Source organism: Helianthus annuus, chromosome 14, assembly GCF_002127325.2.
Source record: "Helianthus annuus cultivar XRQ/B chromosome 14, HanXRQr2.0-SUNRISE, whole genome shotgun sequence".
Taxonomy (NCBI): domain Eukaryota; kingdom Viridiplantae; phylum Streptophyta; class Magnoliopsida; order Asterales; family Asteraceae; genus Helianthus; species Helianthus annuus.
This window is the reverse complement of record NC_035446.2, coordinates 171893355-171963939: the sequence shown is the minus strand read 5'-3', so window position 1 is coordinate 171963939 and position 70585 is coordinate 171893355. Positions and strand designations below refer to the sequence as shown.

General features: G+C 35.9%; 7 protein-coding genes and 1 non-coding gene across 11 annotated transcripts; 4 read left to right on the top strand and 4 right to left on the bottom strand.

The window, feature by feature from the left end:
- Window positions 1-9748: 9748 nt before the first annotated feature.
- On the top strand, window positions 9749-13294 carry LOC110905106 (BAHD acyltransferase DCR). Its single transcript, XM_022150989.2, has 2 exons — window positions 9749-10262; window positions 12166-13294. The coding sequence occupies exons 1-2, from the start codon at window positions 9819-9821 to the stop codon at window positions 13048-13050; spliced, it is 1329 nt and encodes a 442-aa protein (XP_022006681.1). The 5' UTR covers window positions 9749-9818; the 3' UTR covers window positions 13051-13294.
- A 1196-nt stretch (window positions 13295-14490) lies between these two features.
- Window positions 14491-18711, bottom strand: LOC110905108 (SKP1-like protein 20). 2 transcript variants are annotated; one of them, XM_022150990.2, is made up of 10 exons: window positions 18534-18710; window positions 18146-18316; window positions 17638-17859; window positions 16613-16804; window positions 16418-16528; window positions 16271-16349; window positions 15560-15666; window positions 15325-15470; window positions 14870-14953; window positions 14491-14744 (listed from the first exon to the last, which is right to left on the bottom strand). In XM_022150990.2, exons 2-9 carry the CDS (start codon window positions 18164-18166, stop codon window positions 14905-14907), a joined length of 927 nt encoding a protein of 308 aa, XP_022006682.1. In that variant the 5' UTR covers window positions 18167-18316; window positions 18534-18710; the 3' UTR covers window positions 14491-14744; window positions 14870-14904. The 2 variants fall into 2 exon arrangements, with proteins under 2 accessions (XP_022006682.1, XP_022006683.1); XM_022150991.2 differs by lacking the exon at window positions 18146-18316 and having other exon boundaries at window positions 14499-14744; window positions 18534-18711.
- Window positions 18712-22564: 3853 nt separating this feature from the next.
- On the bottom strand, window positions 22565-29474 carry LOC110905109. 2 transcript variants are annotated; one of them, XM_035983592.1, is made up of 11 exons: window positions 29271-29474; window positions 27553-27632; window positions 27222-27435; window positions 26159-26295; window positions 26035-26079; window positions 25899-25952; window positions 25311-25415; window positions 25027-25233; window positions 24768-24853; window positions 23445-24331; window positions 22565-22946 (listed from the first exon to the last, which is right to left on the bottom strand). In XM_035983592.1, the coding sequence occupies exons 3-11, from the start codon at window positions 27400-27402 to the stop codon at window positions 22747-22749; spliced, it is 1902 nt and encodes a 633-aa protein (XP_035839485.1). In that variant the 5' UTR covers window positions 27403-27435; window positions 27553-27632; window positions 29271-29474; the 3' UTR covers window positions 22565-22746. The 2 variants fall into 2 exon arrangements, with proteins under 2 accessions (XP_035839485.1, XP_022006684.1); XM_022150992.2 differs by lacking the exon at window positions 27553-27632.
- Window positions 29475-33989: 4515 nt separating this feature from the next.
- LOC110905111 (kinesin-like protein KIN-10C) lies at window positions 33990-39449 on the bottom strand. Its single transcript, XM_022150994.2, has 17 exons — window positions 39291-39449; window positions 38841-39040; window positions 38550-38715; window positions 38167-38364; window positions 37872-38061; window positions 37593-37798; window positions 37267-37499; window positions 37130-37187; window positions 36378-36461; window positions 36214-36267; window positions 35701-35755; window positions 35380-35606; window positions 35240-35286; window positions 35086-35107; window positions 34942-35010; window positions 34800-34838; window positions 33990-34272 (listed from the first exon to the last, which is right to left on the bottom strand). Exons 2-17 carry the CDS (start codon window positions 39032-39034, stop codon window positions 34228-34230), a joined length of 1887 nt encoding a protein of 628 aa, XP_022006686.1. The 5' UTR covers window positions 39035-39040; window positions 39291-39449; the 3' UTR covers window positions 33990-34227.
- Window positions 39450-42051: 2602 nt separating this feature from the next.
- LOC110905112 (gibberellin 20-oxidase-like protein) lies at window positions 42052-44119 on the top strand. Its single transcript, XM_022150995.2, has 2 exons — window positions 42052-42606; window positions 43117-44119. The coding sequence occupies exons 1-2, from the start codon at window positions 42251-42253 to the stop codon at window positions 43712-43714; spliced, it is 954 nt and encodes a 317-aa protein (XP_022006687.1). The 5' UTR covers window positions 42052-42250; the 3' UTR covers window positions 43715-44119.
- Window positions 44120-46434: 2315 nt separating this feature from the next.
- Window positions 46435-51365, bottom strand: LOC110905113 (probable prolyl 4-hydroxylase 12). Its single transcript, XM_022150996.2, has 7 exons — window positions 51034-51365; window positions 50196-50312; window positions 49932-49989; window positions 48795-48863; window positions 47948-48005; window positions 47677-47849; window positions 46435-46918 (listed from the first exon to the last, which is right to left on the bottom strand). Exons 1-7 carry the CDS (start codon window positions 51096-51098, stop codon window positions 46541-46543), a joined length of 918 nt encoding a protein of 305 aa, XP_022006688.1. The 5' UTR covers window positions 51099-51365; the 3' UTR covers window positions 46435-46540.
- A 1804-nt stretch (window positions 51366-53169) lies between these two features.
- Window positions 53170-61007, top strand: LOC110905115 (pectin acetylesterase 9). 2 transcript variants are annotated; one of them, XR_002572920.2, is made up of 12 exons: window positions 53170-53423; window positions 53525-53607; window positions 55388-55517; window positions 56645-56724; window positions 56829-56915; window positions 57369-57493; window positions 58543-58603; window positions 58701-58757; window positions 58840-58917; window positions 59657-59762; window positions 59864-60005; window positions 60653-61007. XR_002572920.2 is itself a non-coding variant. In XM_022150997.2 (12 exons), the coding sequence occupies exons 1-12, from the start codon at window positions 53294-53296 to the stop codon at window positions 60761-60763; spliced, it is 1197 nt and encodes a 398-aa protein (XP_022006689.1). In that variant the 5' UTR covers window positions 53171-53293; the 3' UTR covers window positions 60764-61007. The 2 variants fall into 2 exon arrangements, 1 of the variants encoding a protein (XP_022006689.1); XM_022150997.2 differs by having other exon boundaries at window positions 53171-53423; window positions 59857-60005.
- Window positions 61008-62558: 1551 nt separating this feature from the next.
- TRNAC-GCA lies at window positions 62559-62630 on the top strand. The gene has a single exon. It is a non-coding gene; the product is annotated as a tRNA-Cys (tRNA).
- The last annotated feature ends 7955 nt before the right edge of the window (window positions 62631-70585 follow it).

The following is a 70585-nucleotide window of genomic DNA, read 5'->3' as shown; positions in this document are numbered from 1 at the left end:
CCGTTAACAACCAAACGTGCCTTATGCCGTTCTAGAGAGCCGTCAGCATGGAACTTGTGCTTAAAGAGCCACATGCATCGTATAATCGGAACATCGGGTGGGCGAGGGACAAGTTCCCACGTGTTGTTGGCCAATAGAGCTTCATATTCATCAGTCATGGCAACTTTCCAGTTTGGGTCGGAGAGGGCGGTTAAGTGAGACTTTGGAAGGGGGGACATGGTGGGAGCAGTGTGTGTATGGAGAGAGTAGGGAAGTTTCGGTTTGAAAATGCCCGAACGAGAGCGGGTCTGCATGTGATGAGACGGTGCAGGTGTGGGTTCGGGTTCGGGTTGAGTGTGGGGCGGAGGCGGGTGGGCCGGTGGGAATGTCTGAGCCGAGGGGATGTCTTGGGCCGAGGGAATGTGTTGGGCTGGTAAAGGTGTGGGTATGGGATTGTTGGGTGTTGGCATATGGGCCGTGGGCTGTGAAGGGGGGTATGGGCTGTGGGCTGGTAGAGCTGTGGGTATGGGAATGTTTTGGGCTGTAGATGTGGTGGGCTGTGGACGAGGTAAACTGGGTCGGGGGGTATGGGCCGTGGGCTGTGAAGGGGAAGCGAAGAGGGCAGGGTCAAAGAGAAGGGGGTTGGGGTCGAGAAAGTCATGCGATGGAGGTGGTGTGTTAGGAGTGGCCATGGGAAACACTTGTTCGTCAAATGTTACATGGCGGGAGAAGATGGTTTTGCCCGATGTGAGGTCAAAGCAACGGTAACCTCGGTAGTTGGCCGGGTACCCGAGAAAGAGGCACGTCGTGGATCGGTGGGTGAGTTTGTTGGGGCGGGTGGCGGTGGTGTTGGGGTAGCAGATGCATCCGAAGACGCGGAGGTGGTCATAGGACGGTTCACGAAGATAAAGGAGGGACAAGGGCGTACGGTTTTGGTGTAGTTTAGTGGGGAGGATGTTGTGGAGATACGAGGCGGTGTGAAGAGCCTCAACCCAAAATGTTGATGGGAGGGAGGCATGAGTGAGGAGGGTAAACATGATTTCGTTAATACGACGAATCATGCGTTCCGCCTTTCCATTTTGTTGAGAGGTGTGAGGGCATGAAAAACGAAGTTGTATGCCGTTTTGAGTAGTGAACGTGTGGAGGCTGGTGTTGTCAAATTCACCGCCCATATCGCATTGGATTGCTTGTATGGGTAGTCGAAATTGTGTGGTGACAAATTGGTGAAATTGAATTATTTTTGAATAAGTTTCCGATTTAAAACGAAGGGGGTAAACCCACGTATATTGAGTAAAGTCATCGATGATGACTAGATAGTACTTGTACCCTGCATGGCTTGTTAAAGGTGATGTCCACAGGTCACAATGCAATAATGAAAACGGACATAAAGTAGATGTGATAGAATCGGAAAATGGTAAGCGTTTGTGTTTCGACAATTGACACGCATGACAAAGAGACGAACTCTTGTGTTTATTACAAGAAATAAAATTATTCAAACGAAGAAAATCCATAACGGGTTGACCCGGATGACCGAGTCGGTTATGCCAAAATGCAGATTCTTGAGAGGAAGCAAAACAAGCAGTGGCGGAAGCGTTTGGTGTGAGCGGGTACAAGTCACTCGAACTGTTGTGGCGACTCAGGATCGTGCCATCCTTGAAATCCTTCACAGAAAAACCATATGGGTCAAACTCAATAGAAGTGTAATTATCGATATTGAATTGGCGAACAGAGATAAGATTTTTAACAATATTGGGGTTAAACAGGATATTTTTGAGGTGAAGAGGTTTAGAGGCAAAGTTTAGGGTGGAGTGTCCCGAGCCCAAAACCGGAACTTTGTTGCCATTACCGACAATTATTGACGCTATTGGTACAAACGTGGAAAACGTGTCAATATTAGTTTTATCAAAAGAAACATGGGAAGAAGCACCTGTGTCGAAATTCCATTGGTCATCCATTGTAGCGGACTCCATAGACAGAGCATGAACTGCATCCGCAAGCTGGGTGGGTTCGAGAGGATCCACTTCTGCTAAATGAGCCTGTGCCGACCTGTGATTGCCTTGGCTGGACTGGGTGTGTGGAGCGGGTGGGGGCTGCCATGGGTTGGACCAATTTTGAGTTGGGTAAGGGCATGGTGGAGGTGTCCAATAGGGTGGGGCCCAATAGGGTGGGTAATATGGCTGCTGGGAAGGGTGGTTGAAAGTTCTGTTGTAAGAGTGTTGGGGTGGGGCATTGTGGTTTCGGTTGGAGTTGTGACTGGGGCCGCGAGTACTGTTGTGGGAGCGGGAGTTGGAGCGGGTATTGTTACGTGGGTTGGGGTTACGGTGGGTGTAGTGGGCTGGTGGGTTGGACTGGGCCGAATGAGGATGAGGGGGTGGGGCCGGTTGGTGGTTGGATGGTGTTGGCGAGGGTGGAATGGCAGCAACCAAGGCGGGAGAGTTAACAACCGCATCTCGGGTTTTTAAGCGACCGGACTCGGAGTGGAGTTGGTCGATAGCATCTTCCCACGCCGGGAGAGACTGGTTGAGAATGGCTGAGATAGTGTCATACTCTTTTGGCAGCCCCTTAACAAGGTGTAAAATACGTTGTTGGTCGTTCATAGGGAAATCCAAGGCATGGAGTTGGTCGGTGAGATCGCGTATTTTCTGACAATACGCGTCCAGGCTAGACATGGAAGCGAGGGTGAGATTGGCAAGCTCATGTTGGATAGCCTGAGAACGGGGTCCTTTGTTATTCACAAAGAGTCGTTTGACCCGTTGCCAGGCTTCAGCAGCAGTGGACTGATCGGCGAGAACCCGAACAAGCAGATCATCGGAAAGGGTGCTATAAATCCATTGCAACACAATGGAATCGATGTTCTCCCATGTCGCGTATTCGGGAGAGTCTTTAGCGGGGGACGGCGAACCGTCAATGTGAGAAAGCACTTGGTAGCCTTTTGCGTGAAGCATAAAGAGCTTAACCCATGATGCATAAGAAACCTTGGTACCATCGAGGATACGAACTTTATTCTGGATGTTGCTAACGGTGTATACCGGATGAAGGGGTTTGTGGGTGTTATCGGTGGTGGCAGCAAGGATTTCCTTGTCTGCAGAGGTTTCGGTGTCTGGCATGGGGCCGAAGAAAGTGAAGGCTGATCGAAATCAGAGGAGGACGGCAGTAGGGTGATCGAAATCAGGAACCCTAGAAGGGTGATACCATGTAAGAAACTGTAATCCCTTGGGAATTTCATTAACATGAACTGTACATATATAGTTACAAAGGAAACAGATAAATACGGAAATGATCAATTACAATCAATACAATTAATTACAAAATATAGAACCGAAATTGTATGGCACAATTATCGGTTAACATATGGACCCCCAACAATCCAAGATCACACCCACATTGTATCATTAATGAATTGAACAAGAAAAATGTAGTTAAGAGTTATGATGTTGGGTAGAAAGTTAAGAATAGTCCAGATATACATTACGAGTCTCACAATGACATTTCTATTTATTGTTTTTTTAAAATTACATATATCGATCATATCCTTCAAATTAATTTCGATCTTTCGTTCAAGTAAAATATCATGATACCTCTCTAAGGTCTCGTTTGGTACTTTTGTTATCAAATTATAGTATTGACTACATGTACTTCGAGTACTTCACAAAATCTGATGAAACTACGACTAGAATTAATTCTATTAAATAGTTTAAATGTCATCTTTTATTGGCACTTTATAAAATGGGGAAATTACGAAAAAAGACGTTGATCACCATGACTTTCAAAAATGGCCACGTTATGGGTCCTTGGACAGACCCCTCAAACACCTCATGCATCCATATTTAAGCACCTAATAAAAAATGGGGAAAATTACCAGACTAGCCGCTTGACCAGCCATTTTACGAAAATAGCCATTTGACCGGGCTTAATGGACCTTCCCATCGAAGTGAACTCTCATTTTTATGCACCTTCAATCCAGCCACAAACAAGCGGACACGTGTCCCTCTTACCTGACCAGGCTTTATGCACCTTCAATGTCAGCCGAGCCGCTACAAGTACAAGCCGAGCCGCTTCGCCCCCTGCCCCACAAGTACAAGCCGAGCCGCTACAAGTACAAGCCGAGCCGCTACAAGTACAAGCCGAGCCGCTTCAGTAGTATTTTTTTTTAAATTTCAAAAAACATCAAAAAAATATCAAAATACATCAAAAAATATCAAAATACTCTTTTCTCCATTTTTTTTATGAAGGCCGTCTAAGAAAAATATAAAAAAATTTATACACATACTAGCTTATATCTTTTAACTAAGAAATATCGTTTTTAAATATTGATGTGGACAGTGTTTCTTTTTCTAGCCATATTTTTTTTATTGTTTTCAGGCCAAATAAACATTACTCAAAATTACTTATCTTTTTATTAATTTGCAGGTATCAAAATTATTTAATATTGTAATATTTTTAGGATTTATAAGACCGTTTTGTGTAATATTGATATAAGTATAATGTTTATTGTTTCTAATTCATCTCTTATTGAAATAAAGAAATATGTGAACAAATCAATTTGATTGCTATATATGTATAAGTTATGTTAGTGTATATGTAAAGGTTCAAAAAATGGTAGACAACAAATAAGTTCGGTGACTTTTAATATAACCTGTACATTTATATGTAAGTTAGATAATATTTTAAAAAATATACATAAATTACCGATAAAAATATATATAAATTTCCGATATAAATTACCGATATATATCATGATTAGTTATTTAAAAAATTATATAAACGATATTTTTTAGTTTTTTTTCCTGAATGTCTTGATATACATTTTATTAAAATTATAAAAAAAAACTATTATTTTTTAATTCATAGGTTAAAATTATAAAAAAACTCACTTTTTTATAATATAACCTGCACAAGATGTAAAACTATTATTTTTTTATAAAAATGTAATGTCTTGTTCGTAAGTTAAAATTAATATTCATAGGTTTGAAAATAAATATTTTTTTATTTGTTTCGAAATATATATAGTCTTATGGATGTGTGCATATTTTTTTAAAGTAATTGTTCGAAAAAAAAAGAAAAAAAAAATTAAACTAAACGTGACCAAAGTATGTATTCAAACAAAGATAACGAGAAGACAAAAAACACATGTGTGCAAAATCCAGATGTTATATATACTTACGAAATTATACATAAAAAACACATGTAAAGGCTTGGGCATGTGTTGAAAGCCCATAAATTCAAATGAAACGGCTTGGGGGTAGGTGGCATGCTGAAGCGGCTTAGATCCAGGGTGTAGTGGCTTGGGCATGGGTTGAAAGCTCATAAATTCAAATGTAAAGGCTTGGGGGTAGGTGGCATGCTGAAGAGGCTTAGATCCAGGGTGTAGCGGCTTGGAATGGGGCAAAGCGGCTCGGCTTGGCCATGAAGCGGCTCGGCTTGTACTTGTAGCGGCTCGGCTGACATTGAAGGTGCATAAAGCCTGGTCAGGTAAGAGGGACACGTGTCCGCTTGGTTGTGGCTGGATTGAAGGTGCATAAAAATGGGGGTTCACTTGGATGGGAAGGTCCATTAAGCCTGGTCAAATGACTATTTTCGTAAAAAGGTTGGTCAAGCGGCTATTTTGGTAATTTTCCCTAAAAAATGAATACGTGACATTTTTAGATGTTGCAGGTGAGTCAGACACATCGGGGATAGCATGTGTGTACTTGAAAAATGGCATGGTCTATACTTCAATAGTGTCAGTGGATGATAAGTATCACATGCTTGAACTCAAATAGTAAATAAGCATACATATATAAAAGGACAAAGAGTTTTCAGTGTTTCAATTTTCATATATAATACGTTTTCACTAGGTGGTATAAATTCGAGTTACTTTAAGTTTCATCGTTACCACGCGCGGTACATTTTTAACATAAAAAACATCATTTTCTTACGTGCTTTTTTTAAGTACGTGTCGGTATATATCAAGTTGGTTTACGTTTTGACGTAAATGGTCTTTGTTTTGACGTAAATGGTCTTTGTTTTGACGTAAATGGTCTACCTTTTGTCTCAATTTTTGTTCGAAAATGAGTCGGGTTAAATATAATCCGTTTTCACTAGGTAGTATATAAGTTCGAGTTGATTTACGTTTCAACGCTGCCGCAACGCGCCGTACCATTCTTTAACTTAAAAAAATCTATTTTCTTTCGTGCTTTTTTTTAAGTATGTTTTGGTATAAATCTAAGTTGGTTTACGTTTTGATGTAAATTTTTCTTGGCAATGAGTCAAGTTAAATATAATACGTTTTCGTGTTTATATTTGATGGTACATATTCGAGTTACTTTAACTTTCAACGCCGCCGCAACCCACGACGAGCCAAAATTCTTGTTATTCTTAAAATTCACTCAATTCTTTTTATCTTTAGATAATTTTACCATTTTGTCTCTTAAAACATGACAGCATACTTTTTAAAAACTCAACCAAATTATAAAATACATTATACTATATAATATTAGGATTCATTGTGTCTTTGTACACTTGTAAGATTTAGAAGAGTTCGTAGGATAACTTTAACCTAATAAATGGGTTAGTATCAAATATAAAGTCTCCTAAAAATAAGAAGTCGTAAGAAGGGTATCAAATTTACACCGATTGACCTCATTTAAGCGACATTAGAACTGTCTTATCGAACTCTACGATATGAGATTTTAGGTTTTTACCTTTTGATTTATAGCTTGTAGATTTTTTAATTTTTGTTTACACCATTGTGTCTTTTCTATATTTGTATCACTGCGTCTTTTTTGCGACTCATTGTTTTTTTTCTCAACATTGTGTTATATTTTCCGGCATTGTGTTATATTTGCTCGACATTGTGTAATATTTTGTGATTCATTGTGTTTTTGTAAACTTCTTAGATTTAGGAGACTCTGTAGGATAATTTTACCCAATAATAAATTAACGATTTCAATAGGTATGAGATGGTTTAATCCCGGGTTCGAACCTTGGCTTTAATAGGATAATAAATTTACGATTCCCACTGGGTCATTTTCGACGGACATCTGGGTGAAGGCACGAATCTAGGTTTTATATCTCGGGTTCAAACCTGAAGGAGGTGAGGGTTTACGGATTTCATCCGGTTCCCGCGCATCAGGGGGTATGGTCTCACGGTGATCGAGGAGTCGACCTTGGGCATACCCCGTACAGAGTGATTTTACACATGAGTTTCTTTCCGGTTAAATAAATAGGTACGAGAGTAAACTAGTTGGAGAAGAATAGCAACGGCAAGAAACTTAAAAGGAAGATTTAACCACTTTTTCAAGCAATTAATTTTCAGTGTTTATGTGTCGCTTTTAATTAAAAACCCCACGACTTTACAAGTGACCAAAATTAGTGAAAAAGAACGTAAAGTCAAGATAAGAACAAGCGATACTCCATTTGTGTGCAAGTGCATGATTAAATAAAAAATGGATAACAATATTGTTACTTTTTTATATTTTAATGATTCAAATGCATTTTAAAGCAACGAAACTTATACTAATAGGTAAAGATCATATACAAGACATAAGATTTATAAAAAGTGCTTTGAAGAGCAATTTAGTTATTTCTCGCATAAACAACTTTTCTCTTTGACTTTTAAACGACTATAACTCTTTCATACGTTAATATTTCTTTTTTTTTTTAAATCACACCGTATTAACGAACATTTCATTTTCTTTAATTCGAGCACTCAATTGCTATAGTTTTCTTAGAAAAAATTTACAGGATTTTGAATACCCGTTAGTTCATCACGTGATTTTGAATACCCGGCATATGACTACGTGATTTTGAATACCTATTACGTGATTACAAATTCAACATAAATCATTACGTGATTACACGTTCAGTATAAATTCAACATGATTTGTTATAACTGATGTTATTACAATTATGCTTATTACGTAATTACACATTTAATAATAAGAACTTGATTGTTTATGTTTTTATTACGTGATTAAATCTCTAATATACGACATTATGTGGTTATTATAGCTGATTTGGTTATTCTTTTGTATATAATTTATCCTTAATACATGACTGGACTTGAAATATTTGGTATTTCATATGAAATATTATGAATTAGATGTTTTTGTTTATACGTAATCACTCGGTGTAGTCTCATATAAAATACTATAATGAAATCACGTAATCACAAAATGAGTATTCAAAATCACGTAGTGACGTAATAATACATAGTCAGCTATTGTTACGTAATTACGTAATCACTTAGTGAGTTTCACATAATATAATAAAATCACGTAATCACGTAGTCATGTTGGGTTTTCAAATTCACGTGATGAGTATTCAAAATCATGTAAAAACAATTAAGAAAACCATAACAATATACCGCTCTAATTAAAGAGGATGAAATTCTCGTTAATATGGTGTAATTTTGTTAAAAAAATACTAACGTATGAAAAAGTTATAGCTGTTTGAAAATTAAGGGGGGAAAGAGTTCAAGTGATAAATGACCAGAATACCCTTTTGCTATTTGTTTCTTCAATGGTTTGAATCCCATATTTACAAAAATGTCACTGGATTGCTTTGAGCCATTGATCTTGGAAGATAAATGGCTCACATACTCACGTATGCTTCGTACAAGACTCTTGTCTTGTACAGAAGCCAGCCTCAAATAAGGTAAAGCATATGTGAGTATGTTGAATGTGTAATCACGTAATGTGTATTCAAAATCACGTAGTCATGAGATGAGTATTCAAAATTACGTAATCACAAAATCACATAATGAACTAATGGGTATTCAAAATCCTGTAATTTTTTTAATTAAACTATAGCAATGAGGTGTTTGAATTAAAGAGAATAAAGTGCCCGTTAATACGGTGTTTTTTTTTTTTTTTTGAAAAAAAATCTTAATGTATGAAAGAGTTATAACCGTTTGAAAATCAATTGGAAAAATTGTTTATGTAAGAAATGACTAAATTGCCCTTAAAGGCAAAGAACACTTGTCCTCCTCTCTTGATCGCGTACGCTTTGTACAAATCTTATGCCTTGCATATGATCCTTTACTATTGTATTTTTTTTCTTTAAATATAACTTTTACCTCTGAATTTGGTCAACATATGATGAATGATGTTTTAATGATATAACTTTTACCTCTAAATTTGGTCAACATATGACGAATGATGTTTTAATGAAAAATAATATTAACACGTATATTATTGTTGTTGTTGTTGTATAAGAGAGTATATAATTGTATTTTAAACGTTCAAATTTGATAAAGTTGCCAGTGTTCCAAATCATAAAAGAACACCACAATAACAAAACATTATGCACATAGCATTCACGTAGGAAGTTATATATTGTGATAGTAATCGACTTATATCTCATTAATTTCCATCGAGATAGATGGTAAATGGGCAACAAGCTGCGTCGTAAGTCGTTACCTTTTTTTTAAACAACAAAACTAAGTTTTTTAAAAAAATCACGTTCATAGATCTCGGGGCCATAACATTAATATGCATGACCCTTTAAACAAGTTTAATAATTTAGTATAATTGAAGAATTTGTTTCATGACTATTTTGATTTTATGATATCACCCGGTTCTTTTACATTGTTTAGGTTGTTTTCTCTCTAATGAAAAATGGATTTTTAATTAATTGATATAAAAGAACCATCCTTCTTTTACTCATAACTTCCATCCATACCGTAGTTGCAATGGTAGAGGGTAATAAATGGTCACAACTACACCTATGAAGGTCATTAATGCAATTTCAACCACACCCAAATGAGTTATAAGTACCACCTCACTCAAAACCCTTTTCAACACACAACTTTCTTTTTTTTCTAAAAAAAAACCTTGCTCTCTATCGTTGATCAAAGAATGGCAACGGAGGAGAAGCATTTGAAAGTAGAAATCCTAAGCAAAACTCATGTGAAGCCTCAAAAGCCACTAGGAAGAAAAGAATGTCAATTGGTGACATTTGATCTTCCTTACATAGCCTTCTACTACAACCAAAAGTTGTTGATCTATAAAGGTGGAGTGGAGGAGTTTGAGAGCATTGTGGAGAAATTGAAAGATGGGTTGAAGGTTGTATTGGAAGAGTTTTATCAATTGGCCGGAAAGTTAGATAAAGATAATGATGGAGTGTTTAAGGTGGTGTATGATGATGATATGGACGGGGTGGAGGTGGTGACTGCCACCGTAGAAGACGCCGAAACCGCCGATTTGTTGAAAGAAGAAGGAACCGCAAAGCTCAAGGAGTTGTTACCTTATAATGAAGTTTTGAACTTTGAAGGCCTTCATCGTCCGCTTTTGTCAATTCAGGTACTTTCTATTTTCTTTGCACGTTTGGATCGGGGGTGTTGTTTTTGTTTGATCTTTTAACCGTTTGAGTCGGAGGTTGTTTTAAAAGTTTTATTTAAAAAAAACATAAATGAGAAAAGAAATCGTTGGGTGATCATTATTTTACAAAAGTGTTTAGTGTAAATTGTAAAAGAGAATAATATAATAAAATATATTATGATAAGATGATATAGTGTAAAGGGTGAAATGATCACATACAAAATTATATTTCAATGAATAAGATAAATATGAAAGTTTTAAGTATTTAAAATTTATATATTATTTTTTTAGTTATTTTTTAACATTATTAGTTTTTGAGTTGAGTAAATAATATTTATAAATTTTCATAGATATATATAAAAATTATCCTGTCCCGTGTCTATTTATCTTTTAATTGAACACACATGTGGTCAACATGATATCAAGTTATCAACATAAACAACCATTATATTAAATACTCGATTAAATTTCATTAAAAGAAATTGAATGCATTTCTTTTTGTATTATTAGTATTTGTTTTTTAATGAAGGTTGGTGGGAGTGAAAGATGCATATTAAATGTGGCTCATTAAATATAAACCGGTTTGCAATGAATAGTCTCATATGGTCCAAATATATGTATTCCTGTCATAAAATTTGTTTTTATATCGGTAAGGATTATTGTAGGTTTTTTTAATTAGTTTCTTGTTCGGGTATTTTGCTAGTTCCCTGCAATCCTATATGAATGGCATAGTCATTTTTTTGTTAAAAAGAAACAAATTTGCCTCTTACTTTTAGTCCTTGTTTTTGAAAAAATCAACATATGAAATATAATAAAACCCTTCATTTTGGGTACCTTTTTAATCTGTTACTAATCACGCACATTAGACAATTAAAAATTTCAGAAAATCATTCTACTGTTTGCTAAAATATATCTATCCAGTTGTATAGTTTTTTTTTTTTTTTTCGTTTTTACGTGTAATATCCCTGAAAACTTAAGAAAAAGTGAATGATTTGGATTTCTGAATTCTATCTATAAAAGCTTACAATGATTAGGATTTCTGGTTACCAGTTATAAAATTCCTAAACAATTAGATTTATTTTCATTAAATACAAATATATTGCAATAAATGAGTATTTTGACCTCTGACACATACAAACTATGCCTTAAATTAATTGTAACAACCTTTAATTACTAAAAAACTATTTTATTTTATTTTAATATTATTTATTTGTTAATTTAATAAGTAGTAATTTCTCGACCCTTAAGAGTTGATTCGTCTTTAGTAGGATCGGTTTTGCAATTCAAAAGGGTGTTGCGACACGACTTTTTGCCCATTTACCTCCCAATTTTTTTTTTGTAATTTGTTGTTTTTGCATTTTAATGAGAATGCACAAATAGTTAATCTTTAATGTAAAAAAAGAGGTAAATTGCAAAACTAGCCATTGATCATACCCTCTTTCAAAACTAGCCACCTTACGCGTCTTTGGAGCGACCTTTTAAGCACGGAATGCATCTTCGGAGCGACGTCACTGAAACCCAATAAAAAACGGACACGTGGCGTGAAAGACACATGGGAGAAGCCCCAGACGTATGGGAAAGAACTTTAAAGACGCATTCCGTGCTTGAAAGGTTGTTCCAAAGACAAATGAGGTGATTAGTTTTGAAAGAGGGTGTATCAATGACTAGTTTTGTAATTTTTTTTCAAAAAAAAATCAATATTTTTACAAATTATGAATCTGTTTACTAACTATACATTTATCTATGTTTTTCTATTAATATATTATTATTGCAAGTATTAATTTACAACTACTTTCTTCTACTAACTACTGATATATTATTATTGTAAGTATTAATTTACAACTACTTTCTTCTACTAACATTTTCGGCTTTAATTACTATACAGCTAACAAAGCTCAAAGATGGGCTTGCAATGGGCTGCGCGTTCAACCACGCAATCTTAGACGGTACATCCACGTGGCACTTCATGAGTTCATGGGCCGAAATTTGCACCGGATCCAAATCCATATCCATTCAACCTTTCCTAGACCGGACCCAAGCGCGTAACACGCGCGTGAAGCTCGACCTAACCCCACCGGAGCAACAAAACGGCGACGGAGCAACCGCCACAAAGCCACCACCACTAAAAGAAAAAATCTTCAAATTCTCAGAATCCTCAATCGACAAAATCAAAGCTGAAGTCAACGCCAATCCAGCAAACGAATCCACCAAACCGTTCTCCACTTTCCAATCGTTATCCACACACATCTGGCACGCGGTTACACGCGCTCGCCAGCTGGCACCGGAGGACTACACTGTGTTCACCGTGTTCGCCGATTGCCGGAAACGAGTGGATCCTCCGATGCCGGAAAGCTACTTCGGTAACCTAATTCAGGCGATTTTCACCGTTACCGCTGCCGGACTGTTGCAAGCAAATCCGCCGGAATTCGCGGCGGCGTTGATCCAGAAAGCGATTGAGTCGCACGATGCTCAGGCGATTGAGGCGCGAAACAAGGAGTGGGAGAGTAATCCGATCATATTTCAGTATAAGGATGCCGGTGTGAACTGTGTGGCGGTTGGAAGTTCCCCTAGGTTTAAAGTGTATGATGTGGATTTCGGGTTTGGTAAACCGGAAAGTGTTCGGAGCGGGGCGAATAACCGGTTTGATGGGATGGTTTATTTGTATCCGGCTAAGGAGGGTGGAAGGGGGATTGATGTGGAGATTAGTTTGGAGGCAGGTGCAATGGAAAATCTTGAGAAGGATAAGGAGTTTCTAGTAATTGAAGAGTAAATTGGAATCAAAGATTGATTTCATGAATAATAATAATAATAATAATAATAAGTTGGTTTGGTTTGGTTTGATTATAGTACTAAAGCTATTTGGTGTGTTGTTTTGGTTGTGTATGTAGGTTGTGTTTGCTTGTTTGGGGATGAACTATGTTTTTTTAGTTTTATATTAGTTTTAGTGTGTGGTTAAGTTTGTATTCAAATTATCTCTTCTATTATTTGATTTAATGTTAAGCTTTTTTTTTTTTTTTTTCCTTTTTTATAGTGGCAAATTTCATTAACGCAAACTATCAAGTGGCTAGAACAAAACAGCAAACAAAGATTACGAGAAATTATACCAATTTTTCTATGACAGCCTTACACGGAGATTTATTTTTTATCCAAAAATACATAGGCAATTTAAAGTCCTTTGTGGCCTTCAAAATAAACCCGTGTTGTTGGAGAATACATGATCATTCTAGCCTTCCAGATACACCAAGTCATGAAAATAATACTTTGAAATAATTTGTTCTTCCGCCGTCCCAAATTAGGTTGCTTATGCAGTAAGACTGTAAGAGGTCACGAACTAAAAAATAAGAATATCAGCTTAACACCACTCTAATTGCGTACGAGGTGCCATATACCTGATGCAAAATATCATGATGTGAGCATGTGGCCGGTGGCTTCGTCGTGTTTGGCACAAAGCCTACAAGTCACAGAACCCACACTCACGTTCCTCCTACTCAAAGCCGATAACCTAGGAATCCTATCCATCTCCGCTTTCCATATGTTAAGCTATTTTCGTACTTTATTTTGGTACTACCATTCTTTGGTTCATAATTTATTAAGTTATATTATGAGTTAAAGTAAATAGAACTATTACTAATTCCACTCAAAACTTTTGAAAGATAAATATTATTTTAAGAATTAAGTTCGGCATTCGTCCATGTGTCTGGTCATTTTAAATAGTTTATTCTAATTTCTAAACCTTCACCCCATTGAGTTACAATAATTTCAATCTTTAACCTTTTTTGTCGTTCGCATGTCAGGTTCAGGTTCATATGCCATCCGTAACCTCAACACATGGACATCCTGTTGAAAAATGGTCCATAAGTTCATAGTTTACATAAACTTTCAAACATCTCTATCCACTGCTGCACATGTTAACAAAGACCTAGATATGATTTTGTGAAGAGATGGCAAAATGATCATATTTCAAAACAAGACCATTTGACTGTATATAATCTTCTATATAATTTTATGATTTTCAATTTGACTGTATGTAATCTTCTATATAATTTTATGAATTTATAAATCATTAACAATATATGTGGTCTAGCAAATAGCTCCTGCCTCATTTTCATTATAGTTTTTGAACTTAGTATTAGGCCCTGCCACACGTCTCAAAACGCATTTTGCTTGTGCCAAATAGCCAGCGGTCACCCATCCACAACCGAAATAAATGTAAGTCAATAAAAATAAACGAATAAAAATAAACCAAAAGTCATATAATGAACAAGGCAAAAATCATGAAAGTTCAAAAGTTATATTAGAGCTCCAACTATCCTCTACTGAGTTCAATAAGGCATATAACTTTTGCTTACATGCCTACATAATCTAGCCTCTTAACTTGCTATGTCACCTAATAAGAGCATCCCTACAATAGTAGAAGACCATGCTGCATTATGAGAAATGACGGGCCCCACTTCTCGTCCACGCCTGTCACAAGATAAAATTGGATGGTTAAGTAATGTTAACGTTAACGCTCTAGTTTCAAGTTTGGATATTAAACTAAGTAAAACTTTATATATATACCATAATGTGAGTTGAATAAATATATATACCTGTTTATATATCCCTAGATAATGGTGTAATGATCCTATTTTGACCAAACAGAGTTTAGTCTTTGAGCAAAATCCTCTACTTCCCTGCACCAGAAATCAATTTCACAAGGTATTTTAAAAGAATTGAAACAAAAATGAGCTTTTCCATAAATATTCATTCATTTAGAGGCTGTTTGACAACATCTGAATGGTTAAGTGCTGAACCAGTAAGAGGTCTGAACCATTAAGAGCCTGTATAATGATTAACCGTTTAAAGGCAAATGTCTGACCAATTCAAATTAGAGGTCTTAACCATTCAGACTCTGTATAAATCTTAACCATTCAGAGGCAAATGTCTGAACCATTCAGACATCTGCTCGTGAACCAAACAGTCTGAACCATTAAGTGATGAACCATTAAGAGCCTCATTAAGAGGTAAACAAACAGCCCCTTATTTTATAAATACGTAAACAAACCTATCAAGTTGTTCCTTAAGTGCAGGATCCAATCCGTCATCAAAATCAGACTCGGTAGAAACATATCCAAGAAACTTTAAGCTTATACTTTGATTAGGCAGATCTTCAATCTCACTATTATGGGAAGAAGAAAGACTATCCATTTCCTAGATTGTATCAAATAAAAAGTAAAAAAAAAAAAAAATTATTGAAGTCTAAAATCTATGTACATCCAAATTCAGAACTAGCAATCAACCTTATACGACGGATTCTTGTTCTCAATGTTGGGAGAAGGGTCCTTGCGAAGGTTCTTTTTCCTACGATTTTTTTTTTTGTTCTTGGCAAGCTTAACGCCTTTGGAATCTGAAAGCAACAGAAGATTTATTTGTAGGTATTTCATACCATAGTTACTAAAGGCGCTAGGCGTACTCAAGGCGCATAGGTCTTGCCTGCGGCCTAGGCGCAAAGCGCAAAAAAAGCGAGGGCCTGAGAAAAATAAGGCGCATAATGAAAAAAAATTAAAATATATTATGTATTAGAAAAAGAATACTATTCTTTAAATAAAATAACCAAAATCTATTATATAACACTTTATATCATCTATTTAGTCAAAAAGTTCTAAAATATTAGTGTTTTAGTGTAAAAAAGTAGTTTTCCTTAGATAAAAAAAGAAATCTGGCTAGAATCTTGTCGGAATTTAGAGAATTTGGCCGGAAACTCTCTGGAATCTAGGAATCTCTCCGGAATGTGCGCCTAAACCATCACCTGGAGAATTAAAGCGCAATTTCTTCGACTTAAAGCGCAACTGACTCGCCTCGCCTCGCCTGAAAAATGGGCCTAGGCGCAAGAGGCGATGGCTTTTAACAACTACGTTTCATACAGAAGAGGATTTAACCACAATTGGTTGAAATTAAGTAATAATATCAGATGGAAAACTGAACAGAAGATGCATGTAAAAACAACCAACCTTCATCCCCACTGTTTATGAATGACAAGAGATCATCAACAGACCGATCTTCAACGCGCTCCTCTTCAACTTCAACATCCTGTAACATACTATTGTATTAATACATGTACATTAGAGACAAGAGAACGTCAAAAGTAATCATTTCACCTTTGATTTTTCTCTTGCTTTCAACTGTTTTCTCTTTCTTGCATACAACCTATTCAAAAGACGGACACGTGAATCATCGGTTTTAATTTTTATAGGTTCCAACTTCTCTTCCTGCAATAAACAAATCCCTATTAAACTTGGTAAAACTGTATGTTATCATTTCTGTCGGAACATAATTTTATCAAATACACATACCTCTGTAAGATCATCGGCAATATGAAATGTCTCACGTATTTCCTCTGCAGTTTTGCCTGAAATCATCCTAGCAATTGCACAGCTAGTAAGATCAACCAATGGCCTTAGCTGGAGACTATCCGCAGCAGATACTAAGTCGCATAACTTGTTCGCATCCAGCCGTATGAACTTTTCATCGAAAGTTTTACGTTCCTGTAGAAACATGTTTGCCGTATTACCCATTGTCAACATTTAACCTTTAATTATTAAAAAGCGCAAAGAAATGAGAATGTAATATTAAAAAACTAAAAGACAAATTTCCTCCGTTGCAAGCACGTGTTTTTGTTAGAACGGCAAATTCTACCCACTACTGTGCGACAGTAAATGTCACATTATTAATTATACTACTAATGAGCTAAAATAGGTAGAACTAGCAAAAAAAATACTAAAGAGTAGGGCTGCAAACGAACCGAACGAACACGAACAACACCTTGTTCGTGTTCGTTTGTTAAGAAATATATGTGTTCGCGAACCGTTCACGAACACTGGGTAGCAAATCAAAATGAAAAACTCACATTGGGTTTAGGGATAATCAGGCTCGAATGTTCGTGTTCGTTTGTTAAGGAAATGAACTTGTTCGTGTTCGTTTGAGTTTGTTTGTTAATTTTAGGCAACGAACGTTGACGAACACAAATGAGCACAAACTAATGTTCATGAACACAAATGGAAACAAATGAACACAAACAATCGTTCATGAACAGAATATATAATACACCGACGCTTATTAGATATTTAAATAAATATAAAAACTAAAAACACTAATGAAGTATCAAACACAAACGAACATGTTACCGAACGTTCACGAACACGACCTCTGTTCATGTTTGTTCATTTAACTAAACGAACGAAATTTCTTGTTCGTGTTCGTTTGTTTAGTAAACGAACGAACACAAACGAACTTCCCGCCGAACGGTTCACGAACTGTTCGCCGAACGTTTGGTTCGTTTGCAGCCCTACTAATGAGAGAAACCAGAGGTTGAACATACCTTATTGGAGCGCCCCGCTACTTGATGAAACCGACAATAATCAAGTATTAAACCTAAGACAGCAGGAGTAACTCTTTCAGGAAGTTTTATAGCATGGTTTTTGGATGATCCCATGCTTTTATGAATAACTTCTCTACATATCATCGGACAAAACATCGCAACTTCTTCCTCTACTTGTTGAATTAAACCATCCGCAGTTTCGAGCCAAACAAAAGACTTCATCTTTATCGATAAAACCGCAAACAAAACATTAACAATCATAACAAAAAAAAAAAAAAAACCTTCACAACCACATAACACACCAGGGATGAGCATATCGGTATCCGATACCGAACCGATACCGATACCGCCTAATACCGATCCCGAATTTCACCCAAACTAGGTACCGATACCGATACCGAAACATGTCGGTTAGGTATCGGTATAATACCGTATTTTGAGGGTCGGTATCGGTATAATACCGATACCGTACCGTACCGATACCTAACCGAAGACATATTGAGCATACCTCTGGTTTGACCAAAGACATATTTGACTATCTGAAATAATCCTCTGCTGAACTATGTGAATAACTTGGTTCTTTTGACTTCAGTTTTAATGTAACAGGATAACATTAGCTGCCATGTCATCATCACTTTCAGACCTAGCCACTCTGTTCAAACTATTAGACTTTTTATACCTAAAATTTATTAAAAAAAATGTAAGAATCAATTCTTGAGCATGTGATTAAAAAATATATGAATCTTAATCGACTTTCATCAACGTATAATCATAACAATCCCTACGTACAGACGAAATCGCACAATGTGAATCGATTAGGGCATAAACAAGTGAATTGAAATTACTCGAAACAGATGAGCTGTGAGTTTTTATTATAATAATTAATGTATACATACCTTGAATTGTGATTTTTGGGGTTAATCTGGAGAAGAAGGTGGTATGCGGATGAAGGATTTGAATAATGAAAATTGGGGAAGTTAAAATTGCAGCTAGGGTTTTTTTTTTTTTTGCCCCTTTTCTTTTATTGGTATGAAATGATGGGCTTTAACGTGTTGTGCAGGTGTCGAGTAAGTTTGCAAAGGATGTGGCTGGCGGCTGTGGACATTTGATTGTTTAAGGTTATGTCAAATGTTTTATTGAGTGATTTTTTATAAAATTATCAGTATATTTATGATTGTTTAAGGTTCTGTCAAATGTTATTGAGTGATTTTTTATAAAATTATCAGTATATTTAAATTATAAAACTAATAAATATAAGGCTGTTACTTGGTGACTTTTTAAAAATTATCAGTATATTTAAGTTATAAAACTAATAAATATAAGGCTGTTACTTGGTGACTTTTTATACACAACTATCTCTTATTTTATGTTAAACTAGGTTATAACCCCGTGTATTACACGGGTTGAATAAATGAATTTTATATACCAAATAATAAAATCATATTTATTCAACTCATGTAATACACGGGGGTTTTTAAAAATATAACTTTTTTTATTATTTGGTAAACAATATTACATTTATTCAACCCGCCGTGTGTTACACGGGTTGAACAATTTAAACTATTTAATAAATATTTTTTTTTGCAAACCAAAGAGCGAGACATTTATATACCAAATTGACATAAATAAACTAATATAAAGATGATGTATGATAATATTATAAAATTTATCAGAGAAACATGTAATCAAACTGTCACTGAAAATAATAAAAAAATTTATAGATTATATAATACGTATTATTGTATTTACGTATTACATTACTTTAAAATTTAATGATCAATAAAAGTTAGAAAGGATGTAAATTACAAAGACACTCAATGTTTCAAAAAAAGATGTAACATAAAATGTATTATTTGAAGATTTGGAAAGTTGTTATTGAGATTTCAGGATTATTTTTTATTTTTTTTTAATTTAGGATTAACTATGAAACTAAAGAGATAAGTAAACCAATGTGTGACATGTGTCATTCATTGGAACTATCTAATTTTCTATTTTCCCGTCTCTTTCTTATAGTTATCTTATATTAATTAAATAATAAATTAATATTAAATCTCATGCTACTTTGAATGTGAAATAGAAGCCTTTCATCTTCTAACAAAATATTATCTTCAAATTTAAAATTGTTAATTTAAGATAAGTTGTTTTTAATTTTTCCTTAGGAAAATAGAAAATTAGATATTTTATTTTAATATAATTTTTAATTACTAATACGTGTATCACTTATTAGTTAATCTATAATCATATATTTGATTGATTTTATATGTTTTTAAACAGATAAATAATAATAATATTAATACTCACATTAATAAACTTGTTCTTATAAGTCTTCGTGAAGTTTTATGTCTGTTTTAAATTTACTTAAAATCACAGGGACTATTCCTGACAAAGTCCCAAACTTTTGAAACAATTCAACTGCCTTATTCTTCTTCTTCTACGATATTCAGGCAGGGTATTTGCTTTTATATGTTTTTAAACAAATAAATAATAGTAATAATATTAGATATTATTATTATTTGAATTGAGGATTAAATTTTAATCAATTAAATGAGAGAATGACAAGTGTCCCAAAACAGGTTTCTTTTATTATATAGTATAGATTTAAAGAGTAATCACTATTAGTAATCGCGTTACATGAATACTTCAATTATGTCACTTGATTTTAACATTTCTTTGAATAACACACTTTTATTATATTATACTTTATATTACAGAACAACACACTTTTATTCATCACGTTACATAACAGCTTCAATTAAGTCCCAGTTTAAAACATGAAATTTGGATCTATTCTTTATCCATATGAACGCTTCTTCATTAATCAACTTGACGGGTTTCCTGACTTGATTTTAACATTTATAAAGAATTCGTAACAATGGGAATACATGGAAAACTGAGTGATTTTTGTAGTTTCAAATTTTGATCAACTTTGGTGGATTATTAAAACATAGCTTAAAAAGTAATTATAATTATAAATTATAAACTATAAATAAGCAACATTTATGTGCATAGGGTAGTTGTACTATTGGTTTTGTGAGTTTTTCAAAAAAATTTGGATTTTTCCTTTCTAACCCTAAAGTTTTAATCTTTGGCAATTTGAGTCTAAAGTTTCATTCTTTGATAATTTAAACCCTTTGATTAGTTTGATTTTTCACTTATAATTCAAAAGTTTCTATCTTTTGTAATTTAACTCCTTTGATTTTTTTTACTTTTAACCCAAAGCTTTTCATCATTTGCAATTTAACCTCAATATTTTCGCAAGTTTTCCGTTTAATGTTCCAATCTAAATTTTTGAGTTAACACGCCGTAACGTGCGTGTGGGGTTCAACGTTTAGTCATCTATTTTTTCCAGTTTGACAGACCTGTCACAGCGCGTCTATTTTCCCATGTTTGATAAGTTTGTCGCAACGCACGGGTTAGAGATCAACTTAATTGTTCTTTTTTATGTTTTACACACAGGTTCACGGTCATGTAAGAAACATTTGACTTTCATCTAATATGATATATAACTAACGAATCCCCGCCGCATTGTGGCGGGTGGTAATTCTAGTTCACAAGATTTATGAACATACTTATTATGTATTTTTATTATAATAATGCATGTTACACTTGTTAGGTATGAGCATTTGGTATTGTGTACCAGTACTGAATATCCCGTATTTAATTATTTTAATACTGATTCGGCACCCACTTTTTGGAGTTTTTGGTACCGGTAGAATACCGATTTTTACCTTCAAATACCGGTACCCTACCAAACATTTTCGGTACCAGTACCCACTTTTAGTGATTTTCGGTACCACCACTTTCGGTACCACACTCATCCCTACTTTAGGTACTGTCGTACCGGTACCACGTTCATTCCTACTTTCTATTATTAATCAAGTATATTCAATTTTTAAATTGTTTTTCATTTCGTGATAAACAAATGAATTGACAAAGGATTAGGCTATGCGGTATGGTGATGGTCCTCCCTTGGAGGATGATCCGCCACGTAGGATCCACGTAGGATGGGTGTGAGGATGGGGCAAAGAGGATGGAGGTATGGAAATGGGGGATGGACCTAAAATGTATATGTATATATTGTATTTATAAGTGTGTGTGAGAGGGTAGGTTTTTGTCTTCTTGTGGATCGTCCCCAACGTCTCAAAGGAGACGGACTCGACGCTGACGGAGGGGGGCGGAACGGTGTGTGGATGGGCGCCGGACCAAAACGGTAGGGGGACGACCCCCATACCGTGTAGTCTTACTAAATGCACAAAAAAAAAAATCATAGTGAGGCTTGTAATTTTGGTATTATGACTTTTTAGCTCTTAATTGAGCTTTTAACGGTTCAAATCTTTTACTGGTTCATCATTTAATAGTTCAGACTGTTTGTTTCGCGAGTAGATGTCTAAATGGTTCAGACATTTGCCTTTAAATGGTTAAGCAGAATAGTTAAGACCTGTAATCTGTGAATTGGTCAGACATTTGCTTCTAAACGGTTAAGAATTATACTGGCTCTTAATGGTTCACACTTATTACTAGTTCAGCACTTAACCATTCAGAAGTTGCCAAACAGCCCCCGAGTTTAATACCAAATTCAGTTGTTTGATTATCAACTTAGAATGATAGTCACTAGGTCGTAAGGTGGAGGTTGCATAATAGGTTCTGGTAGCGAGCTTGTTAGGTTTTGGTCGATAGGAAATAGCACTTTAAATAGATAAACCCTGTTTAAAGTTACAACTGGCCGGTCAACTAACGCTTACAAGGCAAACAAAACACAAAATCTGTAAAAATAGAGGCTTAAAGATGGAAGAAACGCAGCCATTGCTATAAAAAAAATGCTGATAAAATGACTCGAAAGCTTATTGCAACGACGGTGCCCCAAAATCAGCATTAGCCAGTAGCTAAACCAACAAAAAAGAGCACACCAGAAGCGAAACATCAAAACTATGAGAACATCACTTTTTCCTCTTTTTTGTAAAATCTTTCTCAAAGATAAAACCCACCGGTAAAACAGGTACCTCTGGCTAATAACAGTGTAGACAAACAGTCTCAAGTTGATCAAACTACACATCACTGATTTTTCATTGGGTATAATAATAAAAACGAACCTACGAAAAAATTCAAGTCCTAGTAAACGGGTCTCTGTTTTGGAATGTACTTGGTCTTCATACTTTTGTTCCTAAACTTGGGTTTAGCATTTGCATGAACCGATGAATCAGCTTGACCTTTTGAAGGACCCGATTCTGCATGATCAAGTTGCACCGATGGTTCAGGTGCTGTTGTTAGAACCAATTCCACATGGTCCCCTGCAACTGCCTCTTTCCATCCTGCATTTGTAATTATTCGGTATATGTCTAAGCATGTAGCACAAACAAAAAAAATGATTGAAAGAAGAATTGGTAAAAGAGTAAATTACAAAAATCGTCCTTTATGTATGTCACTTATTACAAACGGTGTCCTTTATCTTCAATAATTACAGAAAACGTACTCGATGTTTGCAAACCGTTGCAAGTTATGTCCTTTAGCCCTAACTCAGTTAATTTTTGTGGTTAAATCTGACCAAACGGACCCCACATTAGGGTATTTTTGTGGTTAATGGACCCCACATGAGAGTAAAATGACCAAAATACTCTCATGTGGGGTCCATTTGGTAAGATTTAACCACAAAAGATTAACTGAGTTAGGCCAAAAGGACATAACTTGCAAGAGTTTGTAAACATCGAGTACGTTTTCTGTAATTATTGAAGATAAAGGACACAGTTTGCAATAAGTGACATACATAAAGGATGATTTTTGTAATTTACTCTTGGTAAAATAAAGCTTACTCTGAGAGAGAAAATCTTTTGCTGCATCAACCGAAAAATGCGTTAGCTTATCACCAACTTCCACTTGTACATCTGAGACGTTGGTATCCTCGCTGACACTTCCATTCACTTCCAACGACTGTTGACAACTCTCACGAGTCAAATTTTGGTCAACGCCTCTTGTTGATGTCACCTCCTCTTCTAACATTTGGCTTTTGCTAATAGCTGTCGGTTGACCCCTGTTGGCGACATTTTGACCACTTTTTGTCTTGTTTTCCGTTTTGTCATTATCTTTAAACTCAGCCACCGAACTGTTGACGTGCGGCTGATTTGTTGTACTGTTCCTCACAGTAACAGATATGGAACCAATCATTAACTGGCAGCCGTTCTGCGCGGTTTGATTATTTGCATCACTATCTACTCTGGATTTTACAGTTACACCACTTTCGGGTTTAGGTTTCTTAGTCCAAATTTTACCACCGTTATTACCCCTTTGTTCCCTATGCTTGTGTGCCGGTTCCCACTTTACATAATTTCCATTCTGATTATTATTATTATGACGACCATTGCGACCATTTCTTTGTGATTTTGGCACCTGCCATCTAGCAATAAAATGCTGTGAACTGTTATTCAACTTATTGGCAGCAGAATCTAAATGATCGAGGGCTTCTTCATTGCTCGATAACTGAATGAGATCAAAAGGAGAAGCTACGTTTCCGTTTCCATCTGGGATGAGAGAATCGATCTCCGGAGAGATCTGACGGCCGGAATTCTCTGCTGATGGGATGCTCTCAAATAGATCAGACGCGGTGGATAACTCTACCTTCATGTCGTTAGACTGATCCCTTGCCCTCTGCTCTTTCTGCCGAATCTTTCTTTGTCTTTTTCTTTCTAACAGCTCAGCTTGCCTACGTCAACATCATCAAAATGTGTTTTAAAGAACAGATGACAGAATATACAGTAACGTCGTTTTAATATCAAATAGAGTAAATTTCTGTTTTCGTCCCTGAGTTTTGTCAATTTTAACTAATTTAGTCCAAAAATCTAATTTATAACAAATCCAGCCCTGAAGTTTGCATTTCTTAACGCTTTTCATCCCTAAGGGTGCTTTTTCATTTAATTCTCAGGGATGAAAAGCGTTAAGAAATGCAAACCTTAGGGATGAAAAGCGTTAAGAAATGCAAACCTTAGGGATGAAAAGCGTTAAGAAATGCAAACCTTAGGGATGGTTTTGTTATAAATTAGATTTTTGGACTAAACTAGTTAAAATGGCCAAACCTCAGGGACGAAAACAGAAATTTACTCTATCAAATATATATATAGTCTATATATATATACACAAACCTCCTCTGAGCAGCTTCCTCTTCCTCTACAAGCAGCTTCTGGCATTTCAATGCTTCGGCATCTTTGTCTGCAAGCCATGCCTTCACCTAACAACATTCAAACATATGGAAATGTTTATTACAGTGAAGACATACGACTGTTTTTGCGTGTTGCAGTAAACAAACAAACAAACTTGTATAAAACTCAATCTACCCGCTAGACAAATTCGAAGAAACATTTTGGACCATATCTTGATAAATGAGAATTGAAAAAAACGTACCAATTTTTGTTCAACAAGAAAACTTGTGCAAGCAATTAAGTTTTTCATCTCAAGCCCGATTTTCCCAGCTTCCCCGTCGAAGACGTATTTTTTCAATGATTCCGCTGTTCCAGCACATAGGAACGTTCTCTCACTAGCATCATCAAGGACACTGAATAATTCCTGGGATGAAACTCGCAGCATGGATGATCTACCTTGAATAATATCCTGCAATATTAAAAACGTATAAAAACCGAGTAAAAGCATTCAATAAGATGTTGAAAAAAACATAAAGCACGTTTTACCACTAGTGCAGAGCCAGCCTTCACATATACTTGTGGAAGAGATAGAAAAATTGGCTTCCGTAAATTAGCTGCAATATTCTTTACTATAGAAGACCCTGGAACTTCCTAAATGGACACAGAGGTTAATTCATAAAACCAAAATGGTCCTGTTACTTTAATGAAAACTTATAAACAAAACTGGTTTTAGAACCGAAACCGGAAAAAAAAACGAAACCGGTTTTTTCATAACCGGTTTTTTTTTAACCGGTTTTTTTAACCGCTGGTTTTTATACCGGTTACTATTCTTGACTTCAAAAACCGGTTATTAACCGAACCGGTTATTAAAAAACCGGTTAAAACCGGTAAAAACCCGTTTTTTTTTTTGGGAAAAACCGGTTAAAAACCGGTCCCAACCGGTTATTGTTTTGGACCTCAAAAACCGGTTAGTAACCGGAACCGGTTATAAAAAAAACTGGTTTTTATTTTGGGTGAAAAAACCGAAACCGGTTAATAACCGAAACCGGTTTTTGAAAAAAACCGATTTGTACACCTCTAGCTCAAACTACAATATTCAACGTTATAACTAGGGGCAACTTCAAAGTCAAATACCTCAAGCGTAACATCCTTGAAAGACATGATATCCTTAGCTTCGTCATCATTGAGCTGCATAAGACGCACCGATGAGCAAAGTGAAAGCGGGAAAATAAATACATCTTCAAGCCTTTATACAGCAATGAAAGTTTACCTTATCCCAAAATGCTCCTAGTAAATCCCTGTACTTCTGAGGCTCCTAAACAATGAAGAAAGAAAGTGTTAGTTAGAAAGAGAGTAGACATATTAGTTCGTAAATTGAAGTAAGACAATGGAACCTTATGAAAGTTCATGGACCGGCGATGCACTCTTATATGTCTCCGATAATTGATAGTTGAGCAGAACTCACGTGAACACTTATCACACTTCTGCAACTGAACCTTCATAGGAGCCAGCAAAGGCCAACCAGGGAGATCTGTACATAAAGAGGGACCCGTCGTCAGCTTATGACAAAATTTCTTTTTAGGGGCAATTTCATATAGGGTTAGGTTAACGTACAAATGCACTTATTGTACATTACGTACGCTACAATCTCAGCCGTCAGATCATCTTCCCGCATTGAAAATCGCATGTTGTTTTTTTGTAACAATTTCGCATGTTGGTTTTTTAACATGCGATTTCATCAAAATTACCACATGCGAAATTGTTACAAAAAACCAACATGCTATTTCATCAAAATTATCACATGCGAAATTGTTACAAAAAACCAACATGCTATTTCATCAAAATTATCACATGCGAAATTGTTACAAAAAACAACATGCGATTTCATCAAAATTTATCACATGTGAAATTGTTACAAAAAAAACAACATGCGATTTTAAATGCGGGAAGATGATCTGACGGCTGAGATTGTAGCGTACGTAATGTACGATAAGGGCATTTGTACAGAACACTTTCTCATTTCATATATACCCCTACAAACTTGCAAAATATCATATATACCCATGCAAAATAATTAATTTTGAAATCATATATGATCTTCAACTTCAAACATTATATTTACTCATTTCTAGCTTAATTTATTAAGAGGGAAAATAAGCTTAAATATTATATATACAAAATACTATTGTTTATGGGAAAAAATAAAAATGGGTAAAAATAAATTTAAGCTTAAAATGTGTTATGTAAAAATATGAAGGTGAAAGATGAGCATATATGAAAACTTGAAGTTAAAAAATAAGGGTAAAATGATTATTTATAAGATTATTTTTAATAAATTGGGTATATTTGATATTTTAACTATTTTGTAAGGGCATATATGATATTTTTAGTTTTGGTTTTGGTTTTGGTTGGGTATATATGAAATTAATCCTTCTTTCTAGAATATATTAATAATACCTGGCTGATCAAAGGTATGAAGCAACTGTATCCACTGGGTTGGGCTGTCACCGGTCCTTGAAAACGAAAATAAAGGCTCTTTCCCAACAGCTTGCCTGATGAAAGTATCCAATGAATCGGTACCCTCATCTGACTTCATGGCATCTGGCGTACTGGTGCCCAAAAGTTTCGCAACAGGCATTTATGCTAAAAGAAACTCTTCTCCACACTGTGACTGCATGAGAGAATAACAAGATCATACATGAGCAATGTCAATCATAAATGCACTTGACAAAAAAGATAAACTGAACATTAAATTTCTGTATCAAGTGTTTAACTATATTTCACTAACTTTGTAGTTTGATTAAGCTACTCAAATAGCGGATAAATAGAGAAAGTGGAGTTAACTTCTTCTTGAAGTAATAAATCCTCCTGTCATGTCATGATCAGAAACACCAATACCAAAAGGCCAAATGAAATAAATGCACATTTACTGTTCAGATAGTATAGGTGGAAATGAGAAAATTAGGCTCATTTTACATATATGCTAAATAATTACAAGAATAAAGTCCAAACGCAATGCCGGTGATATAAGGTTTCTACTTTCTACAGTAATGAATTTCTATATTTCCTGAAAACAGAAACACAGTACCTGTATACGTCAAAACAATTCCATGTAACACATACATCATATATACATACATGCCGTTTACACAAAGAAAACCTGACAATGATAAGTCCTATGTACCTAACGCTATTACTAAATAACGGATGTCCAGAAACCTGAGCGTCTAAACCAGTTCAAGTATATCACTGAAACGTTTTCGAAAATCCGAGTCATCAAACGACCTTAACATATGGCACATAGTTATTAAAGGCGTTAAGCGCACTCAAGGCGCATAGGCCTCGCCTGGGGCCTAGGCGCAAGGCGCAAAAAAAGCGCGGGCCCGAGAAAAAAAAGCGTACAACAAAAAAAAACTTAAAATATTTTTATATAATAGAAAATTATACTATTCTTCAAATAAAATAAAATAAAGTTATAAAAACGCTAGTTTATTAGTGTAGAAAAGTAGTTTTATTAGATAAAAGTAGAAATCTAGCTAGAATCTTGCAAGAATTTAGAGAATTTGGCCGAAAACTCTCAAGAATCTAGGAATCTCGCCGGAACCTGCGCATGAACCATCACTTGGAGAATTAAAGCGCAATTGCCTTGACTTAAGGCGCAATTGCCTCGCCTTGCTAGGAAATTGGGCCTAGGCGCAAGAGGCAATGGCTTTTAACAACTATGATATGGCATACTAAAGTACTTTCACATTTAAATAAGTCTCCATACTCAACATGAATAAATATAGAGCAGAATCAAAACAGACGAAACCATAACAAGAGAAACGTCTCTCAAAATAAATGGAAATTCCCAACTGTCATCCGTCAAAAAACCGAACAGTCATAAACCAGCAGGCAGGACAAGTTCCTACAATGGGTGGTCTACAAAGAAAAAAAAACGTTAACCGTCCCAAAACAAGTGCCTTCCATCTACATCTAGAAGCAGATAATCATTTCCGTACCACTTTCACGCCAAACATCGTTTTATGCACATCCGATGAAGCTGTAAACGTATCCAATTGCACATATTGCAACTTCGATTGTTAACCAATAAAAAAACACCCTAATTACAATGCTGAACCAAACCACCAATCGCTAACCTAACCGACGACGGATCCTACATTTCTACTTAATTCGGTGCAGATTAATAGGGCATCTCATTACAATAAACTAATTCAAATAATCAAAACATTTCAAAAAAGAATTAAAACATCTATCACATTCCAAATTTCGCATAAGATTATGAAAACCACAGACAATAATAACAGAGAACGATAGAATAAAACAATCGAGAATGCTAAAGCATTGATCAGATCATACAGAAAACAAATAAAGTATAATTCGGATACTCTGAACACAGATCAAACTAGAAGTGACGTCATCAAATAGCGAACATGTGTTAGGGTTAGAAATAAGAAAAACGTGATCTGTGATGAGCACGTGAACGTAGCGGAGAGTTTAACGTACCAGTGTTAGGGGTGCAGGTGGTGAGAGATCGCCGGCGATCTGAGAGATTTGCAGAGGCTATAAAGGCGGCGAAGAAGAAATTGAGAAAGGTGTATGTATGTGTGTGTGTGTGTGTATGTATAGCTTCTTTCTTGTGAAGAAGGAGAGAAGCAGTCGGCGAAATCTTGAGAGAGGGTGAATTGAAACGAGATGTAAAAACAGAGAAAATAATAATAATAATAAATATAAAAGGAGAACAGGGAACCCTTTCCAGTATTAAAAAGCCTGATTTATAATTATAACTAGGTTATAACCCCGTGTATTACACGGGTTAAGTAAATAAAATATCAAATAGTTAATAACAAAGATTTAACAATTATAAAACGATATTTTAAGACACTTTTCTGATATCCGAACAAAAATTTGTTTGTCAAGTTTATAAATACGAAAGCATTTGAACCATCGATTAGAAAACAAATTGTATCATCGACTTTCTTACGACGTGAACCCAACTTTTATTTAAATAACAGTGGTCTTAATTTATTAGTTCTAAAAATATTGTTGAAATATTTAGATTAGGCATATAACAATTAGCCAATTAGATAAACTTATAGCTACAAAATAATATTTAATTAATTAGATAAGTATAAATTATCGGTAATTATTAAGTTATATAACTTTAAAATTTAAATATATAGACTTGAGTAGCATCTTAAAAGGATGGTCGTTTTTAATAAATTTATTAGTATGATAAACGTAGTTATTATTCTTCTTGTATTTTAAATATATTAAATAAATAAATTATTTGTTAAGCAAGAAATTAATTAAATAGTAATTACTATTAAATTTTAACCTACTTAAATATAAATACTTATTTTTTATTAAAGATAATACTTGAGATAAATGTCTTTTTTTTTTCAAAAACATTTATCCAAACGATTATAAATATCTTGAATTTAAACGATTTTAAATAAGTTGAAGTATTTATATGTTTCCATGCTAGCCGAACTCTTAATTTTTTTAGAAAGTGTGGAAATTTTAAATACACTCTTAATGTTTTGTTTTTGAAAGTTTGGAGTTTTTAAGTTTCGAAAATCTTAATCATTAACTTTACAAACAAATTTAATATGAAACTAATTATTAATTTTTTACTTGAAAGTTTCATCAACTTTTTTACTTAAAAGTTTCATTAACTTTAAAATTGGTGTTTGTCAACATATTAAAAAACAAAAAATAATAAGATTTAATGGTTATATTGTATTAGATTAGATTTTAAATTTGATTAAATATTATTAATAATAATAAGAATTTGTATTAATATAGATTAAATATTATTATTTTTAGTATTATTAATAATTTTAATCAATTAAATGAGAGAATGACAAGTGTCCCAAAACAGGTTTCTTTTATTATATAGTATAGATTATAAAATATATATGATAATACATTGCTTAATAATAATATTAATATTGTTGTTAAGTATGTTACTGTTTATTATTTTACACCTTTTTGTTTACAGCCATTTAATTATTTAATTATGTGAAAAATTATATTAAACTCATCAAATAACATGTATTTGGGATCAATAGTTATTATATTAGAAACAAGGTGTTCAGGGTCCGGATTCACTTGTTTTAATGAAAATTCTATGTCAAACCACAAATTACGATTGAAAGAAACAAAAACTAAACCAGTTGGGTCAACCAAACTTGTTGGTTTGACGGGGTGAACCGGTTTTTATATTTTAGTTTTTAAAATCCTTCACTTGTATTGAAAAATTAAAATGATAATAGTGTTCCATGATTATAAAGTATAAGCAGATATAGATAACTACGTATTTCATATGTGAATAATGTATGTATAAATAATAAAAGATAGACGGCTGGTTTGGTATGCATGATGGGTTTCAAGTTCCAAATTGAACTGTTAACCCCACATACCAAACTGTAAATCAAATAGTTTGGATATCGAACAAAGCGACTTGCTTAGATTTGAATGGTTGGATAGATCTCAATGATTTATAAACACCCTTAATATTTGATATATGTGCACTTATCATTCATCTTAGACCATACGGTGTGCGGCTTGAAATTGACGTCAAAGTCCCTTTCACGTCGGAACACCGCCCCGTGAGGTGGCGTGGGGCTAAGGGTGGAAGGGGCACCCAAGAGAATTACCCTAGCACCAAAACACTGGTGACGCCTACCCACAATCTCCTAGAATCATAGACCTCACCCTTTTACTCCCCCCATCAATCACACACATCCTAAAGAGAATTACCCTAGCATCAAAACACTGGTGACGCCTACCCACAAGCTCCTAGAATCATAGACCTCACCCTTTTACTCCCCCCATCAATCACACACATCCTAAAGAGATGGACCCCACATCCTCAAACCTTAAAATCTTCAAACATCATGTTGCCTAGAGGCAAACTCTAAGACCAACCCTAGGGGGTGGCAGCAAACAAGCCGCATGGGCCAACCTGCATGGTGTCCCCACCCCCCCCCCCACCCCCCCGGCGTGGGGAGAGAAAGGTGGTGAAGTGGCGATGTCTGGTTGGTTGTTGTTTGGGTTTGTTTTGATTGGTTTTTGGACTTTAATTGTTTATTTATTTTTTTTTAAACGCCCCCTTCAATCCCATTCCATCCCCGTGTTTTTTAAACGTCCCTGCTATGTTTAAGTTTAATACAAATAAATAACATTAGATTGTTATATTGTAATCAGAATAATATAATTTTCACTCATATTTGACACTAAGATATACCTAATAAATAAGTAATTTGTTGCGTTACGTGTCACAATTCTGTATGATCAAGATTTTTGTAACCGTTTGAAAAATTTTCTACTTATTTTTTTATGTGAGCCCAAGCTATAACTAATAAATAGATAACTCAAAAACAAAATCATCTTATCATTTTTCAACTATGTATTACTTTCTTCACTAACATTTCATTTATTTAATATATAATTTCTAAACAATTTCTTTTATTTTTATTTTTCGTTTTTAATAACTATTTAATATTTCATTGATCCAACCTCATATAATACACGGGTGAAATATCAATGTATATGAATACAAAGAAATACATATATTATTTATATACAAAATTACATTATTTGAAACCAAATAATAAGATTGATACAACACAACATACGTTATTATTATATACACCAAACCTCATTAAAAGTTTGATCATAATACAATAATATATTTGTAGTGGTTGGTGTTATGCAAGATAAGAACATACATTCATTTTCCATAATATCATGGGCTTATGTTGAAAACTATGTAGCCATAATAACCATTAAAATTAAAATTTCATAGTAAATACATGAAAAGACTAATATTATCTATATATAACAATTAAGATAACAAAGGAAAAAGTAATTTGATGATTTTGACTATGTTGAAGGTCATAAAAGCACCTCATATGCAAGAAAATAACATCTTTCTAGAACTGGTTTCTGAATTTGTTTTTTATTTATTTGTTTTTTCTTTCTAATTAACTCACACACCCGATACATTTCTAAATCCAGTAGTTTATTGTCAGATTAGAATCTCAACCACATAAGTGAAATAATATTTTAATACATTATTTGATAACGTTATATTATAAGACCTTTGATGTTTATGAATTTAGTGGCGTGTTTGTTTTAAGTTTTAGAATTGAGTTTATGAGTTAAAGAAATAAAAAAAATAAAATTGTAATTTAGATGTGTATGACTATATATTATGTGATTTGGGTACAACATCCAGAAGAAAAGGTATAGGGAAAAACGTGGTGAGGTTGATGTCTTTTCCTTTCTTTCTCTCTTGTTTATGTTAATTATTAATCATGTATCAATTTTGACTAGTCTTTATCAAAAACAAACTTGTCCTTTAAAAGTTTTTATATATTTTGTCTACCCACATATTCTTGTGTAACCATATAACCCGTTAGACAAAACATCATTGTTTTGCTAACTAGAAATGTAACTTACGCTGATCACATAGCCATCAAGAGATAAAGATAGAAAATCGATAAAAAATGTATCTGAACATAAGACCTAAGGAAACACGCTATCATCATATTCTTCACATCAGTACTAAATTTCAAACAACTTATTATCTTATAGACCAAACGTCATCTCCTTGATAACAAGGGGAATGTTGTCAACAATCTGCAACGCTTTTCCTTTCTTGTGTAGCTATACAATGTATTAGAATTTCAATCAATCTAGAATCTTTATATTAGAGGTGTAAACGAGTTGAAATTATGTACACAAGTATATAAAATAGAATTCACTTTAGAGGTGAATTATAGGTTATTAGATAATAACACAAAAACATAGTTTGAAATATGATCAAGTATTACAAAAACCTATTGACTACTTGTTGATCTTTTCGAGCTACATGTATATATATGAAAATATAAAGAGTTGACCAAATGACCATAGATCAGGCCGTAGATATTTTGATGAATTTGATCTTCAACTTATATGTGCATGGTTTTTATCAACATTTTGATATATCCAAATTCTCGAATCAAGCTTTAATTTTACTTGAACTAAACTTGAGAAAGATAAATAAATTTTAATTCTGTTAAAATGTAATTAAATTGATAGCTAGGAGTAGTTCAAGTATATAAATAAAAGCTAATTCGATTACCTAAATTTTGAATGCAATCGACTCATATACTGAAAATAAGACCAAGTAGAGTTCTATAATGTCACATTTTATATACATCCACAACAAAGTTCCCACCATTTGAGACATATATGAATAACCAAAATTACACTTAAAAGTTTGTATACCGTTAAATGTTGATTCAAACAGACATATGAACATGCATATACCGACAATAAGATTAAGTAGACCATCTCAGGGGTGCACATCAAACAATGCACCAAACACCATGGGACACAAACAGGTTTTAACATTTCGCTCTATATATAGGAATACCGAATATGAGATATATTGTTGACAACACACCACCTAGCTAAAAAGATGAGCAGCAGCCTTTTTCATCATGGTCTTGACCTATACATCATAGTTAAACCATGCATATCGGAATTACAAAAACAATTTCATTTAACCTTTGTTACTTTGACATAGGCAAAACATAGGAATGTGTTTGGTTTTCAAAAGCGCACATGTTGGGTGAGCAAGTAATCATAGGAATGAACTTGGATTTTTCAAATTAAACTGAATTTGCGATTAAGAAACAAGCGGCTAGGTTTGGGACAAAGAAACAAGCTTCATTAGGTTGTACATAAAGTGTTTCTATCCTTTATTATCTTATTTTAAGTGTTCAAGGATTAATAAGAGTAGTAAACATGGTTGTAAAAGTCTCGCCTAGGCTCCGAGTACTCCCCGAGTAGTCGCTACAAGGTAGGCTGCCGAGGCCTAAGTACTGTTTGCCTAGGCCGATTACTCCCCGAGTAATCTCCGTCTAGGCGAGTACTTCCCGAGTACTCTCAAATCCGACTAGGGACCGCCTTGCAACTTTTGCAACTATGGTAGTAAATACTATCTATAGTTAACGGGACCCAAGTAGGATTGTTTACCTGTTTTGCTGAAAGACCAATGTCCTGTAAGTCATCAAGCTGAAAAATGAAATATACGAGTCAAGTATATATGACTAGCACTATATGAAAGCGAACACAAATGGGAAAAAAAGGTTTTTGTAGCGCATAATTTGTTTCTTACGCTTTTAAAAGGTTCCGGAGAATCTTCACGAAGTTCAAGAATGTACGCAGCTCTTTTCTCTCCAATGCCCTACAATAACTACTAGTTTAAGGACTTAAATAGTATAAACCGCATATAAAATTTTGACTTTTAGCAAATATTTACCGGTATTCCTTTCAAATCATCCCTGTCAACGACACAAAAAATGAATGATATCAGTTTCTCATGTGTTAAGTTCGTATAAACGCATAGAAAGGAGAAAATGATGAGGGCAGAAAGGACGACACAATAAACATCATATAGAAAAAGAAATACTAACTTGCTAGCTGAATTCAAGAATTGCAAATAATCCTGAACAAGTGATTGCTGGAGCCATAACATTATATTATATGATTAGCAACACATCAAGTCAGATTAAATTATTTTAAGAGGATACATGTGTGTGTGTGGTCAACTAACCTTCATCCCTGAGTTATGCTTGCTAAATGTTCCAGATTGACAATTCGAAAGTTCCAATTTATGTGTAGTTATGGGTGTTTTTGGTTCAGGATCATGGGGCATGATTACAGACAAAGGAGTTGAACAGCTAACTAAATTCTGACGCAATTCTTTCAAACGGGCAGTTAGTGATGGTGATTGACTTTCATTCACAGGCAAGTGCTTAGTCTCCTTCTCTGTGTTATCACCTATGATTCAAGTAAATCATAAATTATATAAAAATAAAATAAAATGTCAAGCCAAAAGTTTGATGTTTCCACAAACGACTTCAAAAATTCTTACCATTAACAGGATCAAGAATTTCTCCACAATTGCTTTGTGACTTTACTGAAACATCCTAAAAAATAATAAAAAAAAAAAAATCAACAATTAACGGGCATCATTAGTAGGGGTGCAAAAAAAAAAAAAAGCTTAGTGTAAACGAGCCGAGCTTATTTCAACCGCTTTACAAGCCGACCTCGAACCTAAAAAATAAGCTTATTTAGTAAACGAGCCCGAGCTTTACTTATCGAGCTCGCAAGCCTAAAAAGTCAATTATTTATATTAGTTTTATTTAATATACTAATTAATAGATAATAAACGAGCCGAGCCCGAGCCGAGCTTGAGCTTGATAAAATACAAACGAGCCGAGCTCAAGCTTTGAAAACAACGCTCGAATCGAGCCGAGCTCGAGCCCGAGCTCTCATAAGTTCATCGAGCTCGACCTCGAGCCTGGCCGAGCTCGGGCTCGGCTCGGCTCGTTTGCACCCCTAAATTCATTAGAACTCAAATGTAAAACATCAATAATGTAATTACCTCATTTTTCAATTCAAGTGACACCATCTCTTGTTTAGCATCTAATTCAGGAATCTGCTCAACATAAGAGGAACATGTTATTTCCATCCATCGGATAAATATGGTAAAATAACTATGAATAATCATTGTAGCAATGCAAATAGCTGTACGTCTTGTTTGTATACCTCCTCTTGTGAAGAAGCCAAAATGGTTGAAGGAGTGTCTTTCACATCTAAGCACAATAAAGCACCATCTGATGTGCATTTTTCCTGCACTCCATTAGTAGTATGATAAAACATGAAATTACCATTTTTTCCTGATATAGATTCTTTAATCAACAAGTAAACTTTTCCTGAAATTACTATTAAAAATTGCATTTTCATGGTGTCTTTTTTATCCACAATACTCCTTGAGGATTTTGATAGGCATTTCTTCAACTTAAATATCCAGCTGGTCAAGGGAAATGAAATATTTATTATGATTTTTATATGTATATAGATGTGTAGTATGCGTGTATATGCATGTGCATATATAAGGGTATCAGTTAAACTGAATTAAAGTAGACCAAAATATATACGAAATCATATGCTTAATATAAAAAAAGGGGTAGATGCACAGTACCCCTGACCGCGGAAGGGATCCCCCTTCCCAAGCTAGCGACCCGACAACGCCGCCTGGCGGTGAAACCCCTGCCAACCCGAGGGGCTGAAACATGTTTCGAACCCGTGACCTCGAGTGTCCTCGGGCCGGTTTAAGGTGGGGGTCGGTGGCCACCGGGCTGACACCCAATGGTTATATGCTTAATATAAGGGTATTAGTTAAACTGAATTAAAGTGTGTCCATTCTAAAATCTTATATGTAACAGATAAACATTGGCTTCCACATGCAAAAATAGTAGAATATGTGGAATTATACGAGATGATTAACAGGCTAATACCTTGCTCAATGGTTGCTCCGTAATACCATTTGCTTCTTCCGTGCCATCAAAAAGATTCCTTAAAGTTCAAACATAAAACAAACTCAATAAAATCACAAAACATGTCTTATAAATCAGAAGCATTGAAGTCATTTTACCTTCCCTTTAGCATAACATTGGTTTTCTTTGCAGACAAAGGCAACCGAGAGTTGGTTTGTTTTTTTGTCGTAGAGAACACAGACACACTAGAATTGGCTTTATTTGCGGATAACGGGACACGAGAGCTTGAACATTTCTTTTTAGAAGAGGATAACACGGATACAGGTTTTATATTTTTCAACCGTGAAGCTAAAGTAATCGCATGAAGAGTATCTGGGCAATGATATGGGTTCTGCAATCAAAAAGAAATCAGTTAGTTTAAACTTTAAACATATCAATACTTAATCACAAAAACGAGAAACAATGTGAGTGTAAGACACGCTACCAAGCAAACGATCACGGAGATATGATTATTTCCTCCAAGAGAATCTTGTAGCACTCTGGCAAGTTTGCTTTCTCGATAAGGGACACGTGTCTCATTGGCATTGACAGCATGAATAACGTTAAGCAATGCGTTCAAAGACTTGTTGATATGTGTAGCCTCAATAAAGTTTGTTGTATCTATGCTATTTCTCCTTGCATTTTCATAACCTGACATTGTTACACACATGAAAATAGAATAAAAATGGGATCAAATGTCTTGATAAAAAAAGTTGTTCTGTACCTGCTAAGTCAATAAAGTTCATCTTTCCGATGCATGTTGAGTTTCCTCCTTCATTACAAGCTAAAATGTGTATCATTAGAGCTTTATGACTTCTTTGTGACAACTCAAATGTCATATTTTGTGTTGATTTGTTTGAAGTTGACCCACATATATATAACTTTTGAAATTCTTGTATGGATTTCACTCGTACCTGTCACAAGTTTTAGATGTTAACGATGTTAATACACTGCACCAAACCTATACATATTAAAGATTAATCAACGTTGTTGATCCACTATTGTAACATTTAACTCACCTTTGAAAGCCCTTTAAGCATTATTTTTCCTTGAGCATCTTCTAGTACTTGAACCACGGGATTCTTAGGATCTAATACATCATAAACATGATTGTGAAAAACTTCATAAATTGATACTGCAACTGCATGCCTTTCTCCCAGAGTTTTGAGAATTTCACTCATTGCCACCATTCCCAAACCTGGATTATCTTCAGAACCCTTAATGAACAGAAAAAGAGAACTTAAGATTATTATTTGATAGTAATTAGAGCACTGCAATACTTGCAAAACTAAGAAAACCCTACTTCACTTCATTGTCACTTATATATTAGTTAGAAAATAAGTACCAATTATAGCTAACTGTAAGTAAACATAAACAAAATAAAAAACAAGACTAAGTTTACCTGGATCATGGATGTCTTTCCACTGCCTCGGGCTCCGAATGCAATAAAAGTTGAGCTTTCACCATCAAAAACCCTTGCAATTTGAGGCTTAATCTCCTTTGAGAATACAACAGTATTATCATCATTCTGATGATAACAATGGTCCACGTCAAACTCGTTTTTACGGCTGAAAGAATATCACAAAAAGACTTGCTAATTATAAAAACATAAACTACAATGAAAACCTAGACATCCGTAAAGTTTCATAGCTTACGATAAGAAAATCAACCAAAACTTCATCATAAAACATACCTAGATGTTGGATCATCAAACGAAACCGTAACCCTCTCAGGACGTTCACCATCACCGGCTTTACAAACAGACGTTATAGACAACGAAGACGTCAGTTCCTGATCCCTAAGGCCTCGAATTCTCGCAACAACCCGGACTTTTCCGCTAACTGAGCTAGGTTTAGTTTGAGTTCTTGAGGAAGAAGCCATAGCCATATTACTCTAAATTCTCACACAAATTGCAATGTCAAGTAAGGGAATATGACAAATATTTTCAAATTAGAAGATGTGGTAACCCTAATTTTGGAATTGCCTCATATTATCCTTTAAATTCGTCACAAATTGATACAGATTGCAGATAAAGAAAGCACATAAGCATGTAAAATTGTTGGAACGAACAATTTTTGATGCAAAGCCCTAATTTCTAAGAGCTGATACTGAAAACCTTGATTAATCGGAGAGTTTAACATACCTGAGTGTTAGAAATTGAGGTGCGAGAAGTAGCGTGCGGAAGATGAGTGAGAATTGAGAAAGGTAACCGTTAGAAATTGAGAATTTGAGATGGAGAAGAAGCGTGTGGAAGACGGACTAACCGTTGTGTATTTGAAATTGCTCTATACGCTCCACGCTCCTGTCTGATTTGAAGCCCAATACAAACAGTTGGGCTTTTCTTTCAAGGCTAAGAAAAATATTTTTCATTTAATGTGATATAATATTGACATTTATGAAAAGCATAAAGAATTATGGAAATTTATGAAAAGCATAAATGAATAATGGTAAAATAAAAATGGATATTAGTGTAAAGATTATGTTTCTGTAATTAGTACACGATGAAAGGTGTATATGACTAGTGGTGAAGCTTGAGATTTTCGACCGGGAAGTCGGAAGTCACCGGACCTAAAATTATACCTAAAAAATTATAAAACCGGAGGATTAAAAACGTATATATCTAAAAATTTCTCTACGAAAACTACATACCGGACACTAATGAGCGAAAAGTTCGGGGAGTCGGGCGCCCCCCGCCCCCCACTATGCTACCCCCATGTATATGAAAAAAACATTAATTACATTTTTTTTAATTATGTGAAGAAAAAAAGTAAACATCAATAATGTATAATGTATTGTTGGAGTTATTTCAACTATGTAATGTATAACTAGTTTAACGATAATATCTCCTTTATATTTCATAGATTAAGTCACTCAGTAGATAAGAAATAAAATTTTAAAATGAATATTGAAAACAAATATGTATGCATGATAGTTGTGTCATTATTACTACATGATATATGATTAACATTTGAGGAAATTAAATTTAAATAAAAACAAACAAATATCGGGAGTTGAATGTCTACTTTAGTCCTTCCAAAACTCAAGCCTTTTTGTTATGGGGCTCTGTTCACATGATTTCTCAGCCCACAGAAGTTCCAACAACGGCCCGTTTACTTTTGGGCTTAAGCTATGGTTAAGACCCAATGGTTCCTAATTACAGTAAATTCATTCTGAAGCAATTGTGGTCTGTTTTTAAAGAAGATTAATATTTGGTGACTATATATATATTCCAGCTAAGCTAAGCTAAACCTCAAAAAGTGCACATGCATTTTTATGTTCCCATGTTCAACCAACTTCTTCAAGTTTCCAGCTAAGTGATAGATTCTTTAAGAATGGGGCATGAAGCATGTGAACCCTGCTTTTTTACATTACAACAGTAGCTTCAGCTTCTTATATACATTGAATTGGTACACTTTAGACTTATGGATGAATTATATATAATGAGCTAATTAATTAGTCTACCATGCTAGTTGATAATAATAATTATTAGTTGAGTATCATCAATTGTTACTTATGCCCTCTTGTCTCTTGCATTGACTTGGGGAAAACCAAGGAGTTCATGTTCAATATGCGTGTCTTCTTACCATCCGCAATGCCTAGTGTCGATGAAAGAAGCCGCATTGGACGTGCCCTCCATATATAAAAAAATATACATTCATGCAAAATGCTATTTTTATTATAAAAAGCGGGACCTGGTTAAAAATATGTAACAGTTATACTATAAATATACTGTAGGAGTTCGTGCATAGAAAGTAATGATGTTTAAAAGCTTACATGACAGTGTTACGAACAAGCGGGACCTTGGTTAAAAATATATAACAATTATACCATAGATATACTGAAGGAGTTTGTGCATAGAAAGTAATGATGTTTAAAAGCTTACATGACAGTGTTATAAACGAAATTGCGTCTATAACGTTGTAGATGCTTTAGTAGTTTTAGATAGAATCATAAGTATAATGGAAAATGGGTTTGTCAATTTGATATTAAATTTATAGCTAATTTGATATCTTCTTTAATTTTTTTAGTTTATCTATTTGATTTAACAAAGTAAGACTTTACCTTGAAACCTCCACCTTTCTTGCCTTGTGCTTCCCATCTGTTTGAAAGTCTTAACTAGTTTACAATCCCATTCATCATTGACCTTCTTGCCATTGCAGAAAAATCCAAACAAAAAAGAATCTTGCAAAGAACAGCCAAACTGTAAGTCAAAGCTTTCACATTCTTTGCCTCTATAACGGTTGTACTTACAACTAGATGCTTGTCCCCCAAACTTGGTATGCTGACTTATAAACAAATGAAGCTATTTTATAAAATGGCTCTTGAGTGACCACAAATGTCCCATAATCCCTTTGTAAGTTACCCTTTAGATATACGTGTAAATAAATAAATAGTAAATCATAAAGACGTCAATTTTGTCCCATTTACCTATAATTTGGTTAATACAAATATATTAGCTAGAAAAGTAAACCAATAAAGAGGTCAAGTGGGTCGAAAGTTATATGTCTAATTAAGTAAAACATGTTATATAACATATATATTAATAAAAATTAGGGTTATCGTTATAATAGTATATATGATGGAATCATACTTAACACAAAAATAAATAGAGTTTAAAGAATGAACGATTTTGTTGATCAACTGACCTGTTTTATAACCGAACCTGTTTTGACCTGTTAATCAATGCGGGCCATCCTTTTGCTACCTCTACTTGATAATGAAAAAAACTTGGAGCAAAAAGAGATGGATCAAATAGCTAACCGGTTTGGAAGATCACCCAAAGTGTATTCGAATGCTTACGGCCTCTTAATCTGTTTTTATAAAAAAAAAATCACCACTTTAATAACATAATTAATTTATAAATCAAAAGTAGAACAAAAATGTTAACGGGTCAACCCAAGAACCGTCTTTATTAGAACTCATATTCTACATTTATTTAATACCAAATCATGTGAAGCTTATGATCTAGGGTCCCAAAAGTAGGTACAATGGTGTATTAAATATAACTACAGTTATTATTATAGTTATAAACTGTCTCTTACAAACTGCAAATGGGTTTATAAGTTTCATGCAAACCAACTCTCTTGTACATTAAAGTTCACCATGCCTGCATCAAAAACTTCCATAGAACTTCCTGTTTTTGATGTATCTAAACCCTTAACCCCATCTAGCCTTTCCTCCCTATCATTAGCCTGTGAAGAATGGGGTTTCTTTCACATAATCAACCATGGAATCTCCAAAGAGCTTTACAACAACCTTCGTTTCCTATCGAATCAGCTTTTTGATCTACCGTATGAACAAAAACTCAAAGCAGGCCCATCATCAAACATAAAAACCTACACTCCTCATTTCATTGCCTCCCCTTTTTTTGAGTCCATTCGTGTTTCCGGGCCTGATTTCTTTGCATCAGCCCGTAGCTCCGCTGAAGTGCTGTTGAACCAGCCAACGTCGGAATTCAGGTAATTCAACGTAATTAGCACATTAGTAATTGATAGAATGAATAAAGAAAATGGGTCAGGATCATTTCAGAACCATAAATATTTACAGAACTCGTAGAACTCCTAATAAACAATCTTTTTATTTATATATTTTTATGTTTAGGATAATTTTATCATTTATTATGTGTATTTTTACGATTACATACATGCTAAGAGTAATTTTATCATTTTTTATATGTAATTTTATAATTACACATATGTAAACTAGTTTTTTTTTACATATATGTAATTAGTTATGACACATATATATAATTTTGGCAATTAAACATATGTAAACTACTTTTAACATGTATGTAATCAAAGAAATATATATAACAGATGATAAAAAGATCCTAAATACAAAAACTTATATATAAAATGATTGTTTATTAGGAGTTCTGAAAGTTCTGTAGTTATTTAGAGTTCTGAAATGAACTCAAAATAATTTTATTTATATATTTGTGATTTACATTTTTTTTTTGGTGTTTGCAGTGAGGTGTTGAGAGAATATGGGATGAAAATGAGGAGTCTATCTAATAAAATCATTGAGATGTTGTTGATGTCTTTGGGGAATGATTTTGAAAAGAAGTTCGAACCCGAGTTTTCTAGCTCCGAAGGGTATTTGAGGATTAATAATTACTCCCCACCCGAGATCATTGAAAAAGACGTTGAAGGGCTCGGTATGCACACTGACATGAGCTGTATAACAATTGTTTATCAGGATGAAATTGGCGGGCTTCAAGTGAGATCCAAACAAGGAAAATGGATGGATATTGAGCCGTGTGCGGAGACACTAGTTGTAAATATTGGAGACTTGATGCAAGCTTGGAGTAATGGGAAGTTAAGGTCATCTGAGCATAGGGTTGTTTTAAAAGAACGGAAAAACCGGTTTTCGCTTGCTTTCTTTTGGTGTTTTGAGGATAATAAGGTTGTTTTTGCTCCTGATGAAGTTGTGGGTGAGAAAGGTTTGAGAGGCTATAGACCATTCTTGTGTGGTGATTACATGAAATTTAGAGAAAACAGTGAGAAAGGGAAGTTTGAGAAAGTTGGGTTCACTGTTAAAGATTTTGCAAGTACTGAATATGTGTAAGTACTTGACACACTCATCATATACGGACCCAGAAATTATTTGTTGGGGGTGCAGATGAGATGTTCAAGCATATTTTCAAGGGGTGCGGTCGGGTTCTTTTGCCTAAAATACACTAATTTTTTTTTCAAGGGGTGCGGCCGCCCACCCTGGCCAAAGGGTAGGTCCGCCCCTGATCATATATATATCTGGTGCATGATTATAAATACAGGTAATATTATTATGAATTGCATGGACATTGTGAAATTGTGATTATTTGTAACAGGTTCTCTAGTAGCAAAGTCAAAGTAGAACTTGTTATTTTTTTTTTAAATTTGTTTGTTCATGTGGACAGTTTGGTTATATTTTTCATGTGCAAAGTGTCCATTGGATTTAGTGCCTATATTGTTTGTAAATTCTTCATGTGTAGATTGACCTTCTTGTACTCTACAATGTGTAAACATAATTATTGTTGCTTCTTCCGTATTTTATTAGCTGCTTTGTGTATTATTTACTATATTTTTTAAAACTAAAATGTGAATAATTCTAAATTATTGCTAGAATTGAATACAACTATTTATATTTTTAGTTGAAGCGAGAAACACTCTATTTTAAGACTTAAAAGTTAAATACAGTGCAACTCAAGGGTCTCAATATGTGAATTGCTTATAATGCTATTAAAGGTGAAGGGAGTGATGTCGCGCATTGCTCCAAGGTGTGATTTTCCGTAGTGACACCGCGTCCTGCCACGTCAGCCAACCACCCCGCATTGCCCTCCCGCTTCTCTTCTTCCTTCTTTGTTTCTTCTCCCTCCGGCACCGATTCACCACCCAGCCCTGATTCCACCTTAGCTCATCTCACCCGCTTCTACTACTGAGTCCACCCTAAAAGAATAGGGGAGACAATTCATTCATATATGATAAAAATCAAACTAAATGAACAGTGTATGATAAAAATCAAACTAAATGAACAGTGAATTTATGGTATATTAGAATATGGGGTATGGGGCGGGGTTGTGGCCAGTGGCGGAATTAGCCCAAAAAGTTAGGGGTATCCTAAACTTTTTTTTAGGATCAGGGGTATCCTTTATATAGCAGAAACGGAGTTGAGAGCTATTTTTACACTACGAAAATGGAGTTAAGGGGTATTTTTACACAACGGAGACAGGGTTGAGGGGTAGCCCGTGCTACCCCTATTTACACTCTAAGTCCGCCACTGGTTGTGGCGTGGGTTGGGTACAAACGCCCAAGTCACCACCCCGGGTGGGCTTGGGTTTCGGCGTGGCCCCTTGGGCGGGGGTTTCAGCCCGGGGGCAGGGGTTGTGGCGTGGGTTGGGTACAAACGCTCAAGTCACCATCCTGGGTGGGCTTGGGTTTTGGCGTGGCCCCTTGGGCGGGGGTTTCAGTCCGGGCGTTGGACGAGGCTATCAAGATGACATGGTGGGATCTCATTGGCCAAGACAACTAGTCGTTGGCCAACGGCTATGTGTTTAAAAAAAATTATTCACTATAAATACTCACACTTCTATTCATTTTTTACCACAACTACTCCACCTTTTCTATAATCATCTCTATCTTATTTTTAAAAAAAATTCTCATCCAACCACAATACGAAAAATGAATCCTCATAATCGCGGTTTTGACCTGAACAATCCGTGGGCATTCCAAGGAACACCTAGCCCAGCATCCAATCGTCCAATTGCTCCCTTTTTAATACACTCCACGATGTCGGATATGGCTGGTTACGCATTGTTTATCTCGAATCGTGTGAAGAATGATGTCGGTCGAAAACACCAATGCCTTTCGCGCAACGCGCGTCATTGAAAAACACTAGTTTCGGAAAATACTGAAATATGTAAACTTTTAGCAATGAAAGTATGTTACAAATGATGCATTTAACATTTTTTTAAACAATCGACGTCTTATAAAGTAAATGCTACTTTCTTTCGATTGTTTTCAGATCACATAACTAGGGGTGTTCAAAAGTATCCGTATCCGAAAATCCGATCCGAAATATCCGATATCCGAATCCGAAATATCCAAAAAATCGGATATCCGAAATTTCGGATATACAAAATAAGGATATCCGAATTTTTCGGATTCGGATAGTGATTTTCAAAATTTTCGGATATTTCGGATATCCGAAATATCCGAAATATCCGAAAATTTAATTTTCATTTTTTTTCGGATATCCGAATATCCGAAGTATCCGAAAATATCCGAAATATCTGAAAAATATCCGAAAAATATCCGAAACTATCCAAAATATCCGTTTCCAAATATGAAAAAAATAATCAAAAAATAAAAATTAAATAAAAAGTTGGATTTTCGGATATCCGACTCACTATCCGAATCCGTATCCGAAATTTCGGATATCCGAAATTTCGGATACGGATTCGGATAGTGAAATCTGGTATCCGAAAATTTCGGATATCCGAAATTCGGATATCCGAATTTTCGGATATCCGGTTTTGAACACCCCTACACATAACGATCTTTATTATTCCTGCTTTCAATTTTCCTTCTCTATCAGATAAATTATCAAAACAGCTAAGACACCTAACATTTCTAAAAGCACCTAAAAATAGTTCATCCAAGTATCATTTATCCAATCATTTGCTATAAATGTCAAAGCATCCAATCCATTGATAACAAGTTGGTCTCCTTATTGACTACTGCAGGTCAAACTCACATCTCAGTTTGCCAACTGTTTTCACCCACCCAGCACCCAATGCTTGGCTGGAATTTCTTTCTTAATTGAGACTTTTTTTTATTAATTTTTCAATAAATTTCTTTACAAAGTGTGTCCATAAAGAGTGAGTTTAGAAACTACATCAACTGTACCACAATATCAGCATACGTTACAACTCTTTCTACACGTCCCGTAATAATCAGCAGTGCCCACCATATATATCGGGTTCCTTTCACACTCACCAGCCGCAGCCCATTGTGGACAGTTGTCATCCTCGTCTGTGCACAGATCATCATCATCGCCGGTTTCTGATGTTACTTTGTTCAGTCGGATGACAGGTTTCAACACAAAAATCTTTGCGGCCCACCACAAGTCACCCTCGGTTATTGGACACCTGGCGTGAGAACTGCTTGGGTCTAAACTAGTATTTGGATGGAGATTGAACAGCAAAATTGCATTGCCTTTTATAGGTTTCGTTATTTGACTACTTTTTGTACAGTCGGACCATATCTTGTTCTTTGATCTCAAGCTTCCTGACTGCAATCGATGATAACAACGATAATTACAGTAAGAAGGATTAATAACAGTTTGGATTAGCGATTATACACAAAATAATATTACCAAAAAGGATGAAATTAAATAACTTCTCAAGGAATGCTTGTTGATTTTCATTAGTCATTACATTCAATAAATATAATTTTCTACTTCCCAAAAACAACTAAAGCAATAGTATTATTATAAGAGTAAAATGCCGTTTTCGTCCCTGAGGTTTGGTTTGTTTTGATACTTTCGTCTAAAGGTTTGTTTTTTCGCATCTGGATCCAAAAGGTTTGAAATTTTGCCATTTTCATCCGGCTCGTTAACTTCATCCATTTTCTCCGTTAAATCAGGGGTATTTTTGTCTTTTATGTTAACTTAAAGGGCAATTTGGCCTTTTTCACTTTATGTACAAGCATTTAAAATTTCCCCTAACTGAATCCATTAGACCGAATTGCCCTTTATGTTAACAAAAAAAAAAACAGAAATATCCCTAACTTGGCGGAAAAAACGGATGGAGTTAACGAGTCGGATGAAAATGGCAAGATTCCAAACCTTTTGGATCTAGATGCGAAAAAACAAACCTTTAGACGAAAGTCACAAAACTAACCAAACCTCAGGGACGAATATGGCATTTTACTCTTATTATAATCTTAACTAACATATCATCTTATAGTTTTTTTCCTTGTATTTCTGTCAGCAAAAGGTTCGACCTTTTTAACTGAATTATGTACCGACTAAGATGGTTTTTGTCTAACCTCAGCTCCAGGGAAGAGGATTTGACCGCCTTGTGTGACATTTGAAAGATAAATTACAACGGTTGCCAATACACTTTCACCGGGGAGGCTCATGGACTTGTTGCCCAGGTAATTGAGGTTCTGTTTAGTCTCGTCAGTCCCAGAATGAAGTACATGAAACGGTTTTCCATTTCCTGTAAGTTATTGCCCGTAATATTTTTATTAAAAAATGTAAAACTAGGGCATGATTATAAACATGAAAAAAGGAAGAACGATTATAAAGGTAGAAAACCTTTCGGAAGAAAAGTCCATGCGGAAATCCGTTCCTCAATCCTTGCAACCACTTCATCCTAAATAGACATGAAGAGGCAAAATCAATTCAAGTCTATACGGGTTGGCTTGACTCGCCAACATTTTTATTGAATTATATAATTTTAAGAGTTAAATGCCATTTTAGTCCCCGTGGTTTGGGTCATTTTGCCAGTTTAGTCCAAAGGTTTGAAACGTTGCTATTTCAGTCCAAATAGTTTTAAACGTTGCCATTTTAGTCCACTGGGTTAGCTTCATCCAATTTTTCTGTTAACGAGAAGGGCAATTTGGTCATTTTATATGGCCGAATTGCCCTTCTAGTTAGCAGAATTACATAAGAAAATAAGAAATGACCGAATTGCCCTTCTAGTTAACAGAAAAAATGGATGAAGTTAACCCGCCAACCCGGTGGACTAAAATGGCAACGTTTGAAACTATTTGGACTAAAAGGCAACGTTTCAACCTTTGGACCAAACTGGCAAAATAACCCAAACCACAGGGACTAAAATGACATTTTACTCTAATTTTAAACAGCAATCCATTTTTCTCTAAAAACAGTTGATACTTTGTGGGACTTTCAAACTGTTCCAACCGTTTTCTTTTTAGCTAACTTTTTTTACATGTTTTGCCTGCTGGATACAAAATACATATCACATTAAGGGCTGCAAAAATTTCAGCCCATCAAGTATGGTTTCTTGGGTACTTTTAAAAAGAAAAGATTACAAACAACAATTTCCAATAGTGATCAAACCTAATGTGATACACCAAGCCTTTGTATCTTGAATATTTGTAAAGGGCGAAAAAAGAAAATTAAAGAAAGATAAAATTACTTCAGTTTTTAAGGAGAGATCCACAAACTTGGCTGAATCGTTGCTGCTGGATTTGTCCATGTCATTTCCCTATGATCAAAGAAATACAGTTTGTAACATGCAAATGGTAAATGTAGAGAATTAAGTAGGGTAAAGTGGCCTTGATCCAATGGCATTGGCGAATTCCCCTCAATCAAGTGGTGAGGGTTCAAACCCCATTGTGGGTATTTAGGTGGTAAAGTGAGTGGCTTTGACATTAATCTGTCATTCTACAATAAACTTTAGGGCTAAACGCCTAAACACATAAAAAGGAACGAACTTTCGGTAACTTTTTTGGACCAGAAAAAGGTTTCAAATATTTATTTAAAGTAAGCAACCTCCAAAGCTTCATACTATATTGGTTACACAGTCAAAATGATGATGTAAGCTGATGTGTTGGTATCTTTAAACCAAGTTTGGTTTTGTTATCTGGTGTGGCACCTGGAAACCGCTTATGGAAAGTTTTGAAGCTTTATTGCTTCATTCTTAAGTAAGGGGCTGTTTGTTTACCTCTTAATGAGGCTCTTAATGGTTCAGACCTCTTAATGGTTCAGCACTTAATGGTTCAGACTGTTTGTTTCACGAGCAGATGTCTGAATGGTTTAGACATTTGCCTCTGAATCGTTAAGATTTATACAGAGTCTAAATGGTTAAGACCTCTAATTTGGATTGGTCAGACATTTGCCTCTGAACGGTTAAGCATTATACAGGCTCTTAATGGTTCAGACCTCTTACTGGTTCAGCACTTAATGGTTCAGACCTCTTACTGGTTCAGCACTTAATGGTTCAGACCTCTTACCGGTTCAGCACTTAACCATTCAGACGTTGCTAAACAGCCGTCGGTTACCCACAACATAAACTCGACTCATGTTGGTTACCATATAATGCTTTCACCCATAAATTTATTTATTTCACAGTCCCAGTAACCAACAAATTAACTAATAACCATGATACAAGTTACAAATAGCGCATTACTAAGAACTTACATTTTAAAGAAGGAAAACTCTTACTTATATGAGACGGATTTTCACTTTCATTTTCGGTAGGATGGGAGATAAACATAGTGATAATTTCCACACAAATATAAATTCCAAGTAGGTGTATAGAATAGGGTCTTACCAAAGATATCAGGTGCTCACACTCTTCACCAGATAGGAAACCGTTGTACAAAAATACCCTGTCCATAGAATAGAAGCATCATGTTTGTCAACAACATCTCTGAAAAGACGATCTCTGTATGTTAATAATGTAAACCATTTCTTTCACACACAAATATCTTTTACGTTGATAAAAAGCATTCAAAAGTTTAGTATAGATTAACGAATTCAATATTTTCTACACCCGAAACAAAAAAGCATTATTTTATGGATCGGAGTACTTGACCTTGGTCGCCAAGAGAGCTCGGTAACTCGTGACGGATCAATTGTGTTAGAAGGAACTGCACGCCCCAACTGTATAACATTATCTCGGTTTATCTCTTTGGTCCTCAGTTCCTTGCGGCTATGACAACAATTGAAATAGACCATATTAAACATTAAAACCATGGTTGTAAAAATCCCGACTAGTCTTCGATTAGTCGCCGATTAATCACTAATCAGAGGTTCACTGATTAATGGCCGATTAATCACCAGGCGGTCAATGGCGGTTCTATTCTGGCCAAATTTTGGCCAGACGCCGGCCAAATTTCGACCAAACCTTATAAATTCCTTCCAATTACATATAAAAATGTGTGTGTGTATATATAACTAACAATTCCATATAAAAATCTCGATCCGATTAATTCTGATTAATCCCTATTAAACCCGATTAATCACTAGTCGGTACCGCACCGCCCGACTATCGCCTAGCGATTCTTACAACACTGATTAAAACAACCCGGGTACCAAACTAAGGCATCATGATACAAGTAAAATCATTTCCTAATCCCCACACAATCCAAACTTCATAGTTATAACATTAGGTCACTCGTTTTCGATCATCCAATGTATGTAAACATACTGTTTTAGACATAATATCTCGTTCAACACTTGAATATATAATTGCAGAACATTAGAATGGGAGGCACACACACACATGGAAATGCTAATTTCATTATTAGGGTCATATGCAAAGTGATAATCAATTCAGAAATAGGTCAAAACAGTAGACATCATACATAAACTGCAGCGGGTAGGTAAGCCCCAAAATGAATATTGTAGAAGAAGCTGAAATGGGTTGTTACCTTTCTGTGGAGAAACAAAACGTAAACGCCAAGACAGGAAGAAGAAATGAGAGCTTTGTCGCCATGGTTTTAACAGAGGAGTGAAAATTGCTTCAAGAATCAATCAGTAAGTAACTTTTATTATTCAGGATTTGAGCAATCCGCATCATTGTTGGTTCTTTTTTACATCAACGGATCGCGAGATTGCTGTCGTCGTGCCTAGAGGCTAAAACGCTACAGATCTCTGATCAAAATTTAACCACCACCTGCTAGACTAGAGGGCTGGCTGCCGCCTCTCAAAACCAATTCGTGGGCCTGGCCGCCTGGGTTACTAGGAACAAGAGCTTGGCCCGGTCCCAAAACCAACCCCTAAAACATTTTTTTTTATTATAAATGCATCTTTTAGTTTTTTTAATAATATATATTTTTATTATTCACAACTATTATATGTTCCACATTAACGAATACATGGTTTTCAAACGATGCTAGGCAACCTAGATTGTTTACCATCATGGCGAGGGCAATAGGGTTATCAGAAATATCTTACTATTATGCTAGAAGCGGTTGCTGGCAAGAGTTATGAATTTGACATGAGTCTTTAAGAGTCTCCACATCAACCTACTCCAACAATTGCCACTAGTCAATGACCGTATGCATGGGAAAGCACCAAAGTATCCATTTCAAATAAGCGGAGTTGAATATATAGATATGGTTATTATCGGGCTTATGGGGTTTACCTTATTTGGGAGATTGTGGTTAAATTGTTTTTGTATCCCCTTGGCGATAAACATAAGTGGTTTAAGTCAGCACAAGAAGCGGCACGAAAGGATGTTGAACAAGTTTGTAGAGCGTTAAAAGCTCGTTGGCATATAATTGAACAACTGGCACGACAAACACATCCTTCAAGAATCCGAAATATGATATATATTTGTATTATTTTACATTATATGATTCTAAAAAAGAAGACGCAACTATATCTTCCTAACACGAAATCGATCCTCCAACAAATGAAGAAGTTGATGAGGACATTATTCTAAGATGTGATACTAAAAAAACTCACAACCTTCGAGCGGATCTTGTGGAGCATATCACAATGCTCCTCATTTAGCCTCGAAGTTGTTTTTTAAAATAAACAAGGAGAACACCAGCCCAACTGACCAACTGAGCTAGGGTGGGGGATAGACAAAAACTAAACCAAAGAATGAGAGAAATAGAGAGAGAGAGGGAGTAGAGAGAGAGAAATTGAACAGTAAATTAGTGAGTGGAGCAAAATTTGAAAATTAATATAGGGATAATGCAAGTTTTTAAAAAAAAAGAAAAAACTCATGATCTTCATCCAGCTTTGTAGCTACTATCTCCACCTGTCATCGCTAGCTAACGTATAAAGAATATAAAATATGAGCCCACTTTGATTACAAGTTAGGGTTCGTTTTGACAGAACAAATTATTACTTTTAAGAGTGGTCTGCTTTAACTTAAAGCGTTTTCAACCCGACCCGTTTTGCCATACTTACTACTTTACTAGTAACATGACTCATAAAAAAATCATATTTTGCCGTACTTACTACTTTACTAGTAACATGACTAAAAAAAATCATTCGCTAATCTGCGATGATGTAAAATAATTCGGTATTTAATAATTTGGGATGATGCATCTTGGTGTTGCCCAAAGATTAGAAAGGTATCAATCAACTATTCAAGTCATAGGACTCAAACATGAACATCATTTTATCAAGAAAAATGCATGTTCATGACTGGCTTGCCCCTTTCAAAGCTTTTACCGGTTAGTTGATGATACACTTGTTTTCGTTAAATTACTTATGTTTCCCTTTTTATTTTATTTTTTATAGTATTACCTGTTGACTTGTTGAGAAATGAAGATGACATGTACTCAGGACATGTTATACCCTTATGAATTTGTTATTTATTGTTATCATATATGTATTGACAATAATTTGACATAAAACTTGTATTATATATCTCACAACTTTGTTAGGCAAAACCAACCGCATTACAACTGAACAAGGGACCCAATTTTGACTTTCCCTTACCAACTGGGCTCTGGGTCCATCCTAATGTGGGCCTTCCACTCCATTAGTGGACTCGTCATATCAACCTCCCTATTTGCCATCACTCTCCCCGTATCCACATTCCTAACGCAACCTCTCTTGTCTTCTTCTTTCTCATGCACCCATTTTCAACTTTCTTATAAGAATTTATTTACGATTTATATAAATTTACATTAGAAAGAAGAGATCGAGGTGAGTAGCTTACAAGCAGCAATGGGGCACGTTGTTATGACGATCGTGTTCGTTGTTACCGCCTTGCTAACATGTGCTTGTATGTCCGCATCCGACGACCGTCTTCTGGTGAACATGACCCTAGTCCGCAACGCTGGTTCGCTTGGAGCTTGTATGTAACTAGATATATAGATATATACACACACACGTGATGTTCAAAATTTATTTTATAATTTTGAATCAGGTTTACGTATTTGGTTTATATATATACAGATTGCTTGGACGGTAGTTTACCAGCATATCATATACATCTCGGATTCGGAGCCGGGGCAAACAACTGGCTTTTGCAATTTGAGGTACTTTACACTTCCACATATTCTAAAGTCTAAACACATTTTTGAAAATCATTTTTTTAACCTATTCTTTTTGTTTTGAATATGATGAGGTTTCATTGTTGTCTTTTTTGTTGTCTTTTTACCGAATTAACTTTACAGTTTTTGACTTTTACTTTACAGTAGCAAAGTAAGGTCAAAATACTTGAATTCTGAATCAGGAATGTGATGTTACAATTCTATCATTTTATGTTTGTTTAAAGAGAATAAAGCCAATTAAAAACGGCTGGCCATGTTTAGTCTTTTTTTTTTTTTTTTAATTCTAAGGACAATATTAATGCACATCCCTTGGTGGGTGCTTTGTCAAGTGTCTAACAAAAAAAGAAAAATATTTTCCCCATACATACGATTATACGAAACGACTTTTCCATACGCTTAGCATCATATTTCCATTTTATTGTTATTTATTTAAATTTTTATTATTAATTATAGAATGAGTCCAACAACCATTGTAACATGCTTTCAGCCTACACATAGGTAGGGCAAAAAAATTAAACCGACATGATGTACCTAATTATTTAATTTATTTAGGTATTTCATTGTTTTTAAAATTCCTAAGACGTACATACATGCCACCAAACAAATAAAACTTTTTTTTTTTTTTTGAACGGCAAATTTTGGATCACTGACGTATCATTGGAGTATCATCGTGCCATCAGCCAATGTTTTAAAAACCGGTTTTTTAATCAAACCGGATTAGGCTAAAAAATGGTTCAACCGGTTGAACCAGGTTGTACCGAGCAGTTCAACCGGGTTTCCTAGCTAACTCTATAATTTCATAATTTACAACATTAACTCAAAAGTTAATCTTAAAATGCATGATTACATATTAAAAGATGATCCAAAAGTAAATCCATAATAAAAAATAATCCAAAAGATAATCGAAAAGTTTTCCAACAAGCTCTTTTAAATGAAAGTGTACGATATATTTATATTTGGATGTTGAATATATCAACTATTTTCGTTCCATACAATATTAAATAAGAACTTTTAGTTACGAATAATCATAATATATAAAAATTACGTAAGATAAGTAACATATATAATAAAAATAAGTAACAACCCAAACTAAAATAACCCTGGGCCGGTACCGGTATTATGTTTCAAACCGGTATACCGGATTTTACCGCCGGTACAAAACTTATGCTGTTTCACTTATTTACCGGGGTGTTTCGTACCGGATTTACATCTGGAAACGGTAATACCGGTATAACCGGCCGGTATTTACCGGTTTTTAAAACATTGCCACCAGCAGAACCACCCGATCATATCCATCTCCACTAGGCAATAATGCTTATACACCAATTCAGGAGGAAACCCAATAAATCTGGGATAAACCCCCTTTGTGGGAATCGAACCCATGACCTTATGGTCATAAGCCTTATGCCACCACCAAGATACCACTAGGCTATAATGCCATGGGTACCAAACAAATAAAACTAATCAGTTTAACAAGAACATATGATTAACAATGATCTGAAGTTTTTTTTTAATTTTAATCAAGTTTAATTCAGAGTTTTTTTCCCCTGCTTGTTTGAAAAATGTTGTATCTACTTATACTAATTAAATACGTTTTTTAATTATTAGCGTTTGGGTTAATGGTCCTCAAGCTAATAACTTGCACGTATAATTAACTAATTGTGTATTAAATTAAGCTAGCTATTTTATGAAGTTGATTGAAATATAACTGTGGGGTCTATATATGATATCTACATAATATACTAACTTGTAATGGTAATAATAGGGTGGCGGGTGGTGTAATGATATTGAATCATGTGCAGAGAGAGCCCAAACTCGTCGTGGATCTACGTGTCTAATGACCAAGTTAGAGACCTTCTCAGGCATTCTTAGTAATAACGCGTCTCGTAACCCTGGTAATGTATTATTGTTTTTCTTTTCCTTTTCCTGCATTGATGAGACTTGTTAACTAACTTACCTATTATTCTTTTTCTACTTTTTAAAAATTCATATATTAGGTATGATTATATTTAATTGTATTATTATAATAACTTAATTTTCAACAAAGACAACAATTTAATATTGCATGCATTAATTAGTTTTTCAACTTTGTTATTTTATTACTTTAATGTAAAATATTTCATCAATATTCTTTTTTTATAATAACTTAATTTTCAATAAAGACAACAATTTAATATTGTATGATGCATTAATTAGTTTTCAACTTTGTTATTTTTACTACTTTAATGTAAAATATTTCATCTATATTCTTTTTTAATTGTATTAATTCACTGAATTGAAGTAGGTTCGTTAACTGATATGTGAATAGTTATTGCTAAAAAACACCATATCATTTTTTAAGCAAATAACAATTCATTATTAACTCTTTTAACATCATTTTTTTAAGTAAATAACAATTCATTTTTTAATTGTATACAATATGATGATTGAATTCCAAGTGTCAACAAATTTAAAAATAATTCATTGTTGTAGATCTGGTAACCATTATGTGCTCCTGCCCAAATTTTTATTGTCGTTTTCACGTGTTCAAATCTTCAATTATTGTTTACAGCTTCATGTCTTATTTCCCTTTCACCCTTGCTTAATTAATTCCCTTGAAAAGTCAGTAATAATAACCCTGTACAGTAAAAAATGGGAGGGTAAAAATGTCATTTGTCAAAATGACAAACTTCCATATCATGTTTATCAAGAATCTAATTGACAATGGTCAACTGCAACTTTATCAGTGTACTGGACTATGCATGCACTGCTCATAGTCATTTGTAATCTGGCATGATTGCCAATACTTTTTTTTAAGAGAATATTATGGGAACTGGGATTTCAAACATAATTACCTTTTTACTATTTATATCTGTTTATACAACTAAGTAACTAATTATAATATCCATACTGTCAAACATATGGTGCTTGGTATGAGTTTAAATCCTTGCAAGGTAAGGTTAAGCGATATTAAGGTGTAAAATATTGTTGTTCAAGAAAAACAAAAACTAATCCTAACAGGAGACTTAACTAAACTGAACAGATTTTTACAACTGGAATCGTGTGAAGTTGAGATACTGCGACGGAGGATCTTTTGCTGGGGATTCTAAGTTCGACAACGGGGTACATAATTGTCATCATTAAGAAACATAAATCACTGAATTATAGCCCGTAATCTTTCTGCTAATTCAAATTTTTAAAATTTCTATATGGAATATGCATATCAGACGTTACTACTTTATTTCCGCGGCCAACGGATTTGGCAAGCCATCATTGAAGATCTTCAACCAAAAGGTTTGGGGTCGGCTGACAAGGTATAATTAATTTAAAGTTAACTTCAATACAAAATCCAGGACAGTCCCCGAGAATTCTCGAAAATTTTTGGGCTCGGGGCAACTTAAAATAGGGTCCCTGTTGAGCCAATTTTAAATGGGTTTAAACTTTACTAATGAGTGTCGATAAGTGCAAGAGTAATGAGCTAATTTAAAATGGGTTTTAGTGTTTAATAGACTTTAAATAATTATAAATGTTAATGGGTAAACTGTTAAAGTGTTTAACAAGGTATATAGATTTTTCTTTTCTTAATAAATGTGTGTGTGTATATACACACACATATATAATATAAAAAATATGTCACAAATTTCAGGCCCTCGGGAAGATTAAGCCCGGGGTCGCCCCCCCCCCCCCCTTGCGCGCGCGCGACTCTTGTCAAAATCTGCAGACATTAGTTAAGTTGAACTTTTATCAACTTATAAGACATTTTACAGGCATTGCTTTCTGGGTGTTCTGCTGGGGGTTTGGCGTCCTACTTGCATTGCAACAACTTTAGCAATTATCTACCGGATACTACAGCAGTAAAATGTTTGGGGGATGCTGGATTCTTTATGGACGCGTATGCTATAAACTTCCTATACATTCAAGGTGGCAAGATGGGTGGGTCGGGTAACTAGTTGGCTGGGATTGGGTAACTTGGGTTGACCCGCAACCAGTGGCGGAGCTACACTTTGAACAACGGTGTCATCCGACACCATTGAATTTTATGTAGCAAATACAATGTATAATAGGAAAAATTCGAACGACACCATTGTTTTTTTACGAGCGACACCATTGTCTTTTGACAAACGACACCATTGTTTTGTTTTCTTCTAAAAGAATTACATAATAAACAAATTTATATTTAAAAAATTAAGCCTAATTATTTGAATTTAATTAGTTCACTTTAAATCATTAAAGGTCTATGCTTAATTTTTATTTTTTCTAATCCAGTAAGCATTATAGCTCCATGCCTAATTTGTTTTGTTTCAATTGTTTAACCTAACAGGATGTTTGATGATCATTTGAATGATGCATGCACTTATTTGTTATAATGAAAAAGAGGGTTTTTTTTTTTTTTTTTTTTTTTTTGCAAGTTGCCATTGAAAACATTATGAATCGTTTTAAAAACATGAAAATGCGTACAGAGCAACTATTAAATGCATTTTTTATATATTTCAACTGACTTTGTTATTTTATTATGTGATTTTATTCAATGACATTGTATTTTTACTGAATTGCTTTTATTATGTGATTTGACCCGACCCGACTAGATCCAAACCGATCCAAAAAGTTTGACTCCAGGTAACTATAATTTGGGGGTATCCACAAAAAATGACACCATAAGAAAAAATTTCTGGCTCCGCCACTGCCCGCAACTTGTTTTGTCCATTTTGTTTTTTTAATAACTAATATGCTAATAAGAATTAAAATAATATAAATCTTAATTCTGAATAAAATAACTCACAAGATTGTATCTTGTATGCATCATAATCAGTTTGACACATTTGACCCATTTGATCACAGTACCACTTTTAGCTATGTTTCTTATATCGCCAGCTCTAATTCTTACGAGAATTTAATAAGGTTTACTACCACTAACTTTCTTTTTGGATTTTCGAGTTGCAGACCAGACATCAGTATATTACATACCCAGAGAACTTTCTTTCAACAACTTGTCACGTTACAGGTACACTAGCAATGATCAATACAGAAGCACTTTGCATTCCTAATTTCCTACATTCTATAGCGTCTTCACAAGTGGAATTAACACAAACTTTTAACAGGGAATAGAGCCGAACCTGGATGAGAACTGCACAAGTTCTATCAGCGACCCAAAACAAGTAACGCGCGTCTTCACTCACTTCCGTTTGAATTCCCTTGACATTTTGAAAAATATTGTGACAATTGTTAACTGTTTCACAGTGCATCTTCCCACAGTACTTGTTGAAACACATAACACCACCGCTTTTCATATTAAACTCCGCATATGATGTATACCAAGTAAGATATATATCATTTCCCGAATCTAGTGACTTTCAGACTTAGGCCTGTAAACGAACCGTACGTTCATGAACTGTTCATAAACTTGTTCGGCAGGAAGTTCGTTTATGTTCGTTTATTTAATAAACGAACGAACACGAACAAAAAAAATTGTTCGTTTAATTAAATGAACGAACATGAACACACCTTGTGTTCGTTCATTTATGTTCGTGAACATTCTTTTATGTTCGTTCATTTATGTTCGTGAACATTCATTTATTTACGTTCATTTAAATTTTATTAAATACATAAATAGTTATATTTATATAAATATTAGGTTTTCTAACTAGTTATATAAATATAACTAATTAGTATATCTATGAACCCTTATTTAGATGTGTTTTCGGATGAAATGTAATATATTAGACTTTTTTCTTCAATCAAGTTAATTTATGTTTATTCAAATATGTTTAGTAATTTTTTTATGTTCGTTTGTGTTCGTTTATGTTCGTGAACTGTTCGTTTAGGCTTTAAACGAACGCACATAAACGAACACGAACATGCTCGATTTCTTAATGAACAAACACGAACAAAAAAATGTGTTCGATTATATGTTCGTGTTCGTGTTCGTGTTCGGTTAAAGTTAAATGAACGAACACGAACATGCCTATGTTCGTGTTCGTTCGGTTCATTTACAGGCCTATTCAGACTGTTTGCATTTTATATAATCTTTTTTTTTTTTTGTCTTCCATTTTTACAGTTCCACCACATATTAGTTCCACCATCAGCTGATCCACATGGACATTGGAATAGATGCAAATTGAATCCGAAAGCCTGCAGTGCTGACCAAATAAGCCGTTTACATGGTTCATGATCTTTGATACCTTTGTTTTATGATTAATATTAATGTATTATTAACATCTACTTACTTTGCTAATATCTCTATTTAAATGTGTTTAGCTTTCAGGTTTGAAATGCTTACAGCCGTGAGGTCATTCTTGTTTAATTCATCAAGCGGAGGCGTTTTTATAAATTCATGTTTTGCTCACTGCCAAAGCGAGTCACAAGACACCTGGTTTGCACCAGATTCTCCACTGCTACTTAATGAGGTTTGTACCCTTACTCATTGACCAGAACTTGTTTGGACCGGTTACCCAAACCCGAACTGGCCATTTTGCCATCGCTAGTGATTATGCTTCTACTCAATGTTGTAGAAATCGGCCTAGGCGGCCGATTAATCGGCGCCTAGGCGCTAGTCGGTGGGTTACTGCCTAAATTTAAGTTAGTCGGTCAAAAAATCGGTCAAAGTTGGACAAAATCCGTAAAAATCGGACTAATCGGGCCCATGTTTTTTGACCCCATGTTTTTTGACCCAAAAAACCCAATTTTTGAAACCTGCCCCATGGTTTGAAGCCAAATTTTAGTTATAAACCTATTTTAACATTTAAGTTTAAGTATTTTAACATTTAACCCCCTCTATATTTCACTAGTTTACATATGGTTCCTAAACTTTTAAATTTATTAATAAAAAGTATAAAGTTATCTTCTAAACTTGTAAGTTTATTAATAAAAAGTATAAAGTTATCTATATATATATATAAATTTGTAAATTATACTTAAAAAGTCCAATCCGATTAATCCCTATTAATCCTGATTAATCCCTAGGCGGTACCTCACCGCCCGACTAGCGCCTAGCGCCTTTTACAACATTGGTGAAGGCATGAGTACGTTAATCCAATTTTCAACCATTATACAGACGATTGCAGAATCAGTTGGCGACTGGTACTTTAGCAGAAATGTTTCTAAAAAGGTTGATTGCCGTTATCCATGTGACACCACGTGCCACAATCTCATAGGAGCCGCGTAGCATATATACTCATCTAACAAAATAAAAATTATATACAAAAAAAGAACTTGGGAACTCTCCTGTTGCTGGAAAAAGGTTAGCTGCAGACAGATACAGATTATATAGTAATTAGTTAGTTAATTACTAATTAGGACACACAAATGTGTCCCTATCATTCATTCTTCGATGTATACATATATATGTGTTACTTTACATCATTGGATTCAGTTGCAAACAGTTGAATAACATATTCTTTTTGAAATTGTTTACGCTCTCATACCAGGCGATATGCTTATGACTATATGTACTTGTGGTATTTTTCACATTCATCAATTAGCCTTAGTCTTTCTGGACATCCCTTGTGTTTTTAGCCCATGTTTTATATTCAGCCCAATTATATATATTATATATATTGTTGATGAAAGACATGAATAGTAATTTTATTTTTATAATAATATATATGTTTTTATTATTCTTTATTTAATATAATAGTTTATTATTATATTTACTTTTAATAGCCTATTTTAATTTTTTTCCTTTTGTAAAATCATATATTTCATTTACCATTTTTTATAATTCTTTTTCCTTTTTTTAGAACATGTATTAATTTATCGATTAATTTGATACTTCTTTGATAATTTACGCTTATAACCTTTTTCTAAAAACTTAACTACATAGTTGTGCTTGATTTTTTCCCTGACATTCCGTTATAAGATTTGTTAAAAATGAAGTTGTACTCAAAATAAAGTATTTATTTGGTGTCATAACGGTATGATGATAAACTAAACCGCTCTAATGGTTTGTCTTTATAAACAACATGCTTTATTTTTACAACACGTTTGTTTTACATTATCATTTGCTCGGTTTCGCCGCAACGCGCGACGTCAAAAGAAACTAGTATCTATATTAATTCCTATTTAACCCAATACCCAAATGCTAATCTAAATCATCTAATTTAACTATTTATGTCACCGGGCATTAGTTAATTCATTGATCGACTAAGTTAAATCAGAAACAACTCGAATTCCTTATTTTTAGCCCGATACCTTCATTGATGGGAAGTAATAAACTGATACATGATACGTAATTGGACATCCTAATTATGTCACTAGTGTGACATGTGTGGACTTTATAAAAGGTTGGTTTATAATTCTAATATTCATCACTTATTGTCCCTTTGAATCTAATGATGTTAATCTGGTACATATTTATCTGATCAGTGCCTAAACCTTCATTAACTCAGATTACCATTTGATTGTTAGAGTAGATTATATCTGGATACTTTAAACTATTGAAAAACTCTAATTCATTACCTCGAGGCTTCTATTGACCATACTTTAACTTACATTTATATTGGTTAAATCGAAAACTCGAATTACCATGAGAATTAAATCAATCAAGTACTACTCTGGCGGACCCAAGATTTTTTTCCAATGGGGTCCATTTTTTCGGTGTTCAAAATTTTCATAACAAAACGTTAAAATTTTCGGGTCGGTCCTCGTTCGTGTGATCTCTTGTTGTTAAAGAGGGAGGTTTACCACTACACCAGCTTTCCTTTTCGTTCTATGGTGTCCACCTAATTGTATTCATGGGGTCCTTAGAAAATTTAATATACTGTATCTATTAATTTTTTAAAAAACATTGGGGTCCGGAGACCCGACCCATTCAATGTGGGTCCGCCGTCTCAAACACTGAAGTTGTTCAACACGTTCGCCATAGGACGGTAGAAAGAAGAGAAGCGGGAATATAAGAACGAAATAGTTTCAATTAACCAACCTCCATTCAGATATATAGCTCTAGCGATATCAGCATAGTTGGGTCCATAGCTCAGTGGTAGAGCATTTGACTGCAGATCAAGAGGTCACCGGTTCGAACCCGGTTGGGCCCTATTTTTTGGTTATACTTTATAAGCGAGTAAGTTGTATTGAAATAAAAGTTTCGCTTATGATAAAATAAAGTTGAAAATTGCATTGAAAAAACTTGAATCTCAGGCTATTGAGTATACTTTCACACGCCCCTTAACTACACGTAGGCATCACATCACCTACTTGACCCTCTTTCACCTTCACAATACACCAAGGAAATGATTTAACCCCGTTAACTCCCCTTAAAATTAATTAAAATACATATATATAGCATGTTGTTGTGTGTGTACAAATTTTGGAATGTTTGATTCTCTCCCTCTCTCTCCTAGTTAACATTTAACATGTGAAGTTTTTAATACCTCTTAACACACTTCAGGAGCGGTTTAACAAGTGTTAACGAATGCCAACTAGGATTAACACCAATGGATGTTAGAGTATAGCAGGTGGCCTAATAGAAGTTTCGCTTATGATAAAATAAATGAAGTTGCTTGTTTAGGAAATAAAAAAAAAAAAAAAACTGGCAAATAAAAGATTTTTTTTTTGTTTTAAATTTTCTGATTTTACAAGCACCAACCACACAAAACTTAGCTTGTAAGTGTCTTTGTGTCCCAGGAATCAAACAAAACTTGTTAATTAGGTTTTAGTTAGAATAATTGAATCAATATAATCGATTAATCTAAGCGAAACTTCCATGTAGGTTAATCGATTATATTTATGATGAATACCTCTAACCTCTTGCACGTTACATAACAACAACAACAATAATAATAACATTCCGGGTATACTACAATTCAATATAGGTTAGGAACAGATAATGGGGAATTTGTTTTCATTGATCATCAATGAAATTTACTTTAATACATTTTTTCATTAATTGGTTTGTTCATTTATGCAATCTTTTTTCTTTTCCTAAAAGCACAATTATTGTACTTGTTTTGGAATTAAAGGAAGCATGGCTATGCAATTTAAAAAAAAAAAAAAAAAAAAAAAAAAAAAAAAAAAAAAAAAAAAACATGTGATTTGACTATTGAGTAACTTGAATTCTGGATTATAAACATAGGCGAGTTAGGATGCACTGTATATTTGTAATATGTTGAAGCTAATCATATAACATTGATTATTAAGTTTTGATTTAGCATTACTTGTTCATGTTGAGTTAGATATATAATTGTACATAAATCAATTATTAAACACACGAGCCTAAATGTCTAATCTGTGTGAGCAATCAAAAGCTTCTCGACGACAAACCTAGCAATGGTGCAACAAGAGAAGAGACCCTTAACTTTGTTCCACGTTGTGAACTTTGGTTGATAGTAAAGGCGAAATTTTATTAAGAGAATATACAGAATGGCACAAGAGAAATATTCTTAATAAGATATACTTTCTCTTATATTGTGTAGTAACAGTATTCTCTTTCATTTTATTTTGTCCCCTACTATTAATAGTTCTATTAAGAACTTTAAAATATATACTTTTAATTTAATATCAATAGCATCCGGAGATAAGGAACATTTGTTTAATCATTCACGTACATAAATAGACCAATCACAAACATTTCACCATTTCATTTCAAATATATCTACAAATGAAAGAGAACCAAAACAAATTCAAAACAATCAAGTCAAAAGGGGGCAATGCATAGAGGGTCCATATGCCATTTCGTAGTGACGAGGTGTGACCCGCGTCGCTCACCCGACCCGGTTACAACCTTTTATATTTACATAAATACCCAGAATTATTCTAGAACCTTCCATATCTATAAGGAAGGTGCATAACTAAATCTCCCACTTTTCGGGAAGATCATGTAAATCTCCACCTTATCGGAGCACATCCTAAAATAAGGGAAACCCTAATTGAGAACCTATAAATAAAGACAAATACGTAAGGTACGATCATCTAATTCCCATACACTTTTCCCTTCATATACTTCTCCAAAAGAACGAATACTTATTCTCACGCCGGAGGGTGGTTACAGGAATAACCCCATTCCTGTAACGAGTCCTAACGGTGTTTCTGTTTTGCAGCCACACGTTCGGGTCATTGATCGTTGAAGTTTCCAGAGTTGTTAAGGTCAGTGTTTCTTCATTGGCGCCATCCGTGGGACCAAGCAAGAACAACAAAGAGCTTCATGGCAAGTGATCAGAACATGGCTGGTCAAAGAGCGACGAATGATAATCTGACGCTAGGGGCGGGAGGCGTAACCGCCCCAGTATCATCACCGGCCGTTACCAGATCGTTAGATTTGGAGTTCGAGGCGGAGGGGCCACCACCAGGGTTTGGTAACGTTACCACCGTCTCTTCCCAGGCCGTGGTTACAAACCCTTACTTTTACATGCCCTCACAAGCACAACCCGGAAGGGTGGAGGGAGCAGGCAGCGGCACCTCAGCCCTAGGGGCTGCTATTTCTTCACAGACTTCGCGTCTTTTCTCCACCCCAGTCATCACCTCGGCGAGTCCTAGCATCTTAGCACCAGGAACCAACACTCCCCAATACTACCAACCGTTGATCTCCAGCCCAATGCCACCGTTGTATTCAGCCGCACTCACGTCAGCATTGTCCACCCCGCCTCATCAGCCGGTCATCATGCCAACGGGAGTAATGAATGCCCCTGTCACGCCAGGCAATCAGATGTATTTCCCGGGATATTGCTACGCGCCCCCTTTCGGGTACTTACCCTCATACGGGGGAACAGCCTATCCCCCTCAGGGAATGACACAAGGGATGTCACAGTCGCCCTACGCGGCTTACATGCCGCCGTGGTGGAACTTTCCGAGTCCACAACCAATGTATACTCAGGCGTCAACTGAACCCGTACACGACAGGGAAAACGCGGTCCGACCCCGGTTTACTCCTTTTGAAAACTCCGGTCCAGGAACAGGTCCCGCCCCGGGTGCAAACAACCCACCGGCACAAACAGTGAACTTAGAAGAGGACGAGTTAACCAAGCCATACAAGCCAGTAGATGCAACATTCCGATCTAAATTTACACGCCGTATCGCCGAAGCCCCTATTAAGGAAAAACCAAAGATGCCCCAAACAGTCGGCAAGTACGACGGCCTCACCGACCCGGATGATCACCTTAATCTATTTAAGAGTGCGGGTGAGGTGGCTTGTTGGCCCATGCCCCTTTGGTGCAAAATGTTCGTACAAACCTTAGTAGGAGCAGCGCGAGTGTGGTGGGACAGCTTACCCACAGGCGAGATAGACAGTTTCGAGGATCTGGAATCAAAGTTTATCCTACAGTTCAGTCAACAGCGCCGACATACGAAAGATAGGAATGAATTACTCCATATCCGTCGTCGAGACAACGAAACGGTAGAGAATTTTATCATCAGGTTCAATAAAGAAAGCCTGGCGATACCAGGTGTCACTAACGATTTGGCATGCGGAGCTTTCCTCCAGGGGGTTAATGATGACGAATTATTAAGAACGTTGCATGGAAGGGACGGGGTACCCCCGACCATAGACGAGATACTGCGGATTGCCAAAGTATACGTTATACAAGAAAAAGCGGTAGCGGCCAGCCACGCGGCTAACAGAAAGAAAGAAGCCTTGAAGAACCAAGAAGAAAAAGACAATCGGGGGTCTAAAAGTAAACACAGGGGAGACCGATATCAGCGGAACGACAGAGACTCGCGTTACGATAAGCATCGGAGCTCATACTCAAGAAATGAAACGTCAAAACCCCGTTCTGAATATCCCAATCTAAGCAAGACCCCGGCAGAAATTCTGGCCTCGGAAAACCTCAGGCTCAACCCACCAAAGCCGCTGAAAGATAACCCGAACAAGGATACGAGCAAGTACTGCGAATACCACAAGGGAAGTGGACACGACACCAACGATTGTTTCCAGCTTAAAAAACAAATCGAGTACTTCGTAAAGTCAGGAAAGTTGGCACATCTGGTGCGAGATATCAAGCAGGGTCCGCCGGTGGTCAAGGAGGAAAATGACAAGGCGGCAGGAAAAAGGCCGCGAGAGTTAAACATGGTCCATGCTGGTATAGGAAGAGGGGCTAAACGGAGTTTCTCCACCCTCGAGCCTTGGATGTTGGCAACAATGACCATCGAACCACGAATGGAAGATTTGCATCTTACCACGGACGCCCTGATCGTTTCCGTGGCAGTAGGAGATTACCGAATGAGGCGAATTTTGGTTGACACCGGAAGCTCAGAGGATATCATATACGAGCACTGTTTCGATAGAATGCAACCGGAGGATAAAAAGCTGCTCGAATCGGTACATGCTCCCATTAAGGGTTTTACAGGGGAAAAGGTGGATCCCATTGGTCAAATCACCTTCCCGGTAACCTTCGGGCAAGCACCCAAGGAAAGAACAATACTACTAACTTTCCTCGTGGTCCGCGCCGAGTCATATCACAATGTAATCATCGGAAGGTTCACTTTGGGGAAGTTAGACGCCATAGTCTCCACGGCAAGAGGTTTTATGAAGTTCCCAACACCGCAAGGTATTGCCACGGTGTTTCGAGATAGAGTTGGAGAAGTATTGGACACCAAACGATGCCGTCAAGGCCCCGCAGGGGTTACAGGGCCAGAGAGGTGGGTACTGAGCACACGCCACCCGGATCAAATGGTCACCATCGGCGATACTCTGTCCCCAGAGGTAAAGAGCAATTTGAAACAATTGCTAAAAAGAAACGTAGACATATTCGCTTTCGAGCACGCCGATATGACCGGAGTCCCTCGCGATAAAGCAGAACATAAGCTCTCCACGCTCCCTGGCATTAAGCCAGTCGCCCAGGGTAAACGCAGTATGGCCCCGGATCGCCGGGCAGCGGTCGTTAAGGAAGTACGCAAGTTAGTGGAGGCTGGAATCCTCAGAGAAACACAGTATCATACCTGGGTGTCTAACCCGGTCATGGTTAAAAAGCCAGATGGCACATGGCGGATGTGCATTGACTTCAAGGATCTGAACAAGGCGTGCCCGAAAGACGCATACCCGTTGCCGGAAATTGATTTAAAAGTTGACTCCCTGGTACCGTATCGATACAAGTGTTTTCTAGACGCATATAAGGGATACCACCAGATCAAGATGGCCAAAGAAGACGAAGAAAAAACAGCCTTTCACACCGACGTCGGCATTTTTTGTTACACCAAAATGCCTTTTGGGCTACGGAATGCGGGAGCCACCTACCAGCGCCTCATGGATAAGGTTTTCGAAACACAGATCGGGCGGAACTTGGAAGTTTACGTAGACGACCTGGTCATAAAAAGCAGCGAAGAGAAACAAATGTTGGCAGACATAGAAGAAACTTTCCAGCGGCTCAGAAAGCATAACATAAAGTTAAACCCAAAGAAGTGCTCTTTTGGGGTTGAAGAGGGAAAATTTCTGGGGGTAGTAGTTACCCACAACGGCTTTAAAGCCAACCCAGAAAAAATAACCGCCATATCGCGGATGCCATCCCCCCGAACGTTGAAGGAAGCTCAAGCCCTAAATGGACGACTGGTAGCAATCAACAGGTTCCTTGCAAGGCACGCTGAAAAATCACTGCCGTTTATAAAAACGCTGAAAGATTGCCTCGACAAAAAGAATTTTAAATGGACGGCAGAAGCGGAACGAGCTTTGCAGGAAATGAAGCGGTTCATAGAAAAACTACCCACGTTGACCGCGCCCAGACACGGCGAAGTGCTAAAAATGTATCTGGCGGCGGCCCACACAGCGGTAAGCGCGGTGCTCATGGTTGAACGAGAAGGGAAACAAACACCCATATACTACATAAGCCGGGTGTTGGCGGGGCCTGAAACACGTTACCCTACACTGGAAAAGCTGGTATTAGCATTAGTACACGCCACCAGGCGATTAAGAAGATACTTCCAGGCACACCGCGTACAGATCTTAACTAATTACCCGCTACAGCAGATCCTGCACAAACCTGAGGTCTCGGGTCGGTTGGCTAAATGGGCTATCGAGTTGGGAGCCCTGGATATCGAATATCAGAAACGCACAGCAGTCAAGGGACAAGTTATCGCCGATTTCTTAGCCGAAATACCAGAAGGAGAGGTAGTCACGGACCCGGTTGTCCAAGACATACCAGAAGCGAGCACAGCGAGGCAGACTTGGAAGTTGTACACAGATGGATCGTCTAGTGGTAAAGGGTCTGGGGCAGGTTTGATGCTGATAAGTCCGGACCAAATCAGGCTAATGTACGCCTTACGTTTTGATTTCGAGTGCTCCAATAACGAGGCGGAATACGAGGCGCTACTGGCCGGTCTACGAATGGCAAAATCCATGGGTGCAGCCAGGGTCGACGCATACGTCGACTCACTGCTGGTCAACAATCAAGTCAACGAAACATATGAAGCAAAAGACGAGGCAATGGCGAGATATCTGGCAAAAACCAAAGAGCTCATGAACTCTTTCGATAAAGTCACGCTCAACCACGTGCACAGAGGGAAAAATCAGATAGCAGACGCCTTAAGCAAACTTGCCACCTCCGGCATGGAAAAGGAAGTCAAGGTTGAGACATTACAGACACCTTCAATTGAACCGCGTAGCGTCTCCGCTGTCACAATGGAAGAACCCTGTTGGTATACCCCGATCCTGCTTTTTCTCAAAACCGGCGAACTGCCTCCCGCCAAGGGCGAGGCACGAAAGATTCAAACGAAAGCACTGCAGTACGAGGTCAGCGATGGTGTCCTGTATCGAAAATCTTACCTGGGTCCCCTCCTACGATGCGTCTCCCCGGTTGAAGCGAAATACCTCATCAGTGAAATACATGAGGGTATATGCGGTATACACGCGGGTCCTCGAGCAGTGGTCGCTAAAATTCATAGCGCGGGGTATTACTGGCCCGGGATGCATGAAGACGCCGTCAGAGAACTGAGAAGATGCCTCAGCTGCCAAAAATTTGCCCCTCAAACAATTCGGCCCAAAAATAGTCTAGTACCGGTGACATCGGCTTGGCCTTTTCAGAAATGGGCTGTAGATATTGTGGGACCTTTCCCGCCCGCTCCCGGGAAATTAAAATACTTAATCGTGGCGGTGGACTACTTCACCAAGTGGGTGGAAGCAAAACCCTTGGCTAAGATAACGGCAGAAAACGCCAAAAAGTTTCTCTGGGAACACATTGTATGCAGGTTTGGCCTACCGCTCTACCTGGTAAGTGACAATGGGACGCAGTTCACGGATAGAATTTTTCAAGAATGGTGTGCCGATCTCCACATTCAGCAGATCTTCACGTCGGTAGCACACCCACAGGGTAATGGGCAGGTAGAGCGGACGAACAGAAGTTTGTTAGAAGGTATCAAAAAACGGCTGGGACACGAGGGAAGCTCGTGGGTGGAGGAGTTGCCACACGTCCTTTGGGCGCATCGAACAATGCCCAAGACCAGCAACAACGAAACACCATTTAGCCTTACCTATGGAATGGAGGCTATGATACCTGCTGAGGTAGGGTTACCATCGTTACGCCGTCTCGAAGTAAAAGATAACAATGACCAATCGCTGAGAGAGGGCCTAGATTTATTGGAAGAGAGGCGTGAGGCGGCCGCCATTAGCGAGGCACGTTACAAAAAAGCACTGGAAAAGTATTACAATAAGCGGGTGTCTAAATTAAGTTTCAAGGTGGGCGATTACGTCATGCGCGACAACGAAGCAAGTCGAGCGGAACCAACGGGAAAACTAGGCCCCAACTGGGAAGGTCCCTATGTCATCCAGGAAGACTTGGGCAAAGGAGCCTATCGCCTGTCCCGACTAGATGGCACGCCGGTCCCGCGCAGTTGGAACATCGCACAGCTGAAGAAATGCTATTTGTAATGCCTTGCTCCTAACAGCAAGAGTCAATTACCTTTTCCAGTTCGCATTTGTAACCCATCATGGGATTTTTACTCTTCGTTTATTTTTTAATGCAAGTTTAATAAAGATGCAAGTTCATCTATTACAAAAATTACCATCGCACAATGAATGCATTATCCGGTAGAAACAAAAACAACACCCTTAAACACGAAATATTTTTCATTA

What these genes read in the sequence shown, in the direction of transcription:
- LOC110905112 (XM_022150995.2), top strand. Translation starts at nt 42,251, where the DNA reads ATGCCTGCATCAAAAACTTCCATAGAACTTCCTGTTTTTGATGTATCT. An exon ending in CAGCCAACGTCGGAATTCAG is followed by an intron (nt 42,607 to 43,116) that starts GTAATTCAACGT and finishes TGGTGTTTGCAG; the next exon opens with TGAGGTGTTGAGAGAATATG.
- LOC110905113 (XM_022150996.2), bottom strand. Translation starts at nt 51,098, where the DNA reads ATGGCGACAAAGCTCTCATTTCTTCTTCCTGTCTTGGCGTTTACGTTT. An exon ending in GAGCTCTCTTGGCGACCAAG is followed by an intron (nt 49,990 to 50,195) that starts GTCAAGTACTCC and finishes TTCTATGGACAG; the next exon opens with GGTATTTTTGTACAACGGTT. An exon ending in GTGAGCACCTGATATCTTTG is followed by an intron (nt 48,864 to 49,931) that starts GTAAGACCCTAT and finishes CTTTGATCATAG; the next exon opens with GGAAATGACATGGACAAATC.
- LOC110905115 (XM_022150997.2), top strand. Translation starts at nt 53,294, where the DNA reads ATGGGGCACGTTGTTATGACGATCGTGTTCGTTGTTACCGCCTTGCTA. An exon ending in TAACGCGTCTCGTAACCCTG is followed by an intron (nt 55,518 to 56,644) that starts GTAATGTATTAT and finishes TAAACTGAACAG; the next exon opens with ATTTTTACAACTGGAATCGT. An exon ending in GTTTGGGGTCGGCTGACAAG is followed by an intron (nt 56,916 to 57,368) that starts GTATAATTAATT and finishes GACATTTTACAG; the next exon opens with GCATTGCTTTCTGGGTGTTC.
- LOC110905111 (XM_022150994.2), bottom strand. Translation starts at nt 39,034, where the DNA reads ATGGCTATGGCTTCTTCCTCAAGAACTCAAACTAAACCTAGCTCAGTT. An exon ending in TGCTTAAAGGGCTTTCAAAG is followed by an intron (nt 38,062 to 38,166) that starts GTGAGTTAAATG and finishes AACTTGTGACAG; the next exon opens with GTACGAGTGAAATCCATACA. An exon ending in TTCTTGAATTCAGCTAGCAA is followed by an intron (nt 35,108 to 35,239) that starts GTTAGTATTTCT and finishes TGTCGTTGACAG; the next exon opens with GGATGATTTGAAAGGAATAC.
- LOC110905109 (XM_035983592.1), bottom strand. Translation starts at nt 27,402, where the DNA reads ATGCCTGTTGCGAAACTTTTGGGCACCAGTACGCCAGATGCCATGAAG. An exon ending in TCAAGGATGTTACGCTTGAG is followed by an intron (nt 25,416 to 25,898) that starts GTATTTGACTTT and finishes GTGTCCATTTAG; the next exon opens with GAAGTTCCAGGGTCTTCTAT. An exon ending in AAAAGATTTTCTCTCTCAGA is followed by an intron (nt 22,947 to 23,444) that starts GTAAGCTTTATT and finishes TTACAAATGCAG; the next exon opens with GATGGAAAGAGGCAGTTGCA.
- LOC110905108 (XM_022150990.2), bottom strand. Translation starts at nt 18,166, where the DNA reads ATGTCTTTGGTCAAACCAGAG. An exon ending in TAGCGGGGCGCTCCAATAAG is followed by an intron (nt 16,805 to 17,637) that starts GTATGTTCAACC and finishes ATGTTTCTACAG; the next exon opens with GAACGTAAAACTTTCGATGA. An exon ending in ACAAGAATCCGTCGTATAAG is followed by an intron (nt 15,471 to 15,559) that starts GTTGATTGCTAG and finishes GATACAATCTAG; the next exon opens with GAAATGGATAGTCTTTCTTC.
- LOC110905106 (XM_022150989.2), top strand. Translation starts at nt 9,819, where the DNA reads ATGGCAACGGAGGAGAAGCATTTGAAAGTAGAAATCCTAAGCAAAACT. An exon ending in GTCCGCTTTTGTCAATTCAG is followed by an intron (nt 10,263 to 12,165) that starts GTACTTTCTATT and finishes ATTACTATACAG; the next exon opens with CTAACAAAGCTCAAAGATGG.